The sequence below is a fragment of the Salmo salar genome, chromosome ssa10, assembly GCF_905237065.1.
Source record: "Salmo salar chromosome ssa10, Ssal_v3.1, whole genome shotgun sequence".
Lineage (NCBI taxonomy): Eukaryota > Metazoa > Chordata > Actinopteri > Salmoniformes > Salmonidae > Salmo > Salmo salar.
The window spans coordinates 109,466,728-109,538,816 of NC_059451.1; the positions used below are offsets into that span (position 1 = coordinate 109,466,728).

At 42.6% G+C, this 72,089-nt stretch overlaps 1 protein-coding gene across 1 annotated transcript; it reads right to left on the bottom strand.

The window, feature by feature from the left end:
- Window positions 1-20,789: 20,789 nt before the first annotated feature.
- On the bottom strand, window positions 20,790-41,649 carry dnajc24 (DnaJ (Hsp40) homolog, subfamily C, member 24). The gene is made up of 4 exons (XM_014125524.2): window positions 41,179-41,649; window positions 27,005-27,143; window positions 21,306-21,374; window positions 20,790-21,147 (listed from the first exon to the last, which is right to left on the bottom strand). The coding sequence occupies exons 1-4, from the start codon at window positions 41,284-41,286 to the stop codon at window positions 21,014-21,016; spliced, it is 450 nt and encodes a 149-aa protein (XP_013980999.1). The 5' UTR covers window positions 41,287-41,649; the 3' UTR covers window positions 20,790-21,013.
- Between the last annotated feature and the right edge of the window lie 30,440 nt (window positions 41,650-72,089).

Here is a 72,089-nt window from a genome sequence, read left to right on the forward strand (position 1 = left end):
TAAAGAAAGTGGTCACGAGAGTGACAAGTGAGGTTGACATTTGACCGAGTTGAACGTCAATACCTATGGCACACTTTTGAGGCTTTTGGTTTCAGCTCTGGTTTTATTGCCATGATTAGGGTGATATACAGTGATATTGAAAGTGTATTGAAAGTTAACGGTGGCTTGAGTGCTCCTTTTAAAGTGTGTAGAGGAATTAGGCAGGGGTGTTCGTTGTCAGGAATGTTGTATGCCATCGCTATAGAGCCACTACTAAATAGCATTAGAAGTCACATTGAAGGGGTGTACCTTTCAGAGGATATTCCTCCTATTGGTCTCTCAGCATATGCTGATGTAGTTACATTGGTGAAAAATCAAGCTGAGGTGGATAGCTTGAGTTTCATAGTTGATGGGCTTAAGGGAATATCCTCTGCAAAGGTAAATTGGGAAAAAAGTTGTGCTTTACAGATAGGGAAATGGTCTGGAGGGATCATGGCTTTGCCGGGGGGTTGGAATGGTAGAAGGAAGGTTTCAAGTATCTTGGAGTGTACCTAGGGGATGAGGGGACTATGGAAAACAATTGGAATGGGGGGGTTGAAATGGTGGAAGGGATGATGAGATGGCGGTGGTTGTTATCTCGTATGTCATATAGGGGGCGCACTATTATTGTTAACAATGGGGTTGTCTCTGCACTGTGGTATCGGTTGTCATGTTAGAGCCGCTGTCTGGCCTTCTGGCCGAGATACAGGCAATTATAGTAGGTTTTTGGGGGGATAAATATCATTGGGTTCCACAAAGTGTTTTGTATTTGTCAAAAGAAGAGGCGGGACAAGGTCTTGTACATCTTGCTAGTAGGGCCACTGCTTTCTGGTTCCAGTTTATTCAAAGGTTGCTCTATGGACCGGAAAATGTGGTGTGATGGGTGGCAGGTCTGGTATTACAGAAGGTAGGGGGATTAGATTTAAAGAAGGCTTTATTTTTGGTTGATAGTAGCGATGGAGTATCTCCGTTTTACAGAGGCCTTCTTAGGGTTTGGAGGATAATGAAGGTGTCCAGACACACTAAGGCGGAGTCAGTGCATTGGCTGTTGGAGGATCCTCTGGTGTATGGGGCAAGACTGGATTGTACAACTGAAGCTATTCCACATTTCTCCAAGATGCTGACGGGCAAAATCATCACCTCAAGGAAGTTAATGGACATGGCTGGGCCCACATTAATGGATGGAGGACGGGTGGCTGAACATTTGGGGGTGAGGTCGGAAAGGATTGTCGGACAACTGCTGGGAAGTTGCAGGAAGGCTCTGTCAGCAGAGGAGTGGATTATGCTCAAGAGTTACTACAAAAAGGCACAAGATGAAGACGCCCCATTTCCAAGACTAAGGATTAGACCCAATATGCCAGAGTCAGACAGAAAGGCTTTATTAGTGGATTTGAGAGGGTTGGAAGAGGTGGGTTTGGATGAGGTGAATGGGAAGGAGTTATATAGGGGGTGTGTCAAGGTTTTAAATAAAGAAACATTTTAAAATAGAAAAGACACTCCTTTGAGGGTAAAACTGGGACTTGATGACAAGGTAAAACCAGCATGGAGAGCACTGTACAAGCCACTGGTACAAAAGGGTACTGGTGATATGCAATGGAGGGTTTTGCATGGCATCATTGCAGTTAATGCTTTTGTATCTGTCATTAATTCAGATGTTGGAGATGGATGTCCTTTTTGTAATATAAGAGAAACAATGTTTCACTGTTTTATGGAGTGTGAGAGGATAAAGCCTCTCTTTGAAATATTAGAGTCGTTGTTTACAGCTGTAGGGGAGATTTTCAATAACACTGTTTTTATTTTGGGGTTTCAATACAGTAAGCAGCAGAAAAGAGAATGTCAACTGTTAAATTTTATTTTGGGACAAGCTAAAATGTCAATTTTTCTGAGTAGGAAAAATAAGATAGACAAGGGCTATAGTAAGGATGTAAGATGTGTTTTTAAAAGATTAGTAAAAGCGAGAATAAAAGTGGATTTTCAGTTCTTCTCGGCTGTAAAAGACCTCCCACTGTTTGAGGAGAAGAGGACTTATGAAGGAGCGGTGTTTTGTGGAGGAGGGGAAACTATTTTTTGTTAATGTAATAAGTTGAATAAAAAAATGTTTTTATTAAATGTATTCATTTTTTATATGTTTATTTAAGGAGGACACATTTGTTGTGTAATTTCTGAAAAGGTAGTGTGCAAATATTTGTGTTAATACTTTAGTTTAAAAAAAAAGGTTTAATAAAATCTCTCTCGCTATGTCTCCCTGGACCTCGCTCTCTCTCTCTCTGGCCCTCGCTCTCGCTGTCTCTGGCCCTTGCTCGCTCTCTCTCTCTCTGGCCCTCGCTCTTTCTCTCTCTCTCTCTCTCTCTGGCCCTAGCACGCTCTCTAACTCTATCTCTGGCTCTCTCTCTCTCTCTGGCCCTCGCTCTCTTTGGCCCTCACTTGCTCTCTCTCTGGCTCGCGCTCTCTCTCTCTCTCTCTCTCTGGCCCTCGCTCGCTCGATCTCTCTCTGGCCCTCGCTCGCTCTCCCTCTCTCTCTGGCCCTCGCTCGCTCTCTCTCTCTCTCTCTTGCCCTCGCTCGCTAGCTCTCTCTGGACCTCGCTCGCACTCTCTTGCTCTCTCTGGCCCTCGCTCGCTCGCTCGCTATCTCTCTGGCCCTCACTCGCTCTCTCTCTCTCTCTCTGGCCGTCGCTCTCTCTCTCTCTCTGGCCCTCGCTCTCTCTGGCCCTCACTCTCTCTCTCTCTGGCCCTCGCTCGCTCTCTCTCTCTGGCCCTCGCTCGCTCTCTCTCTCTGGCCCTCGCTCGCTCTCTCTCTCTGGCCCTCGCTCGCTCTCTCTCTCTGGCCCTCACTCGCTCTTTCTCTCTGGCCCTAGCTTGCTCTCTCTCTCTCTGGCCCTCGTTCGCTCTCTTTTTCTGGCCCTCGCTCGCTCTCTCTCTCTCTGGCTCTCTCTCTCTCTGGCCCTAGCTTGCTCTCGCTCTCTCTCTGGCCCTCGCTCGCTCTCTCTCTCTCTCTCTGGCTCTAGCTTGCTCTCTCTCTCTGGCCCTAGCTCTCACTCTGGCCCTAGCTCACTCTCTCTCTCTCTCTCTGGCCCTCACTCGCTCTTTCTCTCTGGCCCTAGCTTGCTCTCGCTCTCTCTGGCCCTCGTTCGCTCTCTCTTTTTCTGGCCCTCGCTCGCTCTCTCTTTCTCTCTCTGGCTCTCTCTCTCTCTGGCCCTAGCTTGCTCTCTCTCTCTGACCCTCGCTCGCTCGTACTCTCTCTCTCTCTCTGGCCCTCGCTCGCTCTCTCTCTCTCTCTCTGGCTCTAGCTTGCTCTCTCTCTCTCTCTCTCTGGCCCTAGCTCTCACTCTGGCCCTAGCTCACTCTCTCCCTCTCTCTCTGGCCCTCGCTCGCTCTCTCTGGCCCTCGCTCGCTCTCTCTCGCTCTCTCTCTTTTAAGGACAACAAAGTCAAGGCAATGGAGTGGCCATCACAAAGCCCTGACCTCAATCCTATAGAAAATGTGTGGGCAGAACTGAAAAAGCATGTGTGAGCAAGGAGGCCTACAAACCTGACTCAGTTACACCAGCTCTGTCAGGAGGAATGGGCCAAAATTCACCCAACTTATTGTGGGAAGCTTGTGAAAGGCTACCCGAAACGTTTGTCCCAAGTTATACAATTTCAAGGCAATGCTACCAAATACTAATTGAGTGTATGCAAACTTCTGACCCACTGGCAATGTGATGAAAGAAATAAAAGCTGAAATAAATCATTCTCTCTGGTATTATTCTGACATTTCACATTCTTAAAAGAAAGTGGTGATCCTAACTGACCTAAATCAGGGAGTTTTTACAAGGATTAAATGTCAGAAATTGTGAAAAACTGAGTTTAAATGTATTTGGCTAAGGTGTATGTAAACTTCAGACTTCAACTGTACATATAAATATATGGATGAGCAATTGCCAAGTGGCATAGGAAAGATGCAATAGATGGTATAAAATACATTATATACATATGAGATGAGTAATGTAAGATATGTAAACATTATTAAATTGGCATTATTTAAAGTGACTAGTGATCCATTTATTAAAGTGGCCAATGATTTGAGTCTGTATGTAGGCAGCAGCCTCACTGTGTTAGTGACGGCAACTTTTTCAGGATCGGTGGATCCCCCACGGGACGGTTGAGCTAACTTAGGCTAATGCGATTAGCATGAGATTGTAAGTAACAAGAACATTTCCCAGGTCATAGACATATCTGATATTGGCAGAAAGCTTACATTCTTGTTAGTCTAACTGCACTGTCCAATTTACAGTAGCTATTACAGTGAAATAATACCATAGCCTTCCCTGTAGCTCAGTTGGTAGAGCATGGTGTTTGCAACGCCAGGGTTGTGGGTTCGATTCCCACGGGGGGCCAGCAAAAAAAAATGTATGAAATTGTATGAAATGTATGCATTCACTACTGTAAGTCGCTCTGGATAAGAGCGTCTGCTAAATGACTAAAATGTAAATGTAATACTATTATTTGAGGAGAGTGCACAGTTTTGAACTTGAAAAGTTATTAATAAACCAATTTGGCACATTTGAGAAGTCCTGACACAACATTTTGAACAGAAATACAATGGTTCATTTGATCAGTCTAAAACTTTGCGCATACACTGCTGCCATCTGGTAGCCAAAATATAAATCGCACCTGGGCTGGACTAATACATTATGGCCTTTCTCTTGCATTTCAAAGATGTAACCAAAAAAAATACAAAAGATGTTGATTTTTTTCTTTGTATTCTCTTTTACCAGATCTAATGTGCTATATTCTCCTACATTCCTTTCACATTTCCACAAAATTCAAAGTGTTACCTTTCAAATGGTATCAAGAATATGCATATCCTTGCGTCAGGGCCTGAGGTACAGGCAGTTAGATTTGGGTATGTCATTTTAGGTAAAAATTGAAAAAAAGGGGGCGTATCCTTAAGATTAACAGTCTGATGGCCTTGAGATAGCTGTTTTTCAGTCTCGCGGTCCCAGCTTTGATGCACCTGTACTGACCTCGCCTTCTGGATGGTAGCGGGGTGAACAGGCAGTGGCTCAGGTGGTTGTTGTCCTTGATGATCTTTTTGGCCTTCCTGTGACATCGGGTGCTGTAGATGTCCTGGAGGGCAGGTAGTTTTCCCCCGGTGATGTGTTGTGCAGACCGCACCACCCTCTGGAGAGCCTTGCGGCTAAGGGTGGTGCAGTTGCCGTACCAGGCGGTGATACATCCCCGACATGATGCTCACAATTGTGCATTTGTAAAAGTTTGTGAGGGTTTCAGGTGACAAGCCAAATTTCTTCAGCCTATTGAGGCTGTCTGTGTGGGTGGATCATTTCAGTTAGTCCGTGATGTGTACACCGAGGAACTTAAAACTTTCTGCCTTCTCCACTACTGTCCCATCAATGTATATATGGGGGTGCTCCCTCTGCTATTTCCTGAAGTCCACGATCATCGGCTGATGATTCTTGACACACAAGTACAATAAAAAGAGTATCCTGTTGACAATAGATCACGCTTCGCCCTTTAGAATACTAACTAAGACTCTAACTGTTCAGCAAAGTCAACCATTTGACCCAGTATATTATGTGTTCCGTTTTGACTCAAACTGATTAAACCACAAGTAGAACCTACTATGAGCCAAACCGTTCTCTTTGTATCAGTTCCTTTCTCCCTCACAAAAAGGTGTCTGACCGTGCTTCCTGATCCACTGCAGGGTGACCACAGGGTGTGGGAAATGGGCCTGCCCGTCCCCTCCCTGAGCAGATCAATAAGCACTGGACACTATCTACCTGCTGTCCCCCAAATGACCAACAGGGAATGAGCCTTGGCAGCTCACGGTGTTCTACCACTGAATGACACACAGGACAAGGTAAAAACTCTCCGGCAAGTGGTGCAAATGGAACACCATGAGCTGCTTGCAAAGGCTCATTCCCTGTTGGTCATTTGGGGGACAGCGGGTGCATGGTGTCCGGTCATACACATTTCTGTGAGGGAGAAAGGAACTGGTACACAGAGGAGAAAGGTTCGTCTCATAGTAAGTTTTACTTGTGGTACCTACTTATTTATTCGATAAAGCATTCATTTTGTACATATTTACAGAGACTACAACAATGGCAAATACACTGGATGTCACATTCTAAAAGACACAGAAACGATAACAGTGATACCAAGTGTAATCACCTCTATTTTGCTTCCTTAATTGTTCATTGGTAAACCAAATTCTTAGTGGGTTATAGATGAAGCTGACTTGACATCGACCTGTAGTTGTCGGCAGTAGGTTATGAGTAAGTGGACTGCACGTGAGCCAACCTAAACCCCCACACATGCAGCTGTGGGGGATGGAGTCTGACCCTGTGAGTATGGGACACCAGTGGCTGGGAATGGACAGCTAATTCAGAACACAATCCCATTTGATTTCCAGCAGCTCCTAGGCTGCCTGCCCCCCTCTGCGACACGTATCCCTCAGCCTACAGCAGGTGACAGTGAGCCAGCCGGCCACATATGGATCCTCCCTTGATTTCATCCAGTCAGCGTGTAATCTTATTATGCAAAGTCCTAATCCTCACCTATGTTTTATGCCCCAAGGGTCGCAATATTGTGATATCAAGGTTCTGGGGGGGTCATGTTTTGTGATCCCTGATCTATTCTTCTGAGGAGATGTGGGACTTAAGGACTGTCCCCAGAGGCCAACCGGCAATACACAGAGAGAAAGAGAAAGGGGAAACCTGCAGCATGGGTTTGTAAAACGAGATTGACATGAGGTCCCTTGCTAGGATTATAGATTTGATTTGTAGCAGTGGGATTTTTCCAGCAGACACGTTATTGGACGGGGAATAAGGGGCCACCAGTGTGCTGAAATTAGATGAAGATTGGCATTCTCAGCGAGTCGGCGCGCCGGCTAAAACAGCAGCTGCCTGAAGATTTTCACTCCTTTCAGGTGAAGCCACCTCCAGTCACTTGGAAAGAGAAAGGATGGAAAGTGAGCAGGAGGATGGGAGGGGGGCAGGAGGGCAGGGAGAGAAGGAGGAGAGAGGGAGAGGGGGAGGGTGTGAGTGGGGCAGGAGGGCCGGGAGAAAAGGAGGAGAGAGGGAGGTTGTGAGGGGGGGCAGGAGGGCAGGGAGAGAAGGAGGGGTGATGGAGAGGGGGAGGTTGTGAGGGGAGCAGGAGGGCAGGAAGAGAAGGAGGAGTGATGGAGAGGGGGGAGGTTGTGAGGGGGGCAGGAGGGCAGGAAGAGAAGGAGGAGTGATGAGAGACGGATGTTGTGAGGGGGCAGGAGGGTAGGGAGAGGAAGAGGAGAGGGGGGCAGGAGGGCAGGGAGAGGAGGAGAGAGGGAGGTTGTGAGGGGGCAGCAGCGCAGCAGCGCAGCGAGAGGGGGGGGGTGATCATTTTGATGTCTGTGAGATTTAATAGCGACGTAATGGGATTAAGTGTAACACCTTTGCAGAAGGAAAAAGCCACCTGGCGCTGTAACGAAGAGAGCAAGGCCTAATCCGTTCCCATCTGTAGGATGTCATTCATAAAGCTCCTGGTGGTTTCCGCTCTGCTTGCTTTAGTTAATGCCATCAACAGGAGCAATGTGGAGAAAAATGCAGAACTCATTACCCTGCAACAATAACAAGCCGATGAGGCGTCATCCACCTACCCAAACTGGGTGGAGAGGTAAGTGTGTTATGGGAACAGGTTGTAATATAGCCTACACATTGGGATGAAATGTAATTTATAGAAGGCTACCTTTTTATGTCAGATGTACTAGTGCCAGTTAAATTGGAGGAGGAAGTAAATCCTACTGTGTCTACTGGACTACAGGATTGTAGTGTGGTAACTGAGGTGTAAAGTTAGTTAGGGTATAATAAACATTTCTGATTGTAGTGTGGTAACTGTGAGGTGTAAAGTTAGTTAGGGTATAAAAAACATTTCTGATTGTAGTGTGGTAACAGTGAGGTCTAAAGTTAGTTAGGGTATAATAAACATGTTTGATTGTAGTGTGGTAACAGTGAGGTGTAAAGTTATTTAGGGTATAATAAACATTTCTGATTGTAGTGTGGTAACTGTGAGGTGTAAAGTTAGTTAGGGTATAATAAAAATGTCTGATTGTAGTGCGGTAACTGAGGTGTGAGGTTAGTTAGGGTATAATAAACATTTCTGATTGTAGTGTGGTAACAGTGAGGTGTAAAGTTAGTTAGGGTATAATAAACATTTCTGATTGTAGTGTGGTAACTGAGGTGTGAGGTTAGTTAGGGTATAATAAACATTTCTGATTGTAGTGTGGTAACAGTGAGGTGTAAAGTTAGTTAGGGTATAATAAACATTTCTGATTGTAGTGTGGTAACAGTGAGGTGTAAAGTTAGTTAGGGTATAATAAACATTTCTGATTGTAGTGTGGTAACAGTGAGGTGTGAGGTTAGTTAGGGTATAATAAACATTTCTGATAGTAGTGTGGTAACAGTGAGGTGTGAGGTAGGTTAGGGTATAATAAAAATTTCTGATTGTAGTGTGGTAACAGTGAGGTGTAAAGTTAGTTAGGGTATAATAACCATTTCTGATTGTAGTGTGGTAACAGTGAGGTGTAAAGTTAGTTAGGGTATAATAAACATTTCTGATTGTAGTGTGGTAACAGTGAGGTGTAAAGTTAGTTAGGGTATAATAAACATTTCTGATTGTAGTGTGGAAACAGTGAGGTGTAAAGTTAGTTAGGGTATAATAAACATTTCGTATTGTAGTGTGGTAACAGTGAGGTGTAAAGTTATTTAGGGTATAATAAACATTTCTGATTGTAGTGTGGTAACAGTGAGGTGTAAAGTTAGTTAGGGTATAATAAACTTTTCTGATTGTAGTGTGGTAACAGTGAGGTGTAAAGTTAGTTAGGGTATAATAAACATTTCTGATTGTAGTGTGGTAACAGTGAGGTGTAAAGTTAGTTAGGGTATAATAAACATTTCTGATTGTAGTGTGGTAATACTGAGGTGTAAAGTTAGTTAGGGTATAATAAACATTTCTGATTGTAGTGTGGTAACAGTGAGGTGTGAGGTAGGTTAGGGTATAATAAACATTTCTGATTGTAGTGTGGTAACTGAGGTGTGAGGTTAGTTAGGGTATAATAAAGATTTCTGATTGTAGTGTGGTAACAGTGAGGTGTAAAGTTAGTTAGGGTATAATAAACATTTCTGATTGTAGTGTGGTAACAGTGAGGTGTAAAGTTAGTTAGGGTATAATAAACATTGCTGATTGTAGTGTGGTAACAGTGAGGTGTAAAGTTAGTTAGGGTATAATAAACATTTCTGATTGTAGTGTGGTAACTGAGGTGTGAGGTTAGGGTATAATAAACATTTCTGATTGTAGTGTGGTAACAGTGAGGTGTAAAGTTAGTTAGGGTATAATAAACATTTCTGATTGTAGTGTGGTAACAGTGAGGTGTGAGGTTAGTTAGGGTATAATAAACATTTCTGATTGTAGTGTGGTAACAGTGAGGTGTGAGGTAGGTTAGGGTATAATAAACATTTCTGATTGTAGTGTGGTAACAGTGAGGTGTAAAGTTAGTTAGGGTATAATAAACATTTCTGATTGTAGTGTGGTAACAGTGAGGTGTAAAGTTAGTTAGGGTATAATAAACATTTCTGATTGTAGTGTGGTAACAGTGAGGTGTAAAGTTAGTTAGGGTATAATAAACATTTCTGATTGTAGTGTGGTAACAGTGAGGTGTGAGGTTAGTTAGGGTATAATAAACATTTCTGATAGTAGTGTGGTAACAGTGAGGTGTGAGGTAGGTTAGGGTATAATAAAAATTTCTGATTGTAGTGTGGTAACTGAGGTGTGAGGTTAGTTAGGGTATAATAAACATTTCTGATTGTAGTGTGGTAACAGTGAGGTGTAAAGTTAGTTAGGGTATAATAAACATTTCTGATTGTAGTGTGGTAACAGTGAGGTGTAAAGTTAGTTAGGGTATAATAAACATTTCTGATTGTAGTGTGGTAACAGTGAGGTGTAAAGTTAGTTAGGGTATAATAAACATTTCTGATTGTAGTGTGGAAACAGTGAGGTGTAAAGTTAGTTAGGGTATAATAAAAATTTCTGTATTGTAGTGTGGTAACAGTGAGGTGTAAAGTTATTTAGGGTATAATAAACATTTCTGATAGTAGTGTGGTAACAGTGAGGTGTAAAGTTAGTTAGGGTATAATAAAATTTTCTGATTGTAGTGTGGTAACAGTGAGGTGTAAAGTTAGTTAGGGTATAATAAACATTTCTGATTGTAGTGTGGTAACAGTGAGGTGTAAAGTTAGTTAGGGTATAATAAACATTTCTGATTGTAGTGTGGTAATACTGAGGTGTAAAGTTAGTTAGGGTATAATAAACATTTCTGATTGTAGTGTGGAAACAGTGAGGTGTAAAGTTAGTTAGGGTATAATAAACATTTCGTATTGTAGTGTGGTAACAGTGAGGTGTAAAGTTATTTAGGGTATAATAAACATTTCTGATTGTAGTGTGGTAACAGTGAGGTGTAAAGTTAGTTAGGGTATAATAAACATTTCTGATTGTAGTGTGGTAACAGTGAGGTGTAAAGTTAGTTAGGGTATAATAAACATTTCTGATTGTAGTGTGGTAATACTGAGGTGTAAAGTTAGTTAGGGTATAATAAACATTTCTGATTGTAGTGTGGTAACTGAGGTGTGAGGTTAGTTAGGGTATAATAAACATTTCTGATTGTAGTGTGGTAACTGTGAGGTGTAAAGTTAGTTAGGGTATAATAAACATTTCTGATTGTAGTGTGGTAACTGTGAGGTGTGAGGTTAGTTAGGGTTTAATAAACATTTCTGATTGTAGTGTGGTAACAGTGAGGTGTAAAGTTAGTTAGGGTATAATAAACATTTCTGATTGTAGTGTGGTAACAGTGAGGTGTAAAGTTAGTTAGGGTATAATAAACATTGCTGATTGTAGTGTGGTAACTGAGGTGTGAGGTTAGTTAGGGTATAATAAACATTTCTGATTGTAGTGTGGTAACAGTGAGGTGTAAAGTTAGTTAGGGTATAATAAACATTTCTGATTGTAGTGTGGTAATACTGAGGTGTAAAGTTAGTTAGGGTATAATAAACATTTCTGATTGTAGTGTGGTAACTGAGGTGTGAGGTTAGTTAGGGTATAATAAACATTTCTGATTGTAGTGTGGTAACTGTGAGGTGTAAAGTTAGTTAGGGTATAATAAACATTTCTGATTGTAGTGTGGTAACTGTGAGGTGTAAAGTTAGTTAGGGTTTAATAAACATTTCTGATTGTAGTGTGGTAACAGTGAGGTGTAAAGTTAGTTAGGGTATAATAAACATTTCTGATTGTAGTGTGGTAACAGTGAGGTGTAAAGTTAGTTAGGGTATAATAAACATTTCTGATTGTAGTGTGGTAATACTGAGGTGTAAAGTTAGTTAGGGTATAATAAACATTTCTGATTGTAGTGTGGTAACAGTGAGGTGTGAGGTAGGTTAGGGTATAATAAACATTTCTGATTGTAGTGTGGTAACAGTGAGGTGTAAAGTTAGTTAGGGTATAATAAACATTTCTGATTGTAGTGTGGTAACAGTGAGGTGTGAGGTTAGTTAGGGTATAATAAACATTTCTGATTGTAGTGTGGTAACAGTGAGGTGTGAGGTAGGTTAGGGTATAATAAACATTTCTGATTGTAGTGTGGTAACAGTGAGGTGTAAAGTTAGTTAGGGTATAATAAACATTTCTGATTGTAGTGTGGTAACAGTGAGGTGTAAAGTTAGTTAGGGTATAATAAACATTTCTGATTGTAGTGTGGTAACAGTGAGGTGTAAAGTTAGTTAGGGTATAATAAACATTTCTGATTGTAGTGTGGTAACAGTGAGGTGTGAGGTTAGTTAGGGTATAATAAACATTTCTGATAGTAGTGTGGTAACAGTGAGGTGTGAGGTAGGTTAGGGTATAATAAAAATTTCTGATTGTAGTGTGGTAACTGAGGTGTGAGGTTAGTTAGGGTATAATAAACATTTCTGATTGTAGTGTGGTAACAGTGAGGTGTAAAGTTAGTTAGGGTATAATAAACATTTCTGATTGTAGTGTGGTAACAGTGAGGTGTAAAGTTAGTTAGGGTATAATAAACATTTCTGATTGTAGTGTGGTAACAGTGAGGTGTAAAGTTAGTTAGGGTATAATAAACATTTCTGATTGTAGTGTGGAAACAGTGAGGTGTAAAGTTAGTTAGGGTATAATAAACATTTCGTATTGTAGTGTGGTAACAGTGAGGTGTAAAGTTATTTAGGGTATAATAAACATTTCTGATTGTAGTGTGGTAACAGTGAGGTGTAAAGTTAGTTAGGGTATAATAAACTTTTCTGATTGTAGTGTGGTAACAGTGAGGTGTAAAGTTAGTTAGGGTATAATAAACATTTCTGATTGTAGTGTGGTAACAGTGAGGTGTAAAGTTAGTTAGGGTATAATAAACATTTCTGATTGTAGTGTGGTAATACTGAGGTGTAAAGTTAGTTAGGGTATAATAAACATTTCTGATTGTAGTGTGGAAACAGTGAGGTGTAAAGTTAGTTAGGGTATAATAAACATTTCGTATTGTAGTGTGGTAACAGTGAGGTGTAAAGTTATTTAGGGTATAATAAACATTTCTGATTGTAGTGTGGTAACAGTGAGGTGTAAAGTTAGTTAGGGTATAATAAACTTTTCTGATTGTAGTGTGGTAACAGTGAGGTGTAAAGTTAGTTAGGGTATAATAAACATTTCTGATTGTAGTGTGGTAACAGTGAGGTGTAAAGTTAGTTAGGGTATAATAAACATTTCTGATTGTAGTGTGGTAATACTGAGGTGTAAAGTTAGTTAGGGTATAATAAACATTTCTGATTGTAGTGTGGTAACTGAGGTGTGAGGTTAGTTAGGGTATAATAAACATTTCTGATTGTAGTGTGGTAACAGTGAGGTGTGAGGTTAGTTAGGGTATAATAAACATTTCTGATAGTAGTGTGGTAACAGTGAGGTGTGAGGTAGGTTAGGGTATAATAAAAATTTGTGATTGTAGTGTGGTAACTGAGGTGTGAGGTTAGTTAGGGTATAATAAACATTTCTGATTGTAGTGTGGTAACAGTGAGGTGTAAAGTTAGTTAGGGTATAATAAACATTTCTGATTGTAGTGTGGTAACAGTGAGGTGTAAAGTTAGTTAGGGTATAATAAACATTTCTGATTGTAGTGTGGTAACAGTGAGGTGTAAAGTTAGTTAGGGTATAATAAACATTTCTGATTGTAGTGTGGAAACAGTGAGGTGTAAAGTTAGTTAGGGTATAATAAACATTTCGTATTGTAGTGTGGTAACAGTGAGGTCTAAAGTTATTTAGGGTATAATAAACATTTCTGATTGTAGTGTGGTAACAGTGAGGTGTAAAGTTAGTTAGGGTATAATAAACATTTCTGATTGTAGTGTGGTAACAGTGAGGTGTAAAGTTAGTTAGGGTATAATAAACATTTCTGATTGTAGTGTGGTAACAGTGAGGTGTAAAGTTAGTTAGGGTATAATAAACATTTCTGATTGTAGTGTGGTAATACTGAGGTGTAAAGTTAGTTAGGGTATAATAAACATTTCTGATTGTAGTGTGGAAACAGTGAGGTGTAAAGTTAGTTAGGGTATAATAAACATTTCGGATAGTAGTGTGGTAACAGTGAGGTGTGAAGTTATTTAGGGTATAATAAACATTTCTGATTGTAGTGTGGTAACAGTGAGGTGTAAAGTTAGTTAGGGTATAATAAACTTTTCTGATTGTAGTGTGGTAACAGTGAGGTGTAAGGTTAGTTAGGGTATAATAAACATTTCTGATTGTAGTGTGGTAACAGTGAGGTGTAAAGTTAGTTAGGGTATAATAAACATTTCTGATTGTAGTGTGGTAATACTGAGGTGTAAAGTTAGTTAGGGTATAATAAACATTTCTGATTGTAGTGTGGTAACTGAGGTGTGAGGTTAGTTAGGGTATAATAAACATTTCTGATTGTAGTGTGGTAACTGTGAGGTGTAAAGTTAGTTAGGGTATAATAAACATTTCTGATTGTAGTGTGGTAACTGTGAGGTGTAAAGTTAGTTAGGGTTTAATAAACATTTCTGATTGTAGTGTGGTAACAGTGAGGTGTAAAGTTAGTTAGGGTATAATAAACATTTCTGATTGTAGTGTGGTAACAGTGAGGTGTAAAGTTAGTTAGGGTATAATAAACATTTCTGATTGTAGTGTGGTAAAAGTGAGGTGTAAAGTTAGTTAGGGTATAATAAACATTTCTGATTGTAGTGTGGTAACAGTGAGGTGTAAAGTTAGTTAGGGTATAATAAACATTTCTGATTGTAGTGTGGTAACAGTGAGGTGTAAAGTTAGTTAGGGTATAATAAACATCTCTAGACCGGTTAGTGATCAGCTGGGGATGCCAGGGTGGGGCTGTCATGTCACTAACAAGCTGCAGCTATGTTCATCTGCAGGTCCTGACATGTAGCAGGCAAAACCCAAGGGCTAAATGGCTTCTCTAACCAAGATGGCTGTCGCTCACTCTGCCTCAGCGTACATATGGGAGTTCAGCCAGGTATTCCTACCCTCACCAGTACTCACACAATGTTAAAATTCCCAAAGGGTTAGTTGGCTTCTCTAACCAATATGGCTGTCGCTCACTCTGCCCCAGCGTACATAGTGGAGTTCAACCAGGAAATTGCTTTTAAAACTCCTGTCCTCCAAATGATGGAAAGATCTTGTTATATATTATAATTTTCTAATAATACAATATTAGACTCTGCTCACAGCGGCTGTAGGTAGACTAAAATAATATGAAAACTTGTATCAGACACCCTACATCAGAACGCAACCAACAGTGCAATGAGTCCTTTATACATGTTATTTTGTACATCTATTGTTCAACTAGAAACCAGTCATGTTTTAATCTTGTTCTCATTTGTCTATCCCTTTCAAAACACACAGACACACACAGGTCTACAATTGCATTCAGGGCTGTTAGTATTATTGCCAGCTGAGTTGACAGGCTGATGGGATGGGCAGTAAACCTCTGGCTCTGAAACAGGCTCAGACATAAACAAAGAGGCAGTCTTAGGACTGCTATAGCAGTCTCATTACATACTGACTGGCCTTACCCATCTAACTACAATACAGCTCCAGTAATTCAACTTAACAACCCAAACCAAGTACCACCTTAACTTTAGCGATTCTGATTGATCATTAAAATCTCATTCTGAAAGAGATTGTACCGTATTATTTTTCCTCTACCTGAACTGAAATCAATGGTTCCAACGGTGGGTTTTATATCTGTGTATTGGATGTGGCCTTCGTTTAGCAGTAAAGTCAAGCAGAGTAGACTTCTCTCTGTCTGTCCCCTCCTGGCAGCTAGGCTAAAGCATGGGACCAATGTCACATTAAGGGAAGGCTTCTGTTTACCCTCTGGTTTAAGATGGGCTCTGTGTAAAGAGGGTTGCCCACTGAGCTCTAAGGCAAACAAGAGGAGAAACATGGTGGTTTGAGGTGTTGACAACATGTCACTCTCACACAGTCTATCTCACTATCTAACAAGTCTCAGTGTTAACACAATGCTTCAGACAAACTCCAAATAACAAGCCGAGCGTTTACTAGGGTCTTTCTCTCTGAGGCAGTGTTGTTTGCATAGGGCTTGGTATCCTTCTCTGCATTAAGCCATGTTGAGGAGGTACTAGATAGCACAACACAAGACTTTCACTTAACTGAAAGGAGGAAATATTGTACATATTGCCAAACAATTGACTTGCCGTTTAGATGATCTGCTGGTCATGAGTCCTTCTCTAACAGATGTCCAACAATAATGGCCACTAAAGAAATGACCAGTTATTCATCATTTATTTGTGCTAGAAGACAAGCGGTTTCTAATATTGAGCTTACATTAATGAGCGTTCAAAAATCCTACTGTTTTACTGCATGTGATTTTCAAACTAAGTAACACCTGCAGTGTACTGTAAAGCCCACCTTTTGTCCAGCTAACACCAAGTCTCTGGGAGCGGCAATTCCATTGGTGGTAATAATAGCAGAGCACTACTTCTACAGATCTCAGTGTGTTGGGATATAAATTAGATGAGGCGGGGGGGGTCCTTCCTTTGTCCGTCTGAGATTAAGTCGGAGTTCCAGAGGAAAAACTAGGGAAGAAAATCCATTGAGGTTGATTAGGAGAAAGAGTGGCTTTCTCTCCCTCCCCCTTTGAGTGTGAGCCTCCCTTTCAGGCGTTCTTTTCAAAGATACCTGTGAACTTGGAAGGAGATCTGTGAAAGTCTCTCCTTCGTTCTGTTCACACTTGACAGGGGTTTCAGGTTACGGCTGCCATTCACACAGAAAGACCCAGCGCCACAGGACTCCTTCTCCTCCAATATCTTGACAACAACTAGCGGAGAGAGTAGGAGGCCCCACTTTTTTCCCGTACAGTATATACGGTGAGGTTCAAGATTACTGTCTCATAGAAATAATAAAAGATTCTGACCAATATATGCTTCATAAAATGGGGAAATATTCGATTTTGTTTAACAAGTAATATACTTAAAAAATAAAAAAAGTTGGGGTTAAAATTATTGACACCCCCGTTTTCAATTCCTCACCTTGCGAGGATAACGGCACAGCCTTTCCCTCAAATGTTTTGAGTTGGAGAACACATTGGTAGGGATCTTAGTCCATTCCTCCATGCATAATCTTTCCAGAGACTTGATATTCTTTGTCTGTGCTTATGGACTTCCCTTTTCAATTCAAACCACAGGTTCTCAATGGGTTTCAAATCCAGAGACTGAGATGGCTATTGCAAAATGTTGATTTGGTGGCCAATTAACCAAATCCATGTGGAAGATCCCATTTCCATCGCTATTCACACAGCCTTAACACATCTCGACAAGAGGAACACCTATGTGAGAATGCTGTTCATTGACTACAGTTCAGCATTCAACACCATTGTTCCATCCTAGCTCAATGCCCTGGGCCTGGACACTATGCTCTGCAACTGGATCCTGGACTTCCTGACGGGCAGACCACAGGCTGTGAGGATTGGCAACAACACCTCCTCCACACTGACTTAACACAGGGGCCCCCCAGGGGGGTGCAATATGGTTATATTGCAGACCACAATTCGGAGCATTTCTTGATATCAGGAAACGCCCAATGACACCTGCCACTGGTCAGTTCCGTTGTTATGAGACTGATGGTTTCTCGACACAGATGATTTGTTTACATAGCAGGTTAGGATAACTAACTTGGCAGGTTAGGTGAATTACCGTGGCAGGGTAAGAGAATGATGTTAAGGTTCTTGCATTGTCAAGAAGAAACCTGCAAGTAAGCATTTGGTTGGACAGTGTATACCATGTGTATCCTGTATATAAGATTCATAACACTTGGATTTTGACGTGTGTTTGAGTTATTGTCTTGCTGGAAGATCCACTTCAGGCTACATTTTAGCCTCCTGCTAGGGGCAACCAGGTTTTTGACTAAAATGTCCTGTTACTTGGTAGAGTTCATGATGCCGTTGACCTTAACAATGGACCCAGGACCAGTGGAAGAAAAATAGCTCATAACATCAGAGCTACCACCATATTTGACAGTAGGTATGGGGTTATTTTCGGCTTGTGTCTTCTCATTTCGAGACCAAACCCACCACTTGTGTGCGTGGGCAAAGAGCTCCATTTTCATGTCATTTGACCAAAGCACTGGTTTCAATCCAAGTGCCAATGCCTTTTAGCAAACACCAGGCTTTACATTTGTTGAATGACATGAAAGTCAAGCTCTTTGCCACACACACCAGTGGTGTGTTTGGCATCAAAATGAGAATCCCTGAGCAGAAAACAGCACATATCACAATCCACAAAGAAATGGTTAATTGGCCACCAAATCAACATTTTGCAATGGCCATCTCAGACTTGAAACCCATTGAAAACATGTGGTTTGGATCGAAGAGGGCAGCCCATAAGCACAGATGAAGGATATAAAGGATCTGGAAGGATGCTGTAAGAAGGAATGGTCCAAGATCCCCCCATTGTGTTCTCCAACTCATAAAACATTTAGAAAAAGGCTCAGTGCTGTTATCCTCGCACGCTGAGGTATTGAAAGGTATTGAAAAAAGGAAATCTCTCTGAGCAATAGTACAGGTATAAAATAATAAGATTTCCCAATTTTTTGGAGCGTACAATATAGCTCAGTATTTGAATTATTTATTTTATACAGTCATTTTTGCATCTTTATCAAGTGTCAATAATTTCAGACCCCACTGTTGTACCTTTACAGAGGATCATCGGAATCTACAACATTTCTAAGTCACAACAAAACAAAGCTCAAAATGCCATCATATCGATCGTTCATTCCGACTACTATTGGAAGTCATTTAAATCAATACGGAGCTGAACATACACATTTTCCAACTGTAAACTAATATAGAAGATTTCTCCAAACAGAAACCCAAGTTCACACCAGGTTAAAAGTGACATCCACACATATCGCCTCTGGGATTCTAATGTCCATCACTACACCATAATGTGTTGTTGATCTTGTCTGCACTATATAGGAGAGACACCGAGAGAACTTAATTAAAGCTTTGACAAGCCCAATCTCTAAAAGTGATGAGATTATTCCTAATTGATGTCACAGTGGATTAGGGTTCGGACTGTTGCTGGCCCAATGGCAGGTCTAGCCCTGGTTCAGACTGTGGGATATTGGTGAAAAGTGTGGTTCGCCCCGCTCAAGCTGTTTCTGCTACAAAAGGATAGATTTTAGCGAACAGCCTAATGACTCTGTTTGAAGTATAATGAAGCCATGACCCCGTCCCATTGCTGTAACCTCTGCTATCTGCCAACATGGGGGCTGAGGGACAATAAGACAAAAATGTTGGCATTCACTAGGGTGGTCTTCTGTGGTGAAGTGTGGACGCCGTTTGTAACCGCATTGAGTCTATAAAAAAAGAATTTATTTACATGCAAACAAAGTTAAGAGCTAACAAGTTACCGAGCCATTTGCTTTTCACAATGGAAGGGGGGTGCAAACAAAGTGCAGATTATTTTACTCAATAGGACTTCAGGGTCTACTCAACAGGACTTCAGGATCTACCAGAGACTAAGGGCTCCATTTTCTGCTGGCGTTAAGGCATCAAAAGTGTCAAACGCATTATAGTTTGCAATTTCGTCATGTAAAAACTGGCACACTGGTATTTTCCAGGCCTAACGCCAGGTTTGGCAATTTACATGTCTTATATCAGCTCGCTTGCGCTCAGATGGGAGAGGTGGAAATATTTTAGGTGTGGCCTTAAAAACGTGCTAATTTCAGGCAGTGTTGACAGGGATAGTTAAGACCAATCAAAAGCAGGTTTTAGCATTAACACAGTTATGGCATGAATTCTGACAGTGGAAACACTGCCCATCTAGCCGTGATGACCACTGCCCATATGAACATGGAACTAGAGGAACCTAATGTGCTTTTGGTGCCTGTATACATCGTATTGAGAAACAAAAACACTAAATGTTTTTTCCCCATTTCGTTTTATTTGGTTAAAAACCAAGCATAGCCTTCCCTCCTCTCAATTAAGTAATTTTTTTTGGTCCTGCCCAATGCAATCACGAAGTAGTCAAGACTGTCGATAAAGGGTTTGGCTCCTGAGACCGCTTGGAAATTAATCTTAAAAATCACCAAAGATTTATTAAAGTTTGAGAGGAGTAAAACAGGGAGCTGGCATTCCCTTTTTATATATGCACTGTAGGCATGCCCACATTATTTTAGCCATGCAGGTCCCTTTTTTTGGACGTGCATAAAACCCCCGATCTGAATGCGATCCAATAGGTTTCAATTATGTTCAGAAAACATAGACCTATTTGGGAGCACTATAACAGTGAGTGGACATTATCTCTCTCTTTACAGTGGATTTTGTCCAGCTACTTTTGAAAGTTTGGATGTACGTAAAACCCTCCACGTTGTTTTAATATTATATGCCCACAGGGAGAAATGATGGTGCCTGTAAGTGTGACACAGCCTATTTAAGATCAAGTTGTTTTGTTCAGAACTTGCTTCAAATTATTCGCTCTCTTTCTAGGCCTTATCAACAATGAATTGAATCTTGTGCATTGACAATGTTTGACATGTCCATGCTCAGCCATAATGCAATTTACAGGAGGCCTAGCCCCTAAACCAGTGTGAATGCTATTGAAGCCACAACAAATGGGTTCAAGTTAATGTATTTAGCAAAGGTATACATTTTTTTATTTTGTATTATTTAAACTATAAAACGGACTAACATTGGAATTGGAGTTGATTCCAAGGCAATACATAAAAGACCCTAAATACACAACTTGAAGCAACCAAATATTTCACCATGGAGCATGTTCTGATTGGCCAGTGAGGGGCCAAGCCTCTACACACTGTTTATTCAAAACCCAGCCCTTTCGGCACCAACGGCAGCAAGTGCGCCGATATCTTTCATTATGAAAATAGCAAACATATTTCAGACACACCCCTGAACCTATAGCGCTACCACCTGCGTTTAGATGTACCATTGTGTAAGGTCTGTTAAACTAGAGCCCTTAGATTTACCATTGTGTAAGGTCTGTTAAACTAGAGCCCTTAGATTTACCATTGTGTAAGGTCTGTTAAACTAGAGCCCTTAGATTTACCATTGTGTAAGGTCTGTTAAACTAGAGCCCTTAGATTTACCATTGTGTAAGGTCTGTTAAACTAGAGCCCATTATATGTGCGTGCATGTGAGACCCACACACCCATTACCATGACACAGTTCACTTGATTGGTTGTTAGTTGAATTTTGCACCATGATTTTATTGCATGACATTTAAAGGAGCAAAATCACATTTGCTTTCATTGTCCAATAGACAGGTGCACAAGGTCCCATGGGGTGCACATTTAAAAAGAGGTTCAAATGTGACACGTGTTCGGTGGATGTAGATTAAAATAAAACTATGAACCTCCTTGATCTAGTTCTTCAGGATTTAGAGGCATCTGGCGAACAATGAGACAGTCAGTCAGGTTGTCGTCTTGACTTCTATGCTGAGTGAACAGGTATCACAGCACACAATGGCCTCTTCCCCCTCCACCTCCTCTCTTCCAATGGAGAATTCCCCTCCACAGCGACAGCCATACGTGTACACCTCGTTATCTGAAAAGAGAACACAGACAGCTGAGAGAAAAGGGGCACATGGGATGAGACAGGTGGAGAAGGACTTTATGGATCTATCTACGATGACTTCAATGGCAGCAGAGAAGAGATCATGGTTAAATAAGTAAGATAAAGAAGATGACTATAACTTGACTCACCGTCATCCCAAGTCATGTCATCCAGACAGACACAGGCGTCGACTGGCCAACTCTGATTCAGTTCGCTGGCTGTATTGAGACACAGAAGAAACATGAAAATATCACAAATCTATATTTTAAAAAAAGTGTCACTCCACAATGATACAATAATTGACAATAGAAAATACAGATTTTAAAAATCACATTGACGCTCTCAGATAAATATTTGTAGGCTACTGTTGTGCCAGTGACATTCAGTGTTCAAGAGAGTGACACAGGAGATTCAAGAGTATCACAGGCAAAGCACACAAACGAAAGGCAGATGGAGGGGAGATGGGAGGATGTGAGATGTTGGACTCTGATCTCATTCAATGGTAGTTTCTTGGGGAAGACAATTGAGATCTTGCATGAATCTCTGTCTACATAGTAAGGAATATGAAGGCATTAGGCAGCCCCTCCAGGATTGTTTATATGTTTTTATACAGAATCACTCAAAAGTTTGGACACCTACTCATTCAAGGGTTTTTCTTTATTTTTTACATTGTAGAATAGTGAAGACATTAAATAACACATATGGAGTCATGTAGTAACCAAAAAAGTGTTAAACAAATCAAAATATATTTTATTTTAGATTCTTAAAAGTAGCCACCCTTTGCCTTGATGACAGCTTTGCACTCTTGGCATTCTCTAAACCAGCTTCATGAGGTAGTCAACTGGAATGCATTTCAATTAACAGGTGTGCCTTAATTTAAGTTGTGGAATTTCTTTACTTCTTAATGCGTTTGAGCCAATCAGTTGTGTTGTGACAAAGTAGGGGTGGTATACAGAAGATCGCCTTATTTGGTAAAAGACCAAGTCCATATTGTGGCACGAACAGCTCAAATAAGCAAAGAGAAATGACAGTCCATCATTACTTTGAGACATGAAGGTCAGTCAATCCGGAACATTTCAAGAACTTTGAAAGTACGCAGAGTAGTGCGGTCATCTTTGGTGACAATTCCGACACGCTCTTAGGTAACGTTAGGACACATAGTGCTGAATATGCAAGATACAGATATACCTCCCTGCAAAGGATGGATGAACTATGTCTCAGTATCCTGGACCCAAACGTCCTGGTTTATAACAGTGCATATAGCCTAGTCTTATCTGTATTGTACTTCAAAATGTGTCAGACATTTGACGTTATGGGCCAGCCTACTGTTAATATAAGAACAAAGACAGACAACTACAGTAATAGATATTAACACTTCACTCCATTCCCAGCAGTACCTCTTCACCAGTCTCTGTGAGGAAACGGTAATTAGCACATTTTGATGCCACTCTTTAATGCTGGTCTTTAATTAGTCAGGAGACGAGCCTAAGTGGCCTACCTCACAGCTATGTATGGATATCATTGGATAGGTTTGGTGAATACATTTTCACCTGCTGTTCTCATGAGTGTTTTAAGTAGCGGTACAGTGAGATTGAGGAAAGGTGTCAGTAAATTGAGTAAAGGTGTCTATTAATTCATCCTGGTGATATACTGTACCATTTTAGGGATGAGGCTCAAATGACAGATAACCAAATCTACATTTTGATTGGTGTAACTTCTGCCGTTGTTACTGCAATCTTGTGAGACCATAATTTGCCAGTGGTCAGGTGCAAATTACAGTCCTACATCTAGGTGATTCAATACATCATACAAAACGAGGCTATACATTCACTGGTACCCTTTGTCACAGTGCTTCAACAGTTAAGCTAATACTACAGGGCAAATAAATGTCCATGCCTGATCAGAGCCTCAAAATGACTTGTAAAGGAACAAAAGTAGATCAACTACACTGCACACTGTAGTCTTGAAGGGACACTGTAGTCTTGCTAGTGTTGAGGGAGTCAGAGTGACCATGTCCTAATAATAGGGTGACTCAGCCAGTTGATGCACCCTGCCCAGAAGGCCCAGATGACAGCCAGTCACTACTGAGAGATCCCAAGGAGGCTCTGCCAGGTCCCATGAACAACTGCTATTTTATTCAGGTGCCGGAGCACCATTTTTTATGACGTCAGCATTTCTCTAAGTTTGTATCGACAAGATGTAGCCTATTGAATATCATTTTAGAAAGTGCATAAAATGCCTCCTCAAAATGCTACCACTGCATAGGCATATTTTTGGTGTATATTTTCGCAATACACCAAATTAGGCCATCACTGTCAATCATGAATGATAATTCTTCACGTTTTACAGGTGAAATGTCCAAACTGCATCTACAAGTCAATAATTTCATCTCAATCAGTTTCATGGGAATATCCATTTAAATCTTCTTGAATTATGTAGGTCAGGTCAGAGGTAGGCAACTCCATTCAGCCGCGGGACCATTTTTGTCAGCGCGGATGGTCGGGGGCACGAACATAATGATAATAATCATTTGTACACAGGAAATTGACGACAACTAAGCTCAAAAAGAGATTGTATTTCAAAATAATAATTTCATACCTCAAGTGGGGCTGATAATTAAAACATACGACTGAGACACGATCACATCCTTTCATTTTATTTGTGGGAATACTTGGGAACAGATTTACTAAATGAAACTCCTGGTGATTTGTGTTTTATTTTACTAAAAACTGAAATCCCCCACAAAACACGCACATAATTTGTATTTATTTTTTACTTTGAGGGAGAAAAAAACAATCCTTCCACCTGTTGCCGACCCCTGATGTAGGCCTACATAGCATAGCTACTGTTTTGTGAGTGAATTAGAGCAGATAGTGTTAACTAAAGCATGTATTTTGCCTCGTGGCGAGCGGTTGGAGATCTATGGAGGTCACTGGTCTCAGTGTTGGGGAGGTGGAGAAACATGCCTCTCCAGTGGGCTGCTGCAAGGTGCCCTGAAACAACCCGGGAAGACGACCACTATGTGTTTGGCGATGGGGCGGTGGAGGTGGTGCACATTAAGAATGAGATGATTTAGTGTTAGTCAGGGCCGGCTGCACATCGCTCCTAGACAACCCAACAGCGTGTCAGAGACCTGGAGCAGAACGAGTCCACCCTGCACACACACACACACACACACACACACACACACACACACACACACACTTCTCCCTCCGCCACAAAACACAATTACCGTCCCTAGTAATTACCATACATGTCTGCCTAAACACAGGAAAATGCAACCCTGGTCTCAGTACCAAACTGATTTGCAACGCCGGTTGTTTATGATATAGTTTGCCAGCCAACATGGGATTGGTTCCTAATGCTTTGAGACTATCAGCTTTTAACTATTTCTTTGTTGTAATGGTATTGAATATCACTTTGAGGAAGGAAAGGCTATACATTATCAGTTGTAATAGACATGGGGATAGTAATGGATGAATATCCATCCCCCTTCATTTCTAATGAGCAAGAAGATAAAACATTCCACTCATGATGAAGTTCAAAAGGGCCTAGCAACAGAGTTTCATCCATCTCCCTCTGATAAACAACAGGAGGACTGACTGAGTTCCTCTGAAATCTGGATGAAACAGGCCTTTGAGCTGGCTTCAGTCGTGTTTGTTTTAATTATCAGCCCCACTTGATCACAGTGGAGAATGAGCCAGTCCTTCTGAATGGCTGGGCAACATTAAACACTATGGTGATGTTTACTGGTAGGTACTGGAGATCTGCCTCTGATTGAACACTACAGAGATCTACAGCAGCCAGACAGATGGGAGCTGTGCGCTGCTAGTCTACTACCCAACCCTACCTATTGGGCAGTGGTGGAAAAAGTACCCAATTGTCATAAAAGAAAGATACCATAAGAGAAAATACTTGCATAAAATACTTGCGCAAAAGTCAATGTATTTGGTTTTAAATATACTTAAGTATCAAAGGTAAATGTATTTGCTAAAATATACTTAAGTATCAAAAGTAAAAGTATAAATCATTTCAAAATTCCTTATTTTACGCAAACCTGACAGCGACATTCTTTTTTTAATTTATGGATAGCCAGGGTCACACTCCAATACTCAAGACATAATTTACAAACAAAGCATTTGTCTTTAGTGATTCCACCAGATCAGAGGAGGTAGGGATGACCAGGGATATTCTCCTGATAAGTGCGTGAATTGGATCATTTTCCTGTTCCACTAAGCATTCAAAATGTAACGAGTACTTTTGGGTGCAGGGAAAACGTATGGGGTAAAAAAGTACATTATTTTCTTAAGGAATGTAGTGAAGTAAAAGCTGTCAAAAATATAAATAGTAAAGTACAGATAACCCCCAAAACGACTTAAGTAGTACTTTACACCTCTGCTATTGGGTGCATACAACAATCACCCTGCAACCAGCCATGAAGTACATACAATATTCTTAGACCGGCCAACAAAGAATGCCCAGATTTCACATTCAACAGAGAAACTCTGATTTGTCTGTGTTATAAAAATGTGTGTTGGATATAAAGTATTCATGCTGGAAATCAAAATGATTGTTAAATGAAAACACAACCTTCAATTCTTTCCTACTCATTGTTAGGTCATAATGGATAACTGTCCATGGAGATCTAAATGTTAGATATTCAGAGGATGAGTGAAAAAATGATTTAAAAAGCGGTTAAAAAAGGGTGTTTACGGAGGGAATCTTTGGAGTTTGGTTATTGTAAGGCAGCATACAATGGAAGACAAAGTCAATACCATCTATGGAGGGCCAGAGAGGGGTTTCTTTATATTACAGACACTCTATATGTCAATGCTATGGCTGGAATGTGTTGCCTTATAGAGTGGCACTGTGCTGTGGCTGGCTGGCTGAGTGTTTGCCCCCAAAGGCGATGAGAGCTCTCCCCTGCTAATGGTGCACACAGACACACACACACAGGGCCTGGATGTAGAGTTGTTGAAGGTCCTAATGGAGAGCTAGCTAGGGGAACCTCTTTCCTGGGATCACGGGGGAGCATATCACTTCATGTAAAGCTAGGCCATGTGTAACAGGCCTGACCTACATTTCCCCCTTCTCTCCTCCCAGAAGCCCCTGCTCTCCTCCCCTCTTGTCCTCCAAGGAGCATTTTATGAGGGACAGAGATGGCAGAAAACAACCATTGTCAGGAGCCCGACACAATCTCTTGCTTGTTTTATTCATGTCTTTGCTGTGTGTGTGGGTGAATAGGAGGGTCTTTGCAAAACACACTCTCTGCCCTTTCTTGTGCACCCAGATAAGTGAGAAATGATCACGTGAACATACTTCGTAAAACAGGCCAGTCGGTACTAGAGACTATTATTGCTTCTGACTTTTAAAGTTTCAAGGAAATCTTGGAAATAGAATTTAAGTTATGCAAACTGGATTGGTTCATGCCTCATTTAGTGTGACCTTTTCAGGCACAAAATAGGCCTACTAGTTATATGTGGCCTTAGTGACTTCACACAGCGTCACTCTTTATCACTCAATATTAAGCAAGGGATGGTCCCAAGGGGAATTGCTATTGAATTTAATTGAGCATGAACCAACCAGTAAGAATAAATAAAAATATAAAATTCCAAACGTGTAATGAAATGAAAAATCATGTTTCATGTTCAAATGAATCACAGCAGAGCTATTAAAAAAAAAAGAGTGAGAGGGATGAGATGGTGGCTGAAAGAAGAGCATCAGAGAGTGGGAGTACAATATGCTAGTGTAGATGTAATGTACATTATGGGAGAGTGAATGTTTAACGGAGCCGGATTGTAGTGTGTTCCTCTGAGAGACTCCTCTGAACTGTGGAAGGACGACTTACCACGCAACTGCAGATCATAGGCTCTCTTTGTCTCCTGGTTGCTCAGGACCTTCCAAGCCTGATCGACCTCAATGAACCTGTGTAAGTGCTCCTCTGCCTCAGTCACAGTCACACCTGGGCCCTGCTTGTCGGGGTGATACTGTCAGCCAGTACAGAGGACAGGAGAAACACAGGTTAGAGACAGCCACAATGACAAGACTGACAACAGCCATCACAACAGAAACAATGACCAAAATCACAGCAGCCATCAGTCCCTTGAACCAGTACTTTGTTTGAGATGGTAGAGGGGAGAGGAGAGGTGTGGGAGGGGAGAGGAGAGGGGATGGCTCAGACACACTAGACAGAAGCTAGGTTAATTAGACCATAGTAGTCGTTGACAATCTGCCAGTGAAAAAGCCTGCACCTGCACTGTCAGCTTTTTCTGGGTAATTTGCTGATGGACCAATGCTCTTCTTCTGGACAATTTACCAGAGGAGGCAGAGTACAGTTTTGCAAACACAACTAGATTGAGACATCAGAGGACAGAACCGTTATCCCAGACAGCTTTGGGCAGAGAGCTGGAGAAGAGTATTGGCCATCCCATGACACCTCTGGCCAAATACAGTAGCAATACCACCCATGCTCTCTTTTGCGTTTTATTGTTGTTTTGTTAGGGGAGAGGGGCTATAGCAATATCTGCATTATGTCATCCGCTGACTAATATCAATACTGAAGGATCCCCTCATGTAATGCTCACACTGGCCCTGAGGTATGTCCCTGTTCTCTAGTGGATACTGACGGCCCTGTCTGTGTGTTTCCTTGCACATGGAACAGCTCTAATTTCCTCCTGCAGGTCTATGCAGTCCAGCCTTCAGCCACCGATTAGTGAGGGTCGCAGGAGGATGGATCATGGGCTCCTGATCCGCCTATGGGAGAGGAGGGAGGTGGTGGAGGGGCTTTTGGAAAACTTAGATCTATCCTAGCAGCATTCACACAGACCATTGCGTGTGTTCTTGTATGGTCACTGTAGTTCAGAAACGGAAGCTCTTCAAGAACGGGTAATGATACATGGGGTGATACTGAACTACAATGACCAATGGTCTCAGCTAGGCAAATACATGTCCACCGCAAATATAATTTACATTTTAAGTAACTTGAAGACTGGCAAACAATTAAAAAAAAATACATAATGTCCGCCTCCACATACAATTTAAGAAAGATCGTCAAGGATAACACAATAAAGCTTAGCAGCTTATTTCCATTGTGGTCCTTTTGGAGGGGGAAGAGGGGAATGCAGCAAGATTAGGAACTGCATTGGCAACACACAATGACAGACAAAATTGTTGTTTCATAAAATTAGCTAATTACTAGTTCAATTTACTAATAAACAACAATTGATAGGTACATCTCCCTTGTCTCTCATACCCCTAACATATAAAACAAGTCAATCCCTAATATATACAAGACATTCACAATATGATAGACAATAGGCAGACCACATGCTATCCTGGGTATTTTCTTCTCAGCCACGTACTGTACTATAATCTTGACTCACTTGAAACATGCAACTATTTAGCAATTTTTTCATTGAGAATTTGAAACTACCCATTGAAGGTATACATTTCAAATTCCTCGGAAGACTATTCCAAAGAATGGCAGCTGAGTACGACCCATAGTCGAAGTGGCACTGAACAAGAGCCCCTACCAATGCCACCATTGCATTCTTATCCAGATATTTGGAGGTTCTTGCCAGAAACCACATTTTATGGTTCACTTTGGATATAACCATCTGACAGGGGAGAGCATGGCACAAAAGGTTATCTAGCCCACATCCAAGATAATTAACAGACTCTTTTGCTGTAACTACTAAGTCACCTACTACCACCTTAAAATCCAGGGATTTCCTCAGTTTCACTTTGGACCCGAGCAAGATGGACTGTTTCCAAGGTGAAGTGACAGCTTGTCATAATATAACCGTTTACTGACATTCAGAAGTTCAGCACTGAGGGCCTCCTCAACCACAATTTTGTCTTTGTAAGAAACCAACAGTGCAGAATCATCTGCATAAAGGAAAAGGTCACATGTACAGGCAGATTTTAGATAATTTATACACACAACAGAAAGAAAAGTGGACCCAGCACACTCCCTCGGGGTACACTGCAGTTCAAGATTTTGGGTTTAGACAGGGTCCCATCCACACTCACCATGTGTTTTCTTCCTTGTAGATAAAAGCTAACCCATTTTACATCTAAGTTGTTCAAGCCCATGGCTCTTAGTTTGATTAACAGAATCTCATGATCCACTGTACCAAACACCTTTTGGAGATCTAACATAACCATACCACAACATTTCCCTGAGGTCCAAAATAAGCACATAGAAAAGCATTGGCCTTATTTTGGACAGATCTTAGCGAGAGTGAAACTTCGTTTCGCCTCTTCCTCTATCGTTTACACAGACCAGGCCCCTCCACACCTCACACTCCAACAAAGTTGAGAAATCCTTCGCTCTGACAAGCAATTTCAACTCGCTATTTGCATTTGCGGTTTGGTCCAACAGAAAAATCGGTCGTAAGGACACAAACACATTGAGAGATTATCTTACTGTTATAAAGAAGAAGTTACCTTTTCTAACGATACCCTTTTTATGTCTCAACTACTCAAATTGCGCGCAGAGCAGACACTACTAAAACGAGAATCAGTGAAGTTTGATTCTGGAAAATGAATGCTCAGTGTCATGTTTGGCATTGGGGTACTACGTACTGTTAGCAGCATTTTAGCCAAAGACTGTTATACTAGCTGTCTAGTCTGTGTTTTATAAAATGTGCAATAAGCATAAAACAATTATATACGGAATTGGCAACTCGTTCCCATTCTGAGAAATAAGTTAGGCCACTTTATTTGAACATCTGAACTAAGTGGACAGGCTAACATGCTTTTCAAACAGTTGACAGAAGGGTGTGCTCATAACAATTCAACTGTTCTACCTTGTTAGCTAGCAAATACATCCAAGTTAGCTAAACTTGAAATATAAAGATTAGCTGACTAATCACTAGCATGCAGTCTTGAGAGATTGTTGATGAGACCTGTGTTCCTTTTCTATAGCTTAATGCTTGATACAATAAGCCATTATTAGTGAATGTGCATTATGCATGGTTCTAGTTAAATTTGTAACTAAAAAAAGGCACTTTCATAGATAGACTTGAAAGCCAGATGAGTGATTATTGCCCCCCCAAAAAAGCAGGTTAAATTATTTATGAAATAATTAAATTATTAGTGGGTCTTATGGTTGTGGAAGGCTTATATTTAGCCTAGGTGTAACTTCATAAGCCCTGATTACATTAGATTATTGCTGACTGTTTGAAATGCAGTGTATTTGACCTTAAAATTGTACAACAACACTTATTTACAGAAAACAAACATTTAGACATTGTGAATAGCCCATAACTTTAAAAAAAATTAAGATATGATTTTTAGTCTATATCGCCCAGCCCTAACGTAATGTTAATTAATTTCTCTACCATAAGCCGCCTCAGATGCCGCTTTAGAGAATTTGGCAGTACGTCTACTGCCCTCACAACTGCAGACTATGTGTAACCACGCCAGCCCAGGACCTCCACATCTGGATTCTTCACCTGCAGGATCGTCTGAAACCAGCCACTCGGACCGTTGATGAAAATGTGGGTTTGCACAAGCAAAGAATTTCTGCACAAACTGTCAGAAACCGTCTCAGGGAAGCTCATCTGCGTGCTCGTTGTCCTCACCAAGAACTTGACCTGACTGCAGTTCTGCGTCGTCACCGAATTCAGTGGGCAAATGCTCACCTTCGATGGCCACTGGCACACTGGAGAAGTGTGCTCTTCATGGATGAATCCCGGTTTCAACTGTACCGGGCAGATGGCAGACAGTGTGTATGGCGTTGTGTGGGCAAGCTGTTTGCTGTCAATGTTGTGAACAGAGTGCCCCATGGTGGCGGTGGGGTTATGGTATGGGCAAGCATAAGCTACAGACAATGAACACAATTGCATTTTAAATCGATGCCAATTTGAATACACAGAGATATCGTGATGAGATCCTGAGGCCCATTGTCATGCCATTCATCTGCCACAATCACCTCATGTTTCAGCATGATAATGCACAGCCCCATGTCGCAAAGATCTGTACACAATTCCTGGAGGTTGAAAATGTCCCAGTCCATCCATGGCCTACCAGCTCAGACATGTCACCCATTGAGCCTGTTTGGGATGCTTTGCTCGACAGCTTGTTCCAGTTCACGCCAATATCCAACAACTTCGCACAGCCATTGAGGAGGCGTGAGGCAACATTCCACAGGCCACAATCAAGGAGATGTGTCACGCTGCATGAGGCAAATAAATGGTGGTCACACCAGATACTGATTGGTTTTCTGATCCATGTCCCTAACTTTCTTTTAACCTGTTGGGTCTAGGGGGCAGCATTTGCACGTCTGGATAAAAAAAATGTACCCGATTTAATCTGGTTACTAATCCTACCCAGTAACTAGAATATGCATATACTTATTATATATGGATAGAAAACACTCTAAAGTTTCCAAAACTGTTTGAATGGTGTCTGTGAGTATAACAGAACTCATTTGGCAGGCAAAACCCTGAGACATTTTCTGACAGGAAGTGGATACCTGATGTGTTGTATTGATTTTAAACCTATCCCATTGAAAAACACAGGGGTTTAGGAATATTTTGGCACTTCCTATTGCTTCCACTAGATGTCACCAGCCTTTACAAAGTGTTTTGAGTCTTCTGGAGGGAGATCTGACCGAACAAGAGCCATGGAACGGTGATGTCCCATTAGACACCTGGCGCTACTTCATGTTGGGTACCCTCGTTCCAATACGTTATAAAAGGCTATGCATTCGTCCACCTTGAATATTATTCATGTTCTGGTTAAAAAAGGCCCTAATGATTTATGCTATACAACGTTTGACATGTTTGAACGAACGGAAATATATTTTTCCCCTCGTTCATGACGAGAAGTCCGGCTGGCTTACATCATGTGCTAACGAGACGGAGATTTTTGGACATAAATGATGAGCTTTTTTGAACAAAACTACATTCGTTATGGACCTGTGATACCTGGAAGTGACATCTGATGAAGAGAATCAAAGGTAATGGATTATTTACATAGTATTTTCGATTTTAGATCTCCCCAACATGACGTCTAGTCTGTATCGCAACGCGTATTTTTCTGGGCACAGTGCTCAGATTATTGCAAAGTGTGATTTCCCAGTAAGGTTATTTTTAAATCTGGCAAGTTGATTGCGTTCAAAAGATGTAAATCTATAATTCTTTAAATGACAATATAATATTTTACCAATGTTTTCTAATTTTAATTATTTAATTTGTGACGCTGACTTGACTGCCGGTTATTGGAGGGAAACGATTTCCTCAACATCAATGCCATAGTAAAACGCTGTTTTTGTATATAAATATGAACTTGATAGAACTAAAAATGCATGCATTGTCTAACATAATGTCCTAGGAGTGTCATCTGATGGAGATTGTAAAAGGTTAGTGTATCATTTTAGCTGGTTTTATGGTTTTGGTGACCCTGTCTTTGACTTGACAAAACATTACACACAACTCTTGTAAATGTACTGTCCTAACATACTCTAAATTTATGCTTTCGTCGTAAAACCTTTTTGAAATCGTAAAACGTGGTTAGATTAAGGAGATGTTTATCTTTCAAATGGTGTAACATAGTTGTATTTTTGAAAAATTTGAATTTTGACATTTATTTGGATTCAAATTTGCCGCTCTTGAAATGCACCTGCTGTTGATGGAGTGCACCACAGGTGGCACGCTAGCGTCCCACCTAGCCCCAAGAGGTTAAGGAACCTGTGACCACCAGATGCATATCTGTATTCCCAGTCATGTCAAAATCCATAGATTAGGGCCGTATTTATTTAAATTGACAGATTTCCTTATACGAACTGTAACTGTAAAATCATTGAAATGGTTGCATTTATATTTTTGTTCAGTGTACAATCACAACTCACTACCTAAAACACACACCCTTGGAGTCCAACCACGACATTTCCTTACAACGCACTGAGGCATTATCAAATATTACACTACACAGTGTTGTTTTCACTTTGTAAAAGGACAATCTGAATAGGATGAGAAAAAAAGCAACTTTACAACAAGCCAAAAATGTACTTCCTGATTGAATCATTAACAGCAATTTGCACTGAACTGAAGCAGAATTGTGTTTTATGACTGAGGGGACAGCATTCACACATCTCTCAAGACACCTGGAGCACAGGGCCAGCCACTCTTAAACACCTTCCGACTAACGAGATGGACAAGCCAGCACAGGTGTAACACATTGACTAACGTGGTGATACCAATTCATGCCCCCTACGTACTAACATGCTATACGTGCTAAAAGTCCAACTTCAAAACATAAATGGGAAAAACTAAACCTGTGACACCTTCCCCCTTAAGACAACAAATATATCCTATATTTTTGTTGGACAAGTTCTCACCAACAGAAAACAACTTCCATTTCACAACTAAAATGTGTCGCCTCCTCCAAAATAAACATTTTAAATGTATATATATTAGAGGTCGACCGATTATTCGGAATGGCCGATTAATTAGGGCCGATTTCAAGTTTTCATAACAATCGGAAATCGGTATTTTTGGACACCAATTTGGCCAATTTTGTTTTTTTACACCTTTATTTAACTAGGCAAGTCAGTTAAGAACACATTCTTATTTTCAATGACGGCCTAGGAATGGTGGGTTAACTGCCTTGTTCAGGGGCAGAACGACAGATTTTTACCTTGTCAGCTCGGGGATTCAATCTTGCAACCTTACGGTTAACTAGTCCAACGCTCTAACCACCTGCTTTACATTGCACTCCACGAGGTGCCTGCCTGTTCCGCGAATGCAGTAAGAAGCCAAGGTAAGTTGCTAGCTAGCATTAAACTTATCTTATAAAAAACAATCAATCATACTCACTAGTTAACTACACATAGTTGATGATATTACTAGTTTATCTAGCCTGTCCTGCGTTGCATATAATCGCTTAGGTACACGTTGCTCCAATGTGTACCTAACCATAAACATCAATGCCTTTCTTAAAATCAATACACAAGTATATATTTTTAAACCTGCATATTTAGTTAATATTGCCTGCTAACATGAATTTCTTTTAACTAGGGAAAATGTGTCACTTCTCTTGCAACAGAGTCAGGGTATATGCAGCAGTTTGGGCCGCCTGGCTCGTTGCGAACTGTGAAGACTATTTCTTCCTAACAAAGACAGCCGACTTCGCCAAACAGGGGGATGATTTAACAAAAGCGCATTTGCGAAAAAGCATAATCGTTGCACGAATGTACCTAACCACAAACATCAATGCCTTTCTTAAAATCAATACACAGAAGTATATATTTTTAAACCTGCATATTTAGCTAAAAGAAATCCAGGTTAGCAGGCAATATTAACCAGGTGAAATTGTGTCACTTCTCTTGCATTCATTGCACGCAGAGTCAGGGTATATGCAACAGTTTAGGCCGCCTGGCTCGTTGCGAACTAATTTGCCAGAATTTTACGTAATTATGACATAACATTGAAGGTTGTGCAATGTAACAGGAATACTTCGACTTATGGATGCCACCCGTTAGATAAAATACGGAACGGTTCCGTATTTCACTGAAAGAATAAACGTGATAGGTCATTAATATGGTCGAATCCGGAAACTAAGGCTCATATTTCTGTGTGTTATTATATTATAATTAAGTCTATGATTTGATAGAGCAGTCTGACTGAGCGATGGTAAGCACCAGCAGGCTCGTAAGCATTCATTCAAACAGCACTTTCGTGCGTTTTGCCAGCAGCTCTTCGCAATGCTTCAAGCATTGCACTGTTTATGACTTCAAGCCTATCAACTCCCGAGATTAGGCTGGTGTAACCCATGTGAAATGGCTAGCTAGTTAGCGTGGTGCGCGCTAATAGCGTTTCAAATGTCACTCGCTCTGAGACTTGGAGTAGTTGTTCCCCTTGCTCTGCATGGGTAACGCTGCTTCGAGGGTGGCTGTTGTCGATGTGTTCCTGGTTCGAGCCCAGGTAGGAGCGAGGAGAGGGACGGAAGCTATACTGTTACACTGACAATACTAAAGTGCCTATAAGAACATCCAATATTCAAAGGTGTATGAAATACAAATCGTATAGAGAGAAATTGTCCTATAATAGCTGACTACAACCTAAAACTTCTTACCTGGGAATATTGAAGACTCATGTTAAAAGGAACCACCAGCTTTCATATGTTCTCATGTTCTGAGCAAGGAACTTAAACGTTAGCTTTTTTACATGGCACATATTGCACTTTTACTTTCTCCAACACTTTGTTTTTGCATTATTTAAACCATATTGAACATGTTTCATTATTTATTTGAGGCTAAATTTATAGTATTATATTAAGTTAAAATAAGTGTTCATTCAGTATTGTTGTAATTGTCATTATTACAAATAAATAAATTGGCCGATTAATCGGTATCGGCTTTTTTGGGGTCCTCCAATAATCGGTATCGGCGTTGAAAAATCATAAATCGGTCGACCTCTAATATATACACCCACTTCTTTTTGACAATATTTTCTTATTTAGTTTTTATTTTATACTTTTTTGGGGGGGGGGGACATAGTTGCCTAAAACTCAGAGGTTTTGAAAAACTCATGTATGTTTCTGTAACTCTTGTCCCCTTGGAACAAGCCCAAACAAAAACATCTCCAAAATGGAAAAACATACATCAAAATAAAATGTGTGCCAGGGCTACACACAGGCTAAACACATAACTACTGGGTGCTTTATTTGTGATGGTAGTTTTGGGTGTAAACAAACTCATCTGCAAGAACTGCAGCTTTCTCAAGAGAGATCCTTGTGCTCAAATGTAGGTAGCAACCCTTTTGTGAAGGCAATTTTTTAACTGCTGGAGAAGTATGAGTGTCTAAGTCCTCAAGGTCCTTGACCTCCTGAGAACCACACCACCGATCAAAAAGACATGCTTGTTCCCTTGCGAACTCAACATGATTTTGCGATTCTGTCTTTCGTAATTTATGGAAATGTTGTCTGTATGCCTCTGGGACCAACTCGTAAGCCCGAAGGATAGCAGCTTGAACTTCTTTGGGATAGGGGGCAGTATTTTCACGGCTGGATAAAAAACGTACCCGATTTAATCTGGTTGCTACTCCTGCCCAGAAACTAGAATACGGATATAATTAGTAGATTTGGATAGAAAACACTAAAGTTTCTAAAACTGTTTGAATGGTGTCTGTGAGTATAACAGAACTCATATGGCAGGCCAAAACCTGAGAAGATTCCATACAGGAAGTGCCCTGTCTGACAATTTGTTGTCCTTCTGTTGCATCTCTATCGACATTACAGCATCTGTGCTGTAACGTGACACTTTCTAAGGCTTCCATTGGCTCTCTAAAGCCGCCAGAAAGTGGAATGGGGTGTCTGCTGTCTCTGGGCAAAGTACAGCAGCTCTGTTTGTGAGTGGTCAGCCTGGGGACAGTGAAACTGGAGATGCGCGGTCACGAGACTTCTCCATTTTTTTCTTTCAGCCTTTGAATGAATACAACGTTGCCCGGTTGGAATATTATCGCTATTTTACGAGAAAAATAGCATAAAACTTGATTTTAAACAGCGTTTGACATGCTTCTAAGTACGGTAATGGAATATTTAGATTTTTTTTGTCACGAAATGCGCGTCACCCTTCGGATAGTGACCTGAACGCACAAACAAAACGGAGGTATTTGGATATAACTATGGATTATTTGGAACCAAAACAACATTTGTTGTTGAAGTAGAAGTCCTGGGAGTGCATTTTGACGAAGAACAGCAAAGGTAATGCAATTTTTCTAATAGTAATTCAGAGTTTAGTGAGCCCCAAACTTGGTGGGTGTCAAATTAGCTAGCCTGTGATAGCCGAGCTATGTACTCAGAATATTGCAAAATGTGCTTTCGCCGAAAAGCTATTTTAAAATCGGACATAGCGATTGCATAAAGGAGTTCTGTATCTATAATTCTTAAAATAATTGTTATGTATTTTGTGAACGTTTATCATGAGTAATTTAGTAAATTCACCGGAAGTTTTCAGTGGGTATGCTAGTTCTGAACATCACATGCTAATGTAAAAAGCTGGTTTTTGATATAAATATGAACTTGATTGAACAAAACATGCATGTATTGTATAACATAATGTCCTAGGAGTGTCATCTGATGAAGATCAAAGGTTAGTGCTGTATTTAGCTGTGATTTGGGTTTATGTGACATATATGCTTGCTTGGAAAATGGCTGTGTGATTATTTGTGTCTATGTACTCTCCTAACATAATCTAATGTTTTGCTTTCGCTGTAAAGCCTTTTTGAAATCGGACAATGTGGTTAGATTAACGAGAGTCTTATCTTTAAAATGGTGTAAAATAGTTGATTGTTTGAGAAAATTGAATTGTGGTATTTTAGTTGGTTTTGTATTTCGCGCCGTGCGATGCCATTGGCTGTTGGCTAGGGGTTCCGCTAGCGGAACGTCTGTCCTCAACAGGTTAACAGTGTCATAATCTGAACTCTGATCAAGAGATAAAGCAGCGTACACTGAGCTTTTCTCACAAGAACACTTTGGAGGAGCAGTGACCAACTACCGCTACTGCTTTTGGATCGCCAGATGCCACCTTGATGTCATAATGCTTTGCAATGATGAGCATATTCACCTTCGTACATGTTTCTAGCATCTCCCATGTAGGGTTTTCCACAAATGCTTCCAACTTAAAGTCCATGGCTTTTTATTTTTACAAGGCTGTGTGTTTATGCAAGTTTCAAAATGATTCCACCAATCTTATAACCGTTCAGGGACCGAAACTCCACCACAAATGTGTCTTTTGAACACTCCAATATGTGGGCAGAGCAAAGCTTCAGAGTAGGTGATTAGAGCAACTACCATACTCATGGGAAAATAGATCCTGGATGAGCCCCCATTGTGTTACCTTCCCGTGCAAGACAACCAAACTTATGCTGAAACATAAGGAGGAATTAACAAAGAGTCACTGACAAAACAAAATGTGGGATTTTAGGAGGGGTTCTGAAAGACACTCATGGGGCACTGACAGTTGACTAGCAACAACAACTGGGACCTAAAAGACACCCACCATGAGCACCCACTAAATGTGCCCACTAAGAGGCAAATAAAAGAAAAACCCACACCAAACTTAAGACAGGAAGCAAACAAAAAAGTTGAGCAAAACAAAAAAACAGGGAAGATCAGACAAAGGAATGTTTTTCTGAAATCAAATAGGGAGAGCCAACTAAAGGTGTTGACCCTCCACATCTCTCAAGACAACTGGAGCACTGGTCCAGCCACTCGTAACTGTCACCTGGGCCAGCACAGGTGTAACACATACTGACTAACGAGGTGACACCAAATCGGTGCACCCTACATGCTATACGTGCTAATAGTCCAACCTCAAAACATAAATGGAAAAAACAAAACCTGTAACACCAGTGCTAACCTCTTTATCGTCTAGCCTATTTAAAAGTATTGTTCAGCAATGGAAGTGTTACAGTTTAAAAGGACAAAGACTCAACAGAAGGCTGAGAAAGGAAGCTCATTTTCTAAAACATTCAGAGCGGTCACACAATGCAAATGACAAGTATATGTACGTGACCAGGCGCCTGTGATCAAGAAATGGGTCTGGCTTTCTGATGGATGGGGTGAGGAACTGATTCAGTCAACATTCTGACAGAAAAATATATTGTTCTCTTTCTAAAGAACATTACAAAATCCTTCTCACACCATTGAACCAGCTTTGTGGCTCTCTCAAATCCTGAAGGAAATCAAAGCAAACCTAGAGAAGCTGCTTGTTTCCACAGTGGTGATATAGTCCCAGAGGGTGTGCATGTCCAACTCCCATTTGTGATCTGATTGTGACAGTGCTCTGTGCTGGAAGCTTACAGGTGTGAAGTATCTGGCTGTGGAACTAACATGCTGACCACACCGGTCACACCGCGTGCACGAGTGTTGCAAAATAAATTTACACATACATGTTATTCAAATCATTGCACCCACACTGCTCGCGAGCGTCTGCGTTGCCAGGCGCTAAAATAGAAGTTGATTGTATTTGTGGTGCAGAACGCGCTGCAAGTCCTGCCTCTCCCATCTCCTCATTGGCTTTTAGAAGCATATAACCACGTGCCATCTCATTGGTAACACCCACATGGGTGATAGAAAGATGAACTGAGGTAAATTATGGTAATACACCTTATTATTAAAGTTAGTTGCCAATCGCCATATAAAGTCCAAAGAAGAAAAAGCCTGGAAGGCACCTTGTGCATTTCAGGTAAAATAACAACTCAATGTTGTTTATCCCAGGACAAATTAGCTAGCAACAACAAGCTAGCAATCTAAATAGGACAAATTAGCTAGCAACTGCAAGCTAGCTAAATTGCCATATGTTTAATGCTTTTCGATCTGTCCCCAAATTAATATAATTGGTTCAGTTTGTTTTGATATTTCAACCTGTGTGTCGTGACCGCGTTTGGTATGGGGAGACAAAATCCAGTGTAGACATGGTGTAAGGCTTGAAAACAGCCTACACCTCCATCTCCAGACCCACTAGTCCATGCTGCTACAGTACTTCTCACAAGTTTCTGATTAAAACTCACTATAGCCTGGTGATTGACTATTTGCTAATGACATTTGAGAAAATTTGAAGCTCAGAATTAAACATATTTTCATCTACTGTAAAAATTCTAGCCACAGACAGTATTTTGACATTTTACAGCAGAGAAACCTATTTGCTGTAATTCCTCCCCCCCACTTCTGAGTCCCCATGCAGCTCAGGTTATTTTTCATAAATACATAACACAATGAAAAGCCCCGGCTCTTATAAAATGGCCCACCCTCCGTTCCTGTGGAGTTACGTACTTTAATTGATGTCTCTTTGCACGCATTGTAAAATATTCATTTACTGGGGCTAATGGAGCTTAGAGAGGCTGGAACACAATATAAAGCACTGGCAATTTGGAGCACTAGGCGCTTCTTACCATGAATCATCTCTCTCTCCCTCTGTGCTGTATCAGACTTGTCTGTTTCTACCACGAGGCTGAGGCGTGTGCTGTGCAGGCATTCAGAAGATGGGAGCGGATGAGCTGGTGGCAGAGCAAAAGGCCACCATCATCACACTACTGCCCCCTAATGTCTGAGGGAGGCCGGACGTGAGCGGGCATTACTGAGGGGGGAAGGGGAATGCCAACAGCAAAGTCTAGGATGTTTTGTTCAAAGTAACATTGGATTAATCAAATATTATTTTAAGAAATGTTGACATTGATGGTAGCTTGAGGTTTGAATGTTTTTACAATTGATAAGCATAAAGCCTATGGTTTATGTGAAATCCAACAGCACCTTAAATCCAGAAAGTCTGACAAAATAATACCCAGTAATCAGTTAATGGTGATATCTGTGGCCTACGCCTATGTCCTACTTACCGTGTGCTAATAAACATACATAATTACTAGAACTAACATACTCTTGCTCAAAGCCCTGTGTTTATAGAACAGTGCAGCTATTTTCAGACAAAAACATTTTCAGATAAAAAAAGCATTACTCTGAAAATCAACACCAAAATAGTTTTTAGGTTATAGCTTATTGATTAGAGTATGATTGATTTTACAGTTTCTAGGTGATTTCAGTAATTAAAATGGGTTTTGGATTATACAAATCCATTTTATGTTGTTCTCTGTCAAGGATTAAAAGAAATTTACAGATTAATATCAGAGGGCAAGATGCAGTTAATACTTCATCATACAGTCATCAATCACATCGACAATCTAAGCTTGCATGATAAGTAGCCTAACCTTGCCCGACACCTAGAAGATTTATCTTGAAGACACTCCCAGAACTCATGCCAAAGCATGAGCGCAGTGGATTAATGTAGTCTTGGGTGTGTTTATATTCATAAAATGTATTACTTTCTAGAAATACAAGCTAAGTGCTAACGGACCAACAGTAACGTGATGTCAAGATACTTTCTCACCCCGCCTCTCACTCAATTATTGGGACCTATTTTGACATGGTTCATCAAGATGCAAATAAACCTAACAGCAGTTTATTCATCAGTACAATTGAAAAGACATGACACAGGAGAACGCCAGAGTTTACACATACCATTAAGGCCAGTCTTTGGTACTTCTGTTTGAGGTCTTGTAACCCATCCGATGGACTGGATTCAAGTATAGAATACCAGTCTTTCTGGGATCTACGTTCACTTGTCATGCTGAGAAAACAATCATCTTTTGAATAAATTTGTGAGCCAAGCAAGGTAGTTTCATTACCAGAATAGGTGCGATCTAACCGTTTCGTCGCCTATGAATGACAGCTAGCCACAAGGCTAACAACAACAATGTCCACGTGTTCGTTGCAGGCTAACCAGTCAGCAAACATTATCGTTATAAACATGACATCAAAATATTCGTTTGTTAAACTGCATTATATATCGTAATTCCAAAAGGGTTCAACCAAAAGCGCTGTAATACTAGCAAGCTGAAACCAGCACATTATACAAATGTCTGGCACTTTGCTTTTCCAGCCGCGTGCCTGTGTCACGTGATGCCCCTGTGTAAGCGTGTGCATCAGTTTTTACAGCCCCCGCGGAAACATGTCCTATAGCGCTTTAGAGATAAAATATGATGTGCTATATTATAAATATAGATCCTATTGTCATCAACGAATTATGCATAAAAGTTCAATATCTGTACAAGTACTAATTATCGTCGGTTTCAGCCATTGAGCCAGTAATTGAACGGGATATTACATTTTTCTACACGAAGTAAATATTGCAATACAGACATAAGAACACGGATGAGAGGATCTCCATGGAAACTAACGTTAGCTAAATGCAGGGCATGCACCAAGCACATCTGGGATAAGAAACGTCCAGCACGTTACCATCTTACAAGTCAATAATGTTTTAAAACATTTTGAAAACTAGGAATTACTTTGGATACAAGTTAATGCTTGTCTCTGCTACGGGCATTTGTTTTTTTAGTTCGAGGAATATCATGCGAAGAAGTGCGCATGCTCATGTTTCACTCAACAGAGAAATGCGCTCTCTCTCTCTTTCCAATTCAAATGCCTTTATTGGCATGGGAAACAAACACTGAGTCTACAAAACATTAGGAACACCTGCTCTTTCCATGACAGACTGACCAGGTGAATCCAGGTGAAAGCTGTGATCCCTTATTGATGTCACTTGAAAAATCCACTTCAATCAGTGTAGATGAAGGGGAGGAGAAATGTTTAAGCCTTCAGACAATTGAGACATTGATTGTGTATGAGTACTATTCAGAAGGTGAATGGGCAAGACAAAATTATTTAAGTGCCTTTGAACGAGGTATGGTAGCAGGTTCCACCGGTTTGAGTGTGTCAAGAACTGCAATGCTACTGGGTTTATGACGCTCAACAGTTTCCTGTGTGTCGTGTCTTTGGCTATGCCGGATTAAGTGATATGACATGCTAACTTATAAAATGATTTCTCTGTAATTAATATTACCTGATTAAGCTAATCATGTAAATGTAATTAACTAGAAAGTCGGGGCACCACGGAAGAACGTTTATAGAGCCGTTATCTTCCAAATAAACTCTTAAAATACTTTGTAATATTTTACATCGATAGCAGTCAATATTAACCCTTGTTTTATTTTCAGTCTCATAATGAAAGTTGTAAATTCTTGGTTATCTTCACGAACCCTGGCTAACAAGTTGAATCAGCAATACAAAATTGGGTTTAATTATTTATTTACTAAATACCTAACTAATCACACAGAATTACAAATACACAGAATACAATGATGTCATACAGAAAACGTCCCTGGTGAACGGAACCTGTATGAAAGCTGGTTACACAAAGGAAAGGGGGTTGGGCTTGAATGAAAGAGCGGGAAGATTTAGGAACAGAGAAACAGCAGCTATGCTATCGTAAATACATTATCTTATGCATTCTAAATGACCGCCCATTTGGAAAAGGAAAATGCAATAAATATTTACTCTGAGCTGCGCTTCGGTAGATTGGTCGTAGATGCTGGCCGGGTTGGCCAACAGATCTTCCTGTAAACTCTTAAGAATGTCTCTGGTGGTAAATTGGATAAGTGGTGGTATCTTCGTCCGTCTGTTAGACTGGATCCGTCGTCCGTCCTTTCCTAGCCCACGTAAGCAGCGGCCGCTGCTAACTCAACGGCTAGGAAGTAGCACTTCTTTAGTGAATAAGCTCAAAGTTCATACCATTCGCCACCAAAGCTCACGCCGAGGTTGGCTTAGTTCTGTACTTGACATGTGTGTCCTTCTAACGTAGAGGCTGCAGACCTCCCGTACTGGAACAACCTTGGTTATCTTTTCGTCAAAGGATTATATAGTGGAGAGGGGGAGGGAGGTGTTTCATCGTTTATAACCCCTGTCTCTTCACAGGGTTGGGCCACTGATCGAGCAGGGCACTTTCCTTATGAAAACCCAATTCTCTCGTTTGGAAGCTAAAATTACATTTCATCTCCTAACAAACATTTTCAATATCAACCATTTCAATTGCATAACAATTCCATGTGACTCTGATAACTAGAGGGTGGATACTTTCCCAGGTACAGTTTATGTCGTCCTGTCATCAATCATAATGTCTCAGATGACAACTGAAATGAAATCCATACTCATTACTTTATCAAGCATATTTCCAACTGGTTTTATTAACAAAATATGGTTCCTTTTCCCCATTTGTTTGATGTTCCCAGACTCTCTATATTTAACACAGGCTATTCACGTCCTTCAGTAGATTCAGAGAGGGGAAGAGAGAAAGGTATTTATGGGGGGGGGGTCATAAACCTTACCCACAGGCCAACGTCATGACGTGTGTATCAAGAATTGTCCAACAACCAAAGGACATCCAGCCAACTTGACATCTGTGGGAGGCATTTGAGTCAAAATGGGCCAGCATCCCTGTGGAACGCTTTCGACACCTTGTAAAGCATGCCCGGACAAATTTTGTCTGTTCTGAGGGGAAAAGTGGGTTCAACTCAATAGTAGGAATGTGTTCCTAATGTTTTGTACACTCAGTGTATGTTTACATTGCCAAAGCAAGTTAAATCAATAATAAACAAAAGTGAAATAAACAATCAGAAATTAACAGTAAACATTGCACTCACAAAAGTTTCAAAAGAATAGAGACATTTCAAATGTTATATTATGGTACAAAAGGGAAAATAAATAAACATAAATACGTGTTGTATTTACAATGGTGTTTGTTCTTCCCTGGTTGCCCTTTTCTTGTGGCAACAGGTCACAAATATTGCTGATGTGATGGCACACTGTGGTATTTCACCTAATAGATATGCGAGTTGATCAAAATTGGATTTGATTTCAAATTCTTTGTACATCTGTGTAATCTGAGGGAAATATGTGTCTCTAATATGGTCATACATAGGCAGTAGTTTAGGAAGTGCAGCTCAGTTTCCACCTCATTTTGTGGGCAGTGTGCACATAGCCGGTCTTCTCTCGAGAGCCAGGTCTGCCTACGGCAATAGCAAGGCTATGATCACTGAGTCTGTACATAATCAAAGCGTTCCTTAAGTTTGGGTCAATCACAGTGGTCACGTATTCTGCCACTGTGTACTCTCTGTTTAGGGCCAAATACCATTCCAGTTTGCTCTGTGTTGTTTTTCCTCTCTCTCTCTCTCTCTCTCTCTCTCTCTCTCTCTCTCTCTCTCTCTCTCTCTCTCTCTCTCTCTCTCTCTCTCTCTCTCTCTCTCTCTCTCTCTCTCTCTCTCTCTCTCTCTCTCTCTCTCTCTCTCTCTCTCTCTCTCTCTCTGTGTCTCTCTGTGTCTCTCTGTGTGTGTGTGTGTTTCTCATTTCAATTCAAAGGGGATTTATTGGCAGGGAAAACATATGTTTACATTGCCAAAGCAAGTAAAATAAAATATAAACATAAGTGAGAATAAACATAAACAACATCAACATAAAACCATTAGTAAACATTGCACTCAGAAAGATAAATACATGTCAGGTGTTATATTATCAGCCATGTACAGTGCATTGTGCATTGTCTCTAATGTGGTTATACTGTACATTTGGCAGGAGGTGAGGAAGTGCAATAGCAAGGCAATGCTCAAAGAGTCTGTAGATAGTCAAGGATTTTCTTAATTTTGGGTCAGTCACAGGGGTCAGGTATTCTGCCACTGTGTTCTCTCTGTTTAGCGCAATATGCATTCCAATTTGCTCTGTTTTTTGGTTGATTCTTTCCAGTGTGTCAAATAGTTATCTATTTGCTTTCTCACAATTTGGTTGGGTCTAATTGTGTTGCTGTCCTGGGGCTCTGTGGGGTCGGTTTGTGTTTGTGAACAGAGCCCCAGAACCAGCTGGCTGATGGGACTCTTCTCTAGGTTAATCTCTCTGTAGGTGAGGGCTTTGTAGTGGAATGGGTGGGAATTGCTTCCTTTTTAGGTGGTTGTAGAATTTAACAGCTCTTTTTTACATTTTGATAATTTGCTGATATAGTTGAAATTCTGCTCTGCATGCATTGTTTGGAGCTTTGTACACAAAGTATATGTTTGCAGAATTCTGCATGCAGAGTCTCAATTGGGTGTTGGTACAATTTTGTAAATTATTGGTTGGTGAGTGGACCCCAGACCTCACAACCATAGAGGGCAATGAGTTCTAGAGGGCAATGAGTTTTTAGAATGTCGCCAGAGGAGATGGCTGCTGTTTTACGGGCTCCTAACCAATTGTGCTATTTTGTGTGTTTTTTCACGTTGTTTGTAAATTATTTTGTACATAATGTTTCTGCCACCGTCTCTTATGACCGAAAAAAGCTTCTGGATATCAGAACAGTGTAACGCCCTGGCCATAGAGAGGGGTTTTTGTTCTTTATTTTGGTTAGGCCAGGGTGTTACATTGGGTGGGCGTTCTATGTTCATTTTTCTATGTTTTTGTATTTCTTTGTTTTGGGCCGTGTGTGGCTCCCAATCAGGCACAGCTGTAGTTTGTTGTTGCTGATTGGGAGTCACACATAAGGAGCCTGTTTTTCCTTAGGGTTTTGTGGGGGATTGTTTCTGTTTAGTGTCTTGCACCTGACAGTACTGTTTGGCTGTCGGTTTTCTTGTTTTGTGTTGTATCATGTTTGTTAGTTAATTATAATTCAAAGATGAACCTTGGTCTACTTCCACAGACAGCCGTGACAAACAGCGATTATTTACCTCATTTAACGAGTCGGACGCGAAGGATTTACTCCAGATACCGGACCAAATCCCGTCATTCGCATGAAGAAAAGACACCGATACAGGGGACGCAGGTCCGGGTGCCTTGTTATAATTCGTCGGCGAGTGGGTAACCTGCCTTTAACATCCGTCCTATTGGCCAACGTGCAATTATTGGAGAATAAACTGGATGAGCTCTGTTCAAAACTATCCTACCAGCGGGACATTAAAAACGGTAATATCTTATGTTTCACCAAGTCGTGACCGAACGACTACATGAATTATCTACAGTAGCCTGTCTGTGTCTATTTGTCAATAACAGCTGGTGGGTGAATTCAATTATTAAGGAAGTCTACGGGTCGGTAGTCATGTAGGCATATGCCCTCTATGCCCTCAGACGAACCATCAAACAGACAAAGCGTAAATACAGGACTAAGATTGAATCCCTGTGGCAGGGCTTGTAAATGATTACAGACTACAAAGGGAAGCCCAGCAATGGGCTGCCCAGTGACACAAGCCTACCAGACGAGCTAAATTACTTACATGCACATTTTGAGGCAAGCAACACTGAAGCATGCATGACAGTACCAGCTGTTCCAGACGACTGTGTGATCACACTCACCATAGCCAATGTGAGTAAGACCTTTAAACAGGTCAACATTGACAAGGCCGCAGGCCCAGAAGGATTACCAGGACGTGTGTACTCTGAGCATGTGCTGACCAACTGGAAAGTGTCTTCACTGACATTTTCAACCTGTCCCTGGTCGAGTCTGCAATACCTACATATTTCAAGTAGTCCAACATAGTCCCTGTGCCCAAGAACACAAAGGTAATGTGCCTAAATTACTACCGACTCGTAGCATTCACGTCTGTAGCCATGAAGTGCTTTGAAAGGCTGGTCATGGCTCACATCAACACCATCATCCCAAAAACCCTAGACCCACTTCAGTTTGCATACCACCCCAACAGATCCACAGATAACACAATCGCTATTGCACTCAACACTGCCCTTTCCCACCTGGACAAAAAGAACACCTATGTGAGAATGCTGTTCATTGACTACAGCTCAGGGTTCAACACCATTGTGCCCTAAAAGCTCATAAGGACCCTGGGACTAAACACCACCTTCTGCAACTGGATCCTGGAGTTCTTGACGGGCCACCCCCAGGTGGCAAGGGTAGGTAACAACACATCTGCCACGCTGATCCTCAGGGGTGGATGCTTAGTCCCCTCCTGTACTCTCTGTTCACCCATGACTGCGTGGCCAAGCACGACTCCAACATTAAGTTTGCCGCAGACACAACAGTGGTAGGCCTGATCATCCACAACAATGAGACAGCATATAGGGAGGAGGTCAGAGACCTGGCAGTGTGGTACATCACTGGGGACAAGCTCCTGCAATCCAGGACCTATATTATAGGCGGTGTCAGAGGAAAGGCCCAAAAATTGTCAGAGACTCCAGTCACCTAAGTCATAGACTGTTTTCTCTGCTACCGCATGGCAAGCGGTACTGGAGGGCCAAGACTGGGACCAAAAGGCTCCTTCTACCTCCAAGCCATAAGACTTCTGAACAGTTAATCAAATGCCCCCCCCCCCATTTGTTTTGTACACTGCTGCTACTCGCTGTTTTATCTAAGCATTGTCACTCCACCCCTACCTACATGTACAAATTACCTCAACTAACCTGTACCCCCCCACATTGACTCGGTACCGGTACCCCCTGTTTATAGCCTCGTTATTCTTATTTTATTGTTTTAGTTTTTATAATTTCTAACTTTAGTTTATTTGGTAAATATTTTATTAACTCTTCTTGAACTGCACTGTTGGTTAAGGGCTTGTAAGTAAGCATTTCACGGTAAGGTCTACACTTGTTGTATTCGGCGCATATGACAAATAAAGTTTGATTTGGTGCCAGGACAACAACCTCTCCCTCAGTGTGATCAAGACAAAAGAGATGATTGTGGACTACAGCAAAAGGAGGGCCGGGCACGCTCCCATTCTCATCGACGGAGCTGCAGCGGAGCAGGTTGAGAGCTTCAAGTTCCTTGGTGTCCACATCACCAACAACCTATCATGATACAAACACACCAAGACCGTCATGAAGAGGGCACGACAACGCCTATTCCCCCTCAGGAGACTGAGAAGATTTGGCATGGGTCCTCAGATCCTCAAAAAGTTCTAAAGCTGCACCATTGAGAGCAACCTGAATGGTTACATCACCGCCTAGTATGGCAACTGCTCGCCCTCCGACCGCAAGGCGCTACAGAGGGTAGTGCGAACGACCCAGTACATCACTGGGGCTAAGCTTCCTGCCATCCAGGACCTCTATACCAGGCAGTGTCAAAGGAAGGCCCTAAAAATTGCCAAAGACTCCAGCCACCCTAGTCATAGACTGTTCTCTCTGCTACCACATGGAAAGCGGTACAGGAGTGCCAAGTCTAGGTCCAAAAGACTTCTTAACAGCTTCTATCCCCAAGCCATTAGACTGCTGAACAGCTAATTAAATGGCTACCCAGACTTTTTGCATTGCCCCCCTCCCCCTTTTTTTATGCTGCTACAACTCTCTATTTATTATCTATGCATAGTCACTTTACCCCTGATTTGATTTGATAAGTGATTTAAGTATTTTTAGACAGATCCTAATTGGGATGTTGAGTTTTATGTTCCTTTTGATGGTATAGATGGTCCTTCTTTCCTTGTCTCTTAGATCGCTCACAGCCTTGAGGTAATTATTTTCTCTCTCTCTCACTCCCTTACATTACATTACATTTACATTTAAGTCATTTAGCAGACGCTCTTATCCAGATCGACTTACAAATTGGTGCATTCACCTTATGATATCCAGTGGAACAACCACTTTACAATAGTGCATCTAAATCTTTTAAGGGGGGGGGTTAGAAGGATTACTTTATCCTATCCTAGGTATTCCTTAAAGAGGTGGGGTTTCAGGTGTCTCCGGAAGGTGGTGATTGACTCCGCTGTCCTGGCGTCGTGAGGGAGCTTGTTCCACCATTGGGGTGCCAGAGCAGCGAACAGTTTTGACTGGGCTGAGCGGGAACTGTGCTTCCTCAGAGGTAGGGGGGCCAGCAGGCCAGAGGTGGATGAACGCAGTGCCCTTGTTTGGGTGTAGGGCCTGATCAGAGCCTGAAGGTATGGAGGTGCCGTTCCCTTCACAGCTCCGTAGGCAATCACCATGGTCTTGTAGCAGAGGCGAGCTTCAACTGGAAGCCAGTGGAGAGAGCGGAGGAGCGGGGTGACGTGAGAGAACTTGGGAAGGTTGAACACCAGACGGGATGCGGCGTTCTGGATGAGTTGTAGGGGTTTAATGGCACAGGCAGGGAGCCCAGCCAACAGCGAGTTGCAGTAATCCAGACGGGAGATGACAAGTGCCTGGATTAGGACCTGCGCCGCTTCCTGTGTGAGGCAGGGTCGTACTCTGCGAATGTTGTAGAGCATGAACCTACAGGATCGGGTCACCGCCTTGATGTTAGTGGAGAACGACAGGGTGTTGTCCAGGATCACGCCAAGGTTCTTAGCACTCTGGGAGGAGGACACAAGGGAGTTGTCAACCGTGATGGCTAGATCATGGAACGGGCAGTCCTTCCCCGGGAGGAAGAACAGCTCCGTCTTGCCGAGGTTCAGCTTGAGCTGGTGATCCGTCATCCACACTGATATGTCTGACAGACATGCAGAGATGCGATTCGCCGCCTGGTTATCAGAAGGGGGAAAGGAGAAGATTAATTGTGTGTCGTCTGCATAGCAATGATAGGAGAGACCATGTGAGGATATGACAGAGCCAAGTGACTTGGTGTATAGCGAGAATAGGAGAGGGCCTAGAACAGAGCCCTGGTGACACCAGTGGTGAGAGCGCATGGTGCGGAGACAGATTCTCGCCACGCCACCTGGTAGGAGCGACCTGTCAGGTAGGACGCAATCCAAGCGTGGGCCGCGCCGGAGATGCCCAACTCGGAGAGGGTGGAGAGGAGGATCTAATGGTTCACAGTATCAAAGGCAGCAGATAGGTCTAGAAGGATGAGAGCAGAGGAGAGAGAGTTAGCTTTAGCAGTGCGGAGAGCCTCCGTGACACAGAGAAGAGCAGTCTCAGTTGAATGCCCAGTCTTGAAACCTGACTGATTAGGATCAAGAAGGTCATTCTGAGAGAGATAGCAGGAGAGCTGGCCAAGGACGGCACGTTCAAGAGTTTTGGAGAGAAAAGAAAGAAGGGATACTGGTCTGTAGTTGTTGACATCGGAGGGATCGAGTGTAGGTTTTTTTCAGAAGGGGTGCAACTCTCGCTCTCTTGAAGACGGAAGGGACGTAGCCAGCGGTCAAGGATGAGTTGATGAGCGAGGTGAGGTAGGGGAGAAGGTCTCCGGAAATGGTCTGGAGAAGAGAGGAGGGGATAGGGTCAAGTGGGCAGGTTGTTGGGCGGCCGGCCGTCACAAGACGCGAGATTTCATCTGGAGAGAGAGGGGTGAAAGAGGTCAAAGCACAGGGTAGGGCAGTGTGAGCAGGACCAGCGGTGTCGTTTGACTTAGCAAACGAGGATCGGATATCGTCAACCTTCTTTTCAAAATGGTTGACGAAGTCATCCGCAGAGAGGGAGGGGGGGGAGGAGGATTCAGGAGGGAGGAGAAGGTAGCAAAGATCTTCCTAGGGTTAGAGGCAGATGCTTGGAATTTAGAGTGGTAGAAAGTGGCTTTAGCAGCAGAGACAGAAGAGGAGAATGTAGAGAGGAGGGAGTGAAAGGATGCCAGGTCCGCAGGGAGGCGAGTTTTCCTCCATTTCCGCTCGGCTGCCCGGAGCCCTGTTCTGTGAGCTCGTAGTGAGTCGTCGAGCCATGGAGCTGGAGGGGAGGACCGAGCCGGCCTGGAGGATAGGGGACAGAGAAAATCAAAGGATGCAGAAAGGGAGGAGAGGAGGGTTGAGGAGGCAGAATCAGGAGATAGGTTGGAGAAGGTTTGAGCAGAGGGAAGAGATGATAGGATGGAAGAGGAGAGAGTAGCGGAGAGAGAGAGAGAAGGTTGGGACGGCGCAATACCATCCGAGTAGGGGCAGAGTGAGAAGTGTTGGATGAGAGCAAGAGGGAAAAGGATACAAGGTAGTGGTCGGAGATTTGGAGGGGAGTTGCAATGAGATTAGTGGAAGAACAGCATCTAGTAAAGATGAGGTCAAGCGTATTGCCTGCCTTGTGAGTAGGGGGGGAAGGTGAGAGGGTGAGGTCAAAAGAGGAGAGGAGTGGAAAGAAGGAGGCAGAGAGGAATGAGTCAAAGGTAGACGTGGGGAGGTTAAAGTCACCCAGAACTGTGAGAGGTGAGCCATCCTCAGGAAAGGAACTTATCAAGGCGTCAAGCTCATTGATGAACTCTCCAAGGGAACCTGGAGGGCGATAAATGATAAGGATGTTAAGCTTGAAAGGGCTGGTAACTGTGACAGCATGGAATTCAAATGAGGAGATAGACAGATGGGTCAGGGGAGAAAGAGAGAATGTCCACTTGGGAGAGATGAGGATTCCAGTGCCACCACCCCGCTGGCTCGATGCTCTAGGGGTATGCGAGAACACGTGGGCAGACGAAGAGAGAGCAGTAGGAGTAGCAGTGTTATCTGTGGTAATCCATGTTTCCGTCAGCGCCAGGAAGTCTAGGGACTGGAGGGTAGCATAGGCTGAGATGAACTCAGCCTTGTTGGCTGCAGACCGGCAGTTCCAGAGGCTGCCGGAGACCTGGAACTCCACGTGGGTCGTGCGCGCTGGGACCACCAGGTTAGAGTGGCAGCGGCCACGCGGTGTGAAGCGTTTGTATGGCCTGTGCAGAGAGGAGAGAACAGGGATAGACAGACACATAGTTGACAAGCTACAGAAGTGTTGTTTCTTGTATTATTGTCTCTTGTGTCTTTAGAGAACTGTTTCACTTTGATATCCTTTTTCTTCTGTCCTGATTTTCTCTTTCTTTTATTCTGTTAACTAGATATTCTTTGTTGTTCTTCGTTAGCTAGCTAGCTTCTTACCTCTCTCTCTCTCTCTCCCTCCCTGTCACCTCTCTCTCTGGCTTTCTCTCTCTGTCGCTTTCTGTCTCTCTCTCTCGATTTCTGTCTCTCTCTCGCTCTCAAGCCTTTCCTTTTATTAGGCCATATTTAATAACATATTTGTCTCTTTCCAGGCTTTCAAAAGCATATGCATGCCTGCCTTTTTCCCCCCATCACGCTCTCAAAATTTTCATTGTCAACACATATGGAGTGTATAAATCCACAAATCAAGGATTTGATTGGTATTTAGAGCTAATAACATATGGTATAGATGACAGCTGAATAAGACTTGACATGCAGGAGGATTGGCTTGCATCTCAGCCCACATTTATAATCTATATCAGATGAGGAAAATACACATTGTGTATGTGATTAAATATTAATCATTTGTTATAAAATATCAATTACTTAGTTGGCCTATTCTGAAAGGTAGACTAAGGCAAACCATACCAATTCTATTGCATTGCATCTTACAGAACTGCAGTGAACAATAAAATACTAACATGTGCATGACTATTAAGGAAGCTGTAATTCGTTAACTGTGTTGCGAATGGAGTTACAATTAAGATTTTAAGGTGAAAAATATTGCGCACACCTTCAGTTCACGTCTTGTAGCTCATTTGCAAACTGCTTAAATTATCGCTATGATAGATAGCAAGCTCATGCAGCATACGAGTGACAGATTGTTCGTAAGTTGTATTGAGAAACTCAGCTACAACGTAACTTGTCTTCAGTTGTACTTCACTGCTAATTTGAGACATGTTTATTTCTGACTAGCGATTGAAGTGATTCTGAACGGGAGTTGTGCATGCTCATTAGGGTATGAATAAAGGTATAATAATACCTCACTGTCCTTGGTGTTCTTGTCAGTCTCGTTAATTTATGGAATTACTGACCCATGAGTTTGAGTCATTCAGTTGGCAACAAAAATAGATATTAGATTAGTATTTTTCTTCTGTTTTGTTGATCACACTAAGACACTCACGTTTTAATTGAATGGATGTTTCACTTTCTGTGACTGTATTAGTTACTAATATAACGTTTTAATTGCTCATATGTTGATTATAATGCTGGCAAAATATTTCCTTGCATCGGAAACCAAGAAAGTACACAAAGTACTTTCATCAAAATACCTTTCATTCTTTTCTTTGGGATTTGATAAGATCAGGTTAACTTTTAACTAACCATTGAACTGAATAGATGTTTGAATCATGGAACATATTAGCACGCTGATAAATTGCCGAAAATGGATGATATTCATCACCTGTGGTGTCCATCACTGAAGTATGCATCCATAAAGCATCAATAATGCTCCATAATGTTGCCCTCGTCACGGTACCGGAGCGCCAAGTCTTCGTCCAAGAGGCTTCTGAACAGTTTCTAACCCCAAGCCATTAGACTTCTGAACATCTTATCAAATGGCTGCCCTGATTACTTGCATTGCCCCCCCCCCCCCCTCTCTTTTACGCCGCTGCTACTCTGTTATTATCTACGCAAAGTCACTTTAATAACTCTACCTACATGTACATATTACCTCAATTACCTCGACTAACCGGTGCCCCCACACATTGACTCTGTACCGGTACCACACTATATAGTCTCGCTATTGTTATTTTACTGCTGCTCTTTAACTACTTGTTTAGTTCATATTTGAAATCCCTTTTGGTTCAAGCTTTTCATAAGGTCCCTACAGGAATTCATTTGTTTCTTTCAAGAAAACATTTCAAATGTATAATAATATAAATCTATACGTCTGGTATAGAGTAATGAAAATCTACCAAACACAAATGTTGTTAAATATAACTATCACTCATACTGGTGATGGCTTAATAAGCTATAAAAAAAAACAAAGACAGTGAGACCTGGAAGGTTTAGCTTACAGATGTTTTGTCTCTGAGAATTGAAGTAGTGTAGAAAGGTGTCAGTTTTACAGTACATCACACATCTTACCCGTCTCAATTTGCAGAAATTGTTGAAGCGGTGAGCGCGGCTCAACCGTGTGCTAGGTGTCTTCGAAGGTGTGTGGGGCGAACCGGAGAACTGTCAGGTGGTGCTCAATGTGACCCTCTCCCCAGAGTGAGCGGGGAAGAGCATTCATCTCCCCAGAGAGAGCAGATGAGTGGTTAGCTGCAGCCTGTTTGATGCCAAGACACTCATTAAATAAGGAACGAGCCAGGCTTTGTCTGAAAAAGTACCATGAGTGGAGTTTCATTTCAATAGTGTTTAAACATTTGAATGTAGGCTACTGATCAAATTGGAAATAGCTGTGTGCTTTGACATTGATGTGCATATGCCATTGCCATTGCATCATATGATGGAATTGGCCTTGTGAAAGAGGTAGCGTGTCTTGGGCATGACATAGCTGTCACATCCTGACCCTAGTAAGATGTCATTTTCTATAGTAGAGGAGGTCAGGGCGTGACAGGGGGTGTTTTGGGTTTTTCTATGTTTTATATTTCTATGTTTGTGTTCTAGGTTTTCTATTTCTATGTTGTTATCTCCAATTGGAGGCAGCTGTTCCTCGTTGCCTCTGATTGGAGATCATATTTAAGTAGGGGTTTTTCTTCCTGGGTTTTTGTGGGTAGTTGTTTTCCATTTTGTCTGTAGTTCCTGACGGAACTGTTTGGTCGTTTTGTTGTTTTCTGTTTTAAGTGTATTCATTAAAGGAAATATGAGCACTTCACACGCCGCGCCTTGGTCCCATTTAGACGACCCACGTTACAGAACTACCCACCATGGCGTGCCCGGGCTGAAATGGACACCTGGTCACATAGTGAGTGGACGGAGAGGAGAAATTGGACCTGGGGCCAGGTAATCGAGAGATACCGGAGCCTACCTGGGAAGAACGAGAGGCAGCCCCCCAAACATTTTTTGGGGGGGCATGTGCCTGCCTCCATAGCACAGTATGTCCTGTGCCTGCTCCTCGCGCTCTCCCTCCAGTGCGCCTCCAGAATCCAGTACGTCCTGTGCCTGTTCTTCGCACTCTCCCTCCAGTGCGCATCCATAACCCAGTACGGCCGGTGCCTGCTTTGAGCACTTGGTCCTCAGTGCGTCTCCCCAGTCCGGTGAGACCGGTTCCTGTTCCACGTACAAAGCCTCCAGTGATAATTGATGGTCTGACGCCTGTAGAGATGATCCATGGCACTAAGCCTCTAGTGATGATCCATGGCCTGGAGCCTGTAGGGATATTCCATGGCACGAAGCCTGAAGAGGTAATCCATGGCCCGGAACCTGAAGAAATAATCCTTGGCAAAAAGCCTGGAGGGATTATAAATGGTCCGGTACCTGTAGGGATAAACCATGGCACGAAGCCTGTAGGAATAATCAATGGCCCGGCACCTGTAGAGATAATCCATGGTAAGAAGCCTCCAGTGATGATCCTTGGCGTGGAACCTGTAGAGATGATCCATGGCATGGAGCCAGCAGCAACGGTCACTAGTCCGGAACCTATTATGACGCCTCCCAGTCCGGAGCCTCCGGCGAGGCTTTTCCGTCCGGAGCCTCCAGCGACACTCCTCAGTTCAGAGCCTCCAGCGACGCTCTTCAGTCAGGAGCCTCCAGCGACGCTCCCCAGTCCGGAGCCTCCAGCGACGCTCCCCAGTCCGGACCCTCCAGCGACGCTCCCCAGTCCGGAGCCTCCAACGGCGGTCCGCAGCACGGAGTCTTCAACGGCGATCCGCAGCACGGAGACTTCAGCGGCGGTCTGCAGCCCTGAGTCTTCAGTGGCGGTCTGCAGCCCGGAGTCTTCAGCAGCGGTCTGCAGCCCGGAGTCTTCAGCGATCTGCAGCCCAGAACCTCCAGCGGCGGCCTGCAGCCCAGAACCTCCAGCAATGATCTACAGTCCGGTTCCTTCGACGATGATCCACGGTCAGGTGGTAATAAAGCAGAAGGATCAGCGGGTGGAGTGGGGAGTATGCCCAGAACCGGAGCCGCCTCCTATGCTGGAGGTTATGTGGACTGCATTTGAGCCGCCAAAGACAATTATCACCCTCCCTACACTCCCTTTTTGTTTTGTGTTTTTTTGTTGTTGTTGGTTTGTTGCATTCGGTGTCTGCACCTTTGGGGGGGGGGGGGGTACTGTCACGTCCTGACCTTAGAAAGATGTCATTTTCTATAGTAGCGTGACAGGGGGTGTTTTGTGTTTTTCTATGTTTTCTATTTCTATGTTTATGTTCTAGGTTTTCTATTTCTATGTTGTTGTTTTTTGGGTTGATCTCCAATTGGAGGCAGCAGGTCCTCGTTGCCTCTGATTGGAGATCATATTTAAGTAGGGGTTTTTCTTCCTGGGTTTTTGTGGGTAGTTGTTTTCCGTTTTGTCTATGTACCTGACGGAACTGTTGGCTGTCGTTTTTGTTATTTTGTTTAAGTGTTATCATTAAAAGGAAATATGAGCACTTTACACGCTGCACCTTGGTCACCTTTATACGACCCGCGTTACAATAGCATGAGGCAAAGTAAAACATTTTTTTTAAAAGGTGCAAAATGGGTTTATTAAATAATAAGTTGACAAATTAAAGTCTGGAAAATATTTTAAAAAGACAAACAAAAACAAATGAAACACACTGAATGTATATCAAATAAAAAGAACAGGTATAAGCATGTATTCCTGCCAAAGAACTCACTTGGCACACGTGGGGTCTACCAGACTCTCACCAGCCTCCCCCTGAGCAATTAATACGGTCTGAAAGTGAAAGTGACGCAGTATTTTCCAGGAAGTAGCCTTGTTGTTTTTGAACATTTATAGGCTTTTTGAATGGTTTTCAATTGACAGAAACACAGAAACTTAATTAAAGGCATCTGTCAGAAGTAAATTCATACACAAATATAATTGTATATTGTTGTCACGTTGTATAATGATCGGAAATACGAACATGACAGGGACGAAGCCTAAAGCAAACACGTGTATAAACAGTTGAAGTTGGAAGTTTACATACACCTTAGCCAAATACATTTCTACTCAGTTTTTCACAATTCCTGACATTTAATCCTTGTAAAAATTCCCTCTCTTAGGTCAGTAAGGATCACCACTTTATTTTAAGATTGTGAAATGTCAGAATAATAGTAGAGAATGATTCATTTCAGCTTTTATTTCTTTCATCACATTCCCAGTGGGTCAGAAGTTTACATACACTCAATTAGTATTTGGTAGCATTGCCTTTAAACTGTTTAACTTGGGTCAAACGTTTCGGGTAGCCTTCCACAAGCTTCCCACAATAAGTTGGGTGAATTTTGGCCCATTCCTCCTGACAGAGCTGGTGTAACTGAGTCAGGTTTGTAGGCCTCCTTGCTCGCACACGCTTTTTCAGTTCTGCCCACAAATTTTCTATGGCATTGAGGTCAGGGCTTTGTGAGGCCACTCCAGTACCTTGACTTTGTTGTCCTTAAGCCATTTTGCCACGACTTTGGAAGGATGCTTGTGGTCATTGTTCATTTGGAAGACCCATTTGCGACCAAGCTTTAACTTCCTGACTGATGTCTTGAGATGTTGCTTCAATATATCCACATAATTTTCCATCCTCATGATGCCATCTATTTTGTGAAGTGCACCAGTCCCTCCTGCAGCAAAGCACCCCCACAACATGATGCTGCCACCCCCGTGCTTCACGGTTGGGATGGTGTTCTTCGGCTTGCAAGCCTTCCCCTTTTCCTCCAAACATAATGATGGTTACTATGGCCAAACTGTTCTATTTTTGTTTCATCAGACCAGAGGACATTTCTCCAAAAAGTACGATCTTTGTCCCCATGTGCAGTTGCAAACCGTAGTCTGTTTTTTTATGGCGGGTTTGGAGCAGTGGCTTCTTCCTTGCTGAGCGGCCTTTAAGGTTATGTCGATATAGGACTCGTTTTACTGTGGATATAGATACTTTTGTACCTGTTTCCTCCAGCATCTTCACAAGGTCCTTTGCTGTTGTTCTGGGATTGATTTGCACTTTTCGCACCAAAGTACATTCATCTCTAGGAGACAGAACGCGTCACCTTCCTGAGCGGTATGACGGCTGCGTGGTCCCATGGTGTTTATATTTGCATACTATTGCTTGTACAGACGAACGTGGTACCTTCAGGCGTTTGGAAATTGCTCCCAAGGATGAACCAGATTTGTGGAGGTCTACAATCTTTTTTCTGAAGTCTCTGCTGATTTCTTTTGATTTTCCCATGATGTCAAGCAAAGAGGCAGTGAGTTGGAAGGTAGGCCTTGAAATACATCCACAGGTACACCTCCAATTGACTCAAATGATGTCAATTACCCTATCAGAAACTTCTAGAACCATGACATAATTTTCTGGAATTTTCCAAGCTGTTTAAAGGCACAGTCAACTTAGTGAATGTAAACTTCTGACCCACTGGATTTGTGATACAGTGAATTATAAGTGAAATAATTTGTCTGTAAACAATTGTTGGAAAAATGACTTGTGTCATGCACAAAGTAGATGTCCTAACCGACTTGCCAAAACTATAGTTTGTTAACAAGAAATTTGTGGAGTGGTTGAAAAACAAGTTTTAATGACTCCAACCTAAGTGTATGTTAACTTCCGACTTCAACTGTATATATTTAACACAGGTAACCCAAGCAAAGCGCCAGGTGTAAACCTCTAATAAATTCAAGGGACGAGACCCGTAATAACAATACACGGGACGAGACCCGTAGTAACAATACACGGGACGAGACCCGTAATAACAATACACGGGATGAGACCCGTAATAACAATACACGGGACGAGACCCGTAATAACAATACACGGGACGAGACCCGTAATAACAATACACGGGACGAGACCCGTAATAACAATACACGGGACGAGACCCGTAATAACAATACACGGGATGAGACCCATAATAACAAGTGCACACTAACATGGTAACACGCAAGCCGATACAACAGAGCACAGGTACTCACAAGACCAACGGACGTGGAACAATAATCAACCAGGACAATGGGGAACAGAGGGCACTTACATGCACATAGTAATCAGGGGGAATGGGAACCAGGGGTGCATAATGAGACAAGACAGTCTCGGGTTGGTGGTAATGATCCAGTTCAGTGATGCCTAGAAAGCCGGTGACGTAGACCTCTGGAGCTGGTGAAACGAATGAGCAGCAGTACCGGGCAATCCGTGACAATTGTAGCGATACTCGCTCTATGAGGTACATTACAATTCCGACCAGTGTCGCGATCCTCGCTACATTATTTGAGTGGCGTTAAAATTGGTGGGTTAACCCTATTGGTGTGATGCATAGACCACGTTTTCACAAATTTGATTACATCACTGCCAAGCCCATTCAAAATATTATAGAGGACTGACACTGGAAGTATGACGTAATGCTGCGTCACTTTTACCTACAGGCATATCCACTGTGGAAATGTGGTTTTATGGTTCACTTACATATGTAGCGGGTTTCTTATGCACCACAGGAGAACCAAGAAATGAAGAGCAACACCACGGCTGTCTTTTAGGCTTTTATGTCGATCTGCAATAGTATTATGAAAAGACAGGACAGGAACACATCAGTCTCCAATGCACCACCTGACAAGTTGTTCTTTCTCTCTCAGTGTTTTCTCAGACTCTCACAATCACACTCATACATAAAGCCATAATGTATAGTATAAAATAATAACCAGTCCTTAATACAAAGAATGTATAATCTTAATTCTTAGACAATAGAACCATACCTGCAATAGTATTATGAAAAGACAGGACAGGAACACATCAGTCTCCAATGCACCACCTGACAAGTTGTTCTACACAGGAGCATGAAGAAAGGTAAAACACATATCCTGTCTCACATCCCCAATACATTGCTAGGTGCTTTCAGTGTTGATAGTAGCAAAATACAACAACTCATGTACAAAACCACTGCAACACAAACAAGTTACAACATAAAATCGCCTTAGAGGGCAAAACTACATCCCCCATAATGCAACACCATCACTAGTCGGCAGCTCAGCTAGCCGTCTGCATCACAGAAAGAAAGTCATACTAGCTAGCAACACTTTTAGCACTCTGTAACTATATTAATAACAACAATAAAACTCTGAAAGTTACGTGTTTCGATAGTCTCACATCCCCTTATAACAATATCTACAGCATTAACCTTGGGACGTTTATTTATTTCACGTTACGGACTTCTACAAAGGAGTAATCTGCAACCCGTACCTTTCTCTCTCAGTGTTTTCTCAGACTGAGGAGAGCGGGATCTATGGGTAGTACCAGGGTGTCAGTAGGTGACGTAAGCACCCAGATAAAATAAAATACATTTAATGAAACAAAACCTGAAGATGTTAACATCATTCAGCTACTGTAGCTGCCTACCTAACATCAACAGGCATCACCAGTAGCGCAACAATTAAAATTAGAAACCAAAAGTAAAGTTCCTGGCGATCTGACTCCCCCCTTCTGTCTGAACTTGGAACATTCCTGTTCGCGGGCTTTTGGCCACTGACCCTCAACCTGATTGTTCTGTTCTGCGTTGTGTACTATTCTAATAATTTGAAGTTTGCTGGAATAACCATTTTAACTCTACTACACTCACCCCTTCTTGATTTCAGCAAACTTCAAGACATAAGGTAAGACTTCTTCCTCCACAGGGGTAACCTTGACCAAGAGTCGTCCAGAAGGACAGCAAAGAGACTTTGCCAGGTAGAAATATGCCCATATACATACAACCTATGACCCCCTAATAAAGTATTTCTCATTTCCTTAATCTATCTTCTGGCTTCTGTGTCACTGGGGTACTGTCACTTCAACAAAAGTTGATAAGGCTTGAATCAGGGCGGCTAGATGCTCTCTTTTGTCCGGCTCAGCAATCACTTGACTCATTGACTCTAAAAGTCTTCTGACAGGCTTCACAACTCTTCCAGTTCGAGTTCTCAAAGTGCCTTCACTTGGTCTCAGGACTGTATCAGTGAGCTCAGATGTCTGGCTGTTTCTGCGCTCTACCTCTCTCTGGTTACTCATTCTCTTCTTAGTAGATCTTATGCATACAGAGCCGCTGACTGATGAACTTCTACTGCTGATGCCATCTAGACTGCTCACCGACGTTGCTTCTCTACTTGTGTCATTTTCAGAAGGATCACTTGAATCATCACCAGGCATCATTGAGGAGCTTCCTGTGCTTGATTTAGCTGCTTGTCCTGAGATCATGTCCTTCGCTGGGCATTGAGGAGCAGCTTCTCTCATGTTCACGCCATCTTCCGGTCCCGAAGATTTTTGACCTTCAGCTTCCGTGGGCCCCTCAGGGTTCTGGCCCTCGAGAATCCAGACAGCAGTCCTTCGATCCTCTGAATCCTCATCCACATCGAATACCGGTCTTTCGTCACCGCTGTCTCCGTTTATGTCCTCCTCTGAAGCAGTAGAGGCTACTGTGGACATCTCGTCTGTCTGTCCCACCGGCAGGAAGTTCACTGGCAGTATGAAGTTTCGATGAACTACTTTACTCTTCTTGGTAGTAGGATCTTCGACTCTGTAGATGTGCACAGACGGGTCTTTCCATGTGATCACATAGACCGTTGAATCCCACAAGTCGGCAAGTTTACCTTTTCCTCTTTCCTTTCGGTTTGCCAAGAGAACTCGGTCCCCAATCTCCAGGGCAGTACCCTTCACTCTCTTGTTATACTGCCTGGCTTGCTTTTTCTGAGCTTCAGTGGTGTTGGCCTGAGCGATCCTGACAGCCTCTCGCAGGTCCTTTTGGAACGAGTCAACATACTCGTCATGAGTCAACACGTCTTCGTTTTTCAGGGTACTTCCAAACATGATGTCCACTGGCAGCCGTGGAATTCGGCCGAACATTAGGAAGAACGGTGCGAATCCTGTCGTTTCGTGTGTGGTACAGTTGTACGAGAAGGTGAGCGTCTGTATCATCTGGGGCCATCTTTCTTTTGCTCTCGCTGGCAATGATCGGACCATGTTTCCGAGCGTGCGGTTGAATCTTTCCGTCTGACCGTTGCCCATAGGATGATATGGAGTGGTATGGGACTTTTTGACTCCTGAGACTTGTAGCAATTCTGCGATTAAGTGACTCTCAAAGTTTGCTCCTTTGTCAGAGTGTATCCGCTGGGGAAACCCATAGACACAGAAGAACTGGTTCCATAACTTCTGGGCAACCACCTTTGCTGTCTGGTTCGGGCAAGGAAACGCATGTGCCAGCTTCGTAAAATGATCTGTGATGACGAGTACATCAACGCTATCTCCATCCCTTCCTTCTGCTGACCAGAAGTCTATGCACACCAGTTCCAACGCTGTGCTGGTCTGAATAGATTCCAACGGTGCCCTAGCCTCTGGCTCCATTGTCTTGCCAACCACACAGCGCTTACAGTAGGAGACATACTTCTTCACTTCCCCTTCCATTCCAGTCCAGAAGAACCTTTGACGTACCAAATGGAGTGTTCTAGTCTGGCCTTGGTGGCCGGCTTCATCATGGGTTCCCCTCAGAACGATGGCTTTAAGGGAGTCTGGCACCACCAGCTGGTACCTCTTCTTGACAACTCTGTCCTTAGATCTTCGGTAGAGGATCTCATCCTTGATTTCGAGTTTATCCCAATGCTTCAGCATTCTCAACACTTGGGCAGTCTCATGAGCCCTCTCTCTCCGCGAAGGTCTCCTCCTCCTCTCAACAAAGTACGCCACTCGGGCCAGCACCTGATCCGCCTTCTGTTTTCTCCGTATCACATCAGGAGAAAGGACTGGAAGAGTAGCCACTCCCCCTTCATGCTGAGGGATGCTGGCCGAATACTGGGCTAATTGGAATGTGCGCACTGGCACACTCGCATCCCACTCCAGACAGGACTCCCAAACTGCTTTCACCCCTTCAGAAGAGACTTGAGCCAGGATCTCACCACCTTGGATATTGACTGACAGTTTGAATGCGTCCTGGATGGACTCTGAAGTCACATACTCTGGGAACTCACTTGCCTTCCTAGCTCCAACGAATGGCTGTCGACTAAGCAGGTCTGCTGGGACATTCTGGGGCCCGGGGATGTACTTCAAGTCAAAGTCGAAGGGGGCCAGTTTAGAGACCCACCGCTGCTCACAGGCATCTAGCTTTGGTTTCGTCATTATATATGTCAGGGGGTTGTTATCTGTTAGGACTGTGAATCTATTCCCCTTCAGCCAATGGGTGAACTTATCACACACAGCCCACTTAAGAGCGAAGAACTCTAATCTGTGTGCTGGGTAACGGGACTGGGACCTCGACAGAGTCTTGCTTGCAAAAGCTACTGGTCTGGGCCTACTCTCACCCTCAAATGTCTGGCTAAGTACTGCACCTAAGCCATCCATTGATGCATCAGTTGATAGGAGAAATGGTCTGTTAAAGTCTGGGTGAGCCAGCACGGCTTTTTGGGAGACAGCAGCTTTTAGCTTCTCCAGCGCCTCCCCACATTCAGAAGTCCAGTCTTCAGGTTTCAGACGTTTATGGGCCATGCCATGAGGTTTTCCTTTTTCTCCTTTCCGCTTACTTTTCTGTCCTGCAATCAGACGAAACAGTGGTTTGGCTAAACCTGAGAAACTCGCAATGAAGTGGGAATAATAGTTTGCCATACCAAGAAATGATCTGACCTTGGTGGGTGAAGGTGTTTTCCCATCATTTTCCATCAGGTCAGCTGCTGTGATGTCGTTGATTGCAGACACTTTTCCTGGGTCGGTTGCAATGCCCTCTGCCGTGACGATATGGCCTAAAAACTTGACAGATTTTCTGAGGAGGTAACATTTTTTTGCGCTAGCTTCAGGTTGTGTTCCTTAAGGCGGGAGAACACCATTTCGAGACGGTCCAGGGCTTCCTGCTCAGTCTTCCCGAAAACCAGGAGATCATCCAAGTAGCACAGGAGGGACAAGTAGTTCTGGTCGCCGAAGATCGAGGTCATCATTCTGGCGAATGTTGCTGGGCTGTTACATAACCCCTGAGCCATTCTGTTGTACTCAAATAAACCCGTGGGCGTTGTGCACGCTGTGTACTTGCGGTCATCTTCATGTATGGGGATGTTGTAGAATCCCGAAGTCAAATCCATAGTACTGAAGAAGCAGTTCCCCCCAAAGCAGCGAGAGCATCGGCTTGATGGGGCAATGGGTATGCATCTTTCTCTGTCCTCTGGTTCAACCATCTGAAATCAGTGCAAATTCTCAACTCTCCTGACGGCTTCCAAACCAGGACAAGGGGGAGGCCCACTCACTACTGGACTTTCGGATGATGCCCCGCTCCTCCATTTCCTCCAGCGTCTGTCTCAGTTTCTGGTAGTCGGATGGAGAGACCCTCCTGTACGGCAGCCGGAAAGGCTTTTCATCTTTGAGTCGGATACGGTGGATGACGTTCTTCGCTTCTCCACAGTCAAGTCGGTCCCTGGAGAAGATGCCTTCATACTGAGAAATAAGGTCCACTAGTTTTCCTTTCCACATGTCAGACACTTCACAGGACTCTATGTCAACTTCTTTTAAGCCCAACTCTTCCAACTTTTGTAGATACTCTTTCTTTGCCCTTTTTCCACCAAATGAACATCCTTCCCCAGCTTGGGTGACATTCTGAAGGGCAGACTGGACCTTACATGGGGTTCTCAGCATGGCTGGCATAGAGCTCTAGGTCTTCTAGGGCTAGGCATGGGTGCACATCGGCCAACTTGGTGTTACGGCGGAGAATAATAGGGTGGTCCAACATGTTGATCACTTTCATGGGGACCCACTTGTCACCCCTCAAAGGACATACAGTGCGTCCTACTAGGACATTTCTTGGTGCAGATCGTGCTGTAGTGGCCTCTATGACTACAGTACTACCGACTGATAGCGGTACCTTTTCTTTCAGTTTTCCCCAGACCAAATGTTCATGTTGAGGCATGAGAGTCACACTCTGCTTGAGCATTACAGTTCCCACTTTGTCTGGTATTTTGTCACCGTGCCAACGGTTCACGTTGGCTAGCATGCTGAGTAAAAGTCCATGTGAATCTCCTTTGGCAGGTTTGGAGAGGCTGTCCCAATACCACTTTGTTTTCTTAACCTGTTGCATTATGTGTTTTATGGCGTTCGATCCAACTATCATGTCATCTGTCTGTCCAGGTACAACTAAAACAGACACTGCCATCTTGCAATCTAAAAGATCAATGTTCAAGTCATATTCATACTTAGGCTGTGCCTGGTTGCCCCCACAGCCTACAAGAACTACTTGAGTTGGCTTTCTAGACTCTGGTTTTATCACATTACATCTCAGAAGTGTGTCTTCAGCTGACTCACTTAACGTGCAGGTCATAGACCCACTATCTATCAGAGCTTGAAGTTCTACAATTTCTTGCACCATTACTGGAACATAGAAAAGACTGTCATTACTCTCTATTTTTGGATAAATCACCTCGGTTTTCATTGTGTTTCCAGTCCTTATATCTGTAGTGTTCTGTGGAGGTGTAACATGTTCGCCCACACCGCCCCCCTCTTGGTGTGAGCATGTTAGTTTAAAGCGGGGCCAGGGGGGAGCCTCGGCGGTTGCCTCTCCAACTTGTTTTCTTGCTGGACATTCAAAGCCTCTGTGGCCTGTCCTGTGACACTTGAAACATAACCCCTCCTTAAAGCAGTGCGACTGAGTTGAATGGTCTGAGGCCTTACAAATTCTACAGGGACCAGCAGCAGTATTAGTTTGTGGTGTTCTGGCTGAAGTTCTCCTTTGATTTTGTTCCTGGGTTGACAGGAGCTTTTCCAGGAGAGAAATCACTTTGTTCAATGGAGCCTGATCGCTGTTAGTGGGCGTGGCTGAATTATTTTGACCGACTGCTTGTTGTTGAGTCATACACCAAGCGTCGGGGGTCATCACAACTTCTACCTTGGCAGTACTTTGCGCCCTGTGTCTGGCTGATTGTTTGTCTTGGTGATGGCTGTCAATCATTGCCTGCAAATCTCCAACGGTCCAATTTTCAATAGGCCTGCACCTAAGAGCGGCATACAGTGCCGGATCAGGGCAGTGCTTAACAAACATCATGGTCACCTCGTGACCTGGATCATCCACTCTTTTCCCTGTCTTTGCAAGCACTCATTGGCAAGGTCAATTGCTTTGTTCAGTCTAACCCAATAATCCAAGCAGCTCTCTGACTGTCTTGGTAAGGTTTCATAGAAGTATCCTAATGGGATTGTTGATGAGATTGCCTCTCCAAAGTGCTGCCTCAAGATATTGTATATGGCTTCAGGATCTCTGCTTATGTTAACAAGGGGGTTTCCACGGAGCCCAATTCTGACTATGTCTTTAGCCCGCCCCATTAGTCTGTCCTGTATTTCTTGCCCCTGTTCTGATATACTGCATCCCTTCTTTTTCAAGTAAGCTTGCATAAGTTCTTGCCATTCAGTCACTGTGCACCGGTCTGTGCTATCACCCCGGAAGTGGGGTGGTTCTCTGACGTCTGACTTCAGAATTAGGTTGACCTTTGACCAATCAGGTATTTCTACTATTGGTTGGGGAGGGGAAGTGCTTGGACCAGCCCCTGCTAGACTAGCGGCAACTTGATTACCTATTTCACTGCCCAGTTGTTTGACTAACTCTGCTAGGGCTTGCAATTGGGTTCGGTTCTCATTTTCACCCCCTATGGCCTTCTGGGACTCTTCACTGTCATCGTTGCCTGGTTGGCTACTGCTAACATGCTCTGGTTGGCTACTACTGACACTTGGCACTCTAGTGTCGACTGCTGGGTATCTAAGAGGACTGGCTCTAGCACTATGTTCCCCCATACTGGCCAACTGAGCCCCCCCGCCCCACCCCAGTGGCCATACCTTGTGAACCTCTCACAGTAACACCAACCGGAGTAACATGTACATTGTTATCACCAACACCTGATATGTCTTCTCTCTCCTGTTCTGTAATCTCACACAACTGAGGCATATGCAACATATTGTCCAAAGTTCACCTTGCCCTCAAATGTTTTAAACGTGTGATGTCGATCCAGTTCTGTTTAGGGGTCCCCCGGCGATCTGCTGCAGCTGATCTGTTGATCCGGGTCACGGCACCAATCTGTAGCGGGTTTCTTATGCACCACAGGAGAACCAAGAAATGAAGAGCAACACCACGGCTGTCTTTTAGGCTTTTATGTCGATCTGCAATAGTATTATGAAAAGACAGGACAGGAACACATCAGTCTCCAATGCACCACCTGACAAGTTGTTCTTTCTCTCTCAGTGTTTTCTCAGACTCTCACAATCACACTCATACATAAAGCCATAATGTATAGTATAAAATAATAACCAGTCCTTAATACAAAGAATGTATAATCTTAATTCTTAGACAATAGAACCATACCTGCAATAGTATTATGAAAAGACAGGACAGGAACACATCAGTCTCCAATGCACCACCTGACAAGTTGTTCTACACAGGAGCATGAAGAAAGGTAAAACACATATCCTGTCTCACATCCCCAATACATTGCTAGGTGCTTTCAGTGTTGATAGTAGCAAAATACAACAACTCATGTACAAAACCACTGCAACACAAACAAGTTACAACATAAAATCGCCTTAGAGGGCAAAACTACATCCCCCATAATGCAACACCATCACTAGTCGGCAGCTCAGCTAGCCGTCTGCATCACAGAAAGAAAGTCATACTAGCTAGCAACACTTTTAGCACTCTGTAACTATATTAATAACAACAATAAAACTCTGAAAGTTACGTGTTTCGATAGTCTCACATCCCCTTATAACAATATCTACAGCATTAACCTTGGGACGTTTATTTATTTCACGTTACGGACTTCTACAAAGGAGTAATCTGCAACCCGTACCTTTCTCTCTCAGTGTTTTCTCAGACTGAGGAGAGCGGGATCTATGGGTAGTACCAGGGTGTCAGTAGGTGACGTAAGCACCCAGATAAAATAAAATACATTTAATGAAACAAAACCTGAAGATGTTAACATCATTCAGCTACTGTAGCTGCCTACCTAACATCAACAGGCATCACCAGTAGCGCAACAATTAAAATTAGAAACCAAAAGTAAAGTTCCTGGCGATCTGACTCCCCCCTTCTGTCTGAACTTGGAACATTCCTGTTCGCGGGCTTTTGGCCACTGACCCTCAACCTGATTGTTCTGTTCTGCGTTGTGTACTATTCTAATAATTTGAAGTTTGCTGGAATAACCATTTTAACTCTACTACACATACACATGTTATATGGTTGATATATCCAAGGCCTGTACTGTAGATATGTTGGTAAAATTGTATTACATTGATTGTGTTGTAATATCTTCTTAACTTTTTTTCAGAGGGTAGGTCTACAGGTTGCGTGCCTAACCCTAACCCTGGCTCGGTCAAAGGACATCTGCTAACAGAATGTGATACAAGTGATTTAGGCAATAATGATGATATGATGATCTCCTGCCAGTGATGGCTGAGGGGAGAAGGGAGGCCAGCGGTAGCGGCAGCGGCAGCGGCAACCAGTGGTCAAAGTCAGGGTGCAGTAGGAGTAGCAGCATGTCATCCTCCTCTCCTAGATCAAATCAAATCAAACTTTAATTGTCACATGCTCCGAAAACAACAGCTGTAGACCTTACTGTGAAATGCTTACTTACAAGCCCTTAACCAACGGTGCAGTTCAAGAAAGAGTTAAGAAAATATTGACCAAATAAACTAAAGTAAAAAATAATAAAAAGTAACACAATAAATAACAATAACGAGGCTATAAACAGGGGGTGCCGGTACTGAACCAATGTGGGGGGGTACAGGTTAGAGGTCATTTGTACATGTAGGTAGGGGTGGAGTGACCATGCATCAATACACATTAGAGGAAGAGCTAGTGAAGGAGTACAGCCAGCACTTCAGTACCAGTACAAGCCCGTCAACATCCTCCTCTCCCCTCTCTGCCCAGGTAACCTGCTCTGATGTCATTCATACAAGATCAGCATTTTCACACCCTCACACGTATAGACGAGTTTCGAATGCAGACTTTTGTAATGTTGTAGATTGAATGGCTTGTAACTCTATTTAGAATGGAGGTACCACTCCCAGTTCCCCTAGGAATCACCTAACATCCCTATGCACTTCATCTCAAGTTGCAGTAGGGTTTGTCCTAATGCTGTAACGTTAGTTCCAGTATACTTTTTGGTGCTCTGAACTGGGTTGACCGAGTGTACTCCTGTGATGTTTGCTAGTCTTTCATCAGCAAAATGGGCAAATCTCCCCAAATGCATTATAATGCTGAGGCACTTTTTGTATTTAGCACAACATAACCAGGTCAACATGTCCAGAGAGACCCAGGCTGTTTGTACAGTAATGACGATGAGATTGCTACTCAAGGTTGTTTGTGGATGTTTATCAGCCTGTGTGTCTCTGCCCAGCATGCACCTAAGGTGAGGATCCATGATTCCCCTTGAATAGACCATTGAAGAACCTATTATTCACAAGGAGCACCAACCACTTGTAATTCAAGTAGAGTGGGCAGCTTTGTCCCCCAGTTTTCCCATTGTTTCTCACCGACATTCGTGCCCCCGAACCCGAACCCAGACTAAGCGGAGCGGAGGGACTCTACTGACACTGGGGGGAGTGGAAAGAAAGAAAGAAAGAAAGAAAGAAAGAAAGAAAGAAAGAAAGAAAGAAAGAAAGAAAGAAAGAAAGAAAGAAAGAAAGAAAGAAAGAAAGAAAGAAAGAAAGAAAGAAAGAAAGAAAGAAAGAGGGAGGGAGAGAAGATCCAGAGAGAGAAAGGAGAAACCAGTCTCTATGCCCTGGCATCCACGAGAGGGAAGAATGTTGAGGTCTTGGCTGGCTGCCAGGCTATTCGGCTGATGTCTCCGTCAGGATGGGGGGGCCCTTTGATTTTCCCTTTACAGTGAAATGTAACACAAGATGGCTTACCCCCTACTTGTCAGCGAGTGAAAGAGGACCAGGGAGAAAAAGGTTGCAAAGGTCCCTGTAACACCTGCGACGGCACAGAGGTAGCTCAGCAGAGCATGGAGAGAAAGGAACACGTGAGTAATGACGGATTAAAGAGTTATGTCGCAGCGTGACACACTGTGTCCACACAGAATTACCAGCCAATGCAAATTTCTCACAATAGTCCCCTCGGCAGAATGAAGGGAGAGGCAGAGGAGGGGAGTTTGACCGACAGTCGTTTGGCTGGGAGCCAGGGGGAATGGCGCCATCCCTGCCAACTGTCATTATCCATGGGGTGAACTCACCACCAGAGTGCTGCCTCACAGGCCCAAACCACATACCTATCCTGGAGTAAGTGGTCACATCCTGGAGTTGTTGTTCTGTTTTTCAATAGGATCTCTGGCCTCATGGGGGAATTGTTCCTCAGAGCAGGCAAACTGACTAGAGTGGGGGCTACAGTAGGTATCCCCACTGTCTTGATGCTGCATCAAAGGAAATGTTTTCAGAGATATGAAGGACTGGTGTGATCTACTATTGCAAAATCACATTACTTGTACGTTACTCTAAGTGTTCCTTTTCACCATACTTAATCACACACATTTAAATATAATCATTTTTAATTTGAAAGGATTTATCATAGCTTTTGTAAAGTACAGTATGAGATAAGTGTAATCTTTTATTGTCTTGCTATGTTCTGATTACAGACAATCCTCCTTGACATATGCTGGCAACAGGAGCTCTTGGAGGACGAGTGGGAGAAAGCACCATGCTCCAATAACCTTTGACCTTAAAGAGAGTAAAGGAGTGGTCAAGTTCAAGACCCCCACCCCAGGGAAGAAGAGTCCACAGTGCCCCTGTCTCTGGACTTCGGTATCTAGAAGTATAGTATGTTTCCACCTAATCCATAACACAGGAGGTTGGTGGCACCTTAATTGGGGAGGACAGGCTTGTGGTAATGGCTGGAGCGGAATTGGTGGAATGGTATCAAATACATGGTTTCCATGGTTTCCAGGTATTTGATGCCATTCCATTTGTAGGAGGAAATGAATTCCAACAATTCTATGACCTTTTACAAAACTAAAGAACAAAGCTTTTAAATATTAACTTAATGTACTCAAATACTTTTTAGGATAATTGTACATTTTGACATGACTTATAGGCATGGTGTGTGTATGAATATTTTTTATTTCTCTATATTATTTTATATGTCTTTATTAAGAATCTGATCTGCCGGGAAGCCTCCCGTCTTTATGCGCCAGCCACATACAATCAGAGTGATTGCCTACAAGAACGGGACAAGAGAAACCTCTGCTAAAGTCACAGCTTCTAACATAACCACAGTGAAGTTCCTCTCTACCTTTTTCACAAATGTTTTCTTTACATTTTGTATTTATACCAGGGGTGTCCAACTCATTTTGCCCCGGGGCCGCATTCGGTCTTCAACGAGGTCCGGAGGGCCACATTGGTTATATTTCCTCTATCCATCGTTTTTAGATTTTTTGAAGCTCTCTGACTGTCTAGCTTTAATTTTGGTGATTTTTTTGTGTGCTGGACATAGTCAAGAAACTGTATAAATGTAGGTCCATTATAATTTCAACAGAGTTTAGATTTTGGTTTTAGTCATTTTAAAGTATTTGGAGTTTATTTTAATTCAAACCACCCTGGGGCCGGATTGGACCCACTTGCGGGCACCCCTGATTTATACAAAGCCCCCTTGAATCCTAATGATACTTGTGCCTTGTTGGTATTTCAGCTTCAGGAGGTCACATCTAACCTGAAGCTAAACTCTGCAGCCAGAAGGATCTTCCTGTCAGTCGGTACAGAGCTTTCTCTACCTAAGGATCTGGCCATCGATTTAGAGGTGTTCGTCTCAATTGGAGATGCTTTCCTGGACACACAAAGAGATATCTGAGGTATGGATCCCCAAGCTAAACCCACAGCTCTTCATTAATAGGGTTTATCACTATTAACCCTATTATTACTATTAATCACTATTAACCACTAT

Bases quoted from the DNA above. Each gene is read 5' to 3' on its own strand.
- dnajc24 (XM_014125524.2), bottom strand. From the start codon at position 41,286: ATGACAAGTGAACGTAGATCCCAGAAAGACTGGTATTCTATACTTGAA. The intron at 21,375-27,004 runs GTAAGTCGTCCT...GTCTCAATACAG, and splicing joins CTATGATCTGCAGTTGCGTG to CCAGCGAACTGAATCAGAGT. The intron at 21,148-21,305 runs GTGAGTCAAGTT...TTCTCTTTTCAG, and splicing joins TGACATGACTTGGGATGACG to ATAACGAGGTGTACACGTAT.